General features: G+C 37.1%; 2 protein-coding genes across 8 annotated transcripts; both read left to right on the top strand.

The window, feature by feature from the left end:
- The first annotated feature begins 14,326 nt into the window (after window positions 1-14,326).
- LOC149779609 (uncharacterized) lies at window positions 14,327-29,488 on the top strand. Of its 6 annotated transcripts, none has more exons than XM_089940392.1 (5): window positions 14,340-14,522; window positions 15,194-15,307; window positions 25,399-25,564; window positions 26,617-26,706; window positions 27,935-29,488. In XM_089940392.1, the coding sequence occupies exons 3-5, from the start codon at window positions 25,417-25,419 to the stop codon at window positions 28,549-28,551; spliced, it is 855 nt and encodes a 284-aa protein (XP_089796518.1). In that variant the 5' UTR covers window positions 14,340-14,522; window positions 15,194-15,307; window positions 25,399-25,416; the 3' UTR covers window positions 28,552-29,488. The 6 variants fall into 6 exon arrangements, with proteins under 6 accessions (XP_089796519.1, XP_089796518.1, XP_089796515.1 ...); XM_089940390.1 differs by lacking the exon at window positions 14,340-14,522 and adding an exon at window positions 14,547-14,720; XM_089940393.1 differs by lacking the exon at window positions 15,194-15,307 and having other exon boundaries at window positions 14,327-14,522.
- A 6,814-nt stretch (window positions 29,489-36,302) lies between these two features.
- Window positions 36,303-67,236, top strand: LOC149779608 (fatty acid-binding protein, adipocyte-like). 2 transcript variants are annotated; one of them, XM_089940385.1, is made up of 4 exons: window positions 36,303-36,465; window positions 59,741-59,910; window positions 60,397-60,537; window positions 65,056-67,236. In XM_089940385.1, exons 1-4 carry the CDS (start codon window positions 36,378-36,380, stop codon window positions 65,110-65,112), a joined length of 456 nt encoding a protein of 151 aa, XP_089796511.1. In that variant the 5' UTR covers window positions 36,303-36,377; the 3' UTR covers window positions 65,113-67,236. The 2 variants fall into 2 exon arrangements, with proteins under 2 accessions (XP_089796511.1, XP_089796512.1); XM_089940386.1 differs by having other exon boundaries at window positions 36,304-36,465; window positions 60,397-60,510; window positions 65,056-65,786.
- Window positions 67,237-72,089: the final 4,853 nt, after the last annotated feature.

Below are 72,089 nucleotides of genomic sequence, written 5' to 3'. Positions count from 1 at the left end.
AAGAAAAAAGTCCAACGAAGCTCCAAGAAGAAGAAAAAGACCAGACCCCCAAGGAGAACTTCTCCAGTGGCGGGACCCTCCTCTTACCAGACACCACCCCGGAAAAAGAAAAGAAGCCCCCAGAAAAAGAAACAGAGAAAAAGTCCCCAGAAAAAGAAAAGCCCACAGAAGAAAACTAGTCGCAAGAGAGGCACTTCTTCGGCCAGGACGCAACCTTACACTCGCAAACCACGACCTGCCACGGCGGTGACTGCGTCTCCGGCAGCCTCACGTTCATCCACTTCTCCGTTGATGACACCAAGAACTGAAGAGTACATGGAGACGTTGATCACACCAAGAACTTCTCCGTTGATGACCCCAAAAAGAACTTCCCCCGTGGCAGGACCCTCCAATTTAGTGGCAGTGGCTGCTGCTCACAAAGTACCTTCTCCCAAAATCAAAGTCCAAGAAAGATCGGGCATGTTACAAAGTTTACTGGATTTGTCCAAGCAAGAACTGGCTCGATTTAGTCCGTTGCGTACACCTGCACGACGTGTCATGCCTGTCCTCAAACTGATACGACGTAAAGACAATCAGTGGCGACGCGTTCCAGTATAAAATAGGCATGTGACCAAGTCGGGGGCATCATTGTTTTGGTTCTCCTGAAGATGTCACCCTCCAGAAAACATCCCTCTTCTAAACAACCCCAAGGAAAGAAAAGAAAAGGATTGCCTCCTCGTTTAGTCAAACATGTGGACATGTTATCTGTCCTGTCCAAAGCTTCTCCACCTCTACGAAAAAAACTCATTCAATCGGCCTCCAAAGAGGTCATCGATACCGTGTGCGAATGCTGTTTGAACGTCTTGAAAGGTACGATCCCTTTGTCCAAACACCAGAAACAATGCTTAGGCAAACATCGTCACGTTCTTCGCCAAATGGTTCAAAAGAAAATTCCCATTCGTCAAAAAAAGAAGATGTTGGTCCAACGTGGAGGCATTTTACCCCTCTTGTTAGGCCCCATACTGAAAGGAGTCTTGGGAACCATGTTGGGAGGACTGGTGGGAGCAAGATAAAAAGGCCCTTGGAAGTCCCAAGATCTCAGAATCGACCCCTGACAACCCCATGGAAGAACGAAAACTAGCTTTAGTGCCTTACAAACGATGGATGGAATACCATCAGTGGCAAGAACAACGCACCCCGCATTTACCTCCCAATCCCAATTTGAGCGAGATGTCCCAGTTACAACACGAATTGCAGTCCTTGATGGATCGATTTGTCCGAAACAGAAAAATCGCAAAAGACAGAAGTGAAACAAGAACCGATATCCCTGTTCACACATCCTCCTCCTCCTCGACACCTATTGCCGGTCGCACACGCAAAGCATTGCAATCCAAGAAAAAACCCCAAGAGAAAAAGAGTAGCATCTTCAAGAGTGGGTGTCTTGTTAACATACAAACAAACACAAAAATGGAAAAAGTGTTAGCCAGCATTTATTACGATCCCTCCCATCCTGCAGGTTACGCAGGAGTTCAAAAATTGTATCGTGCTGCCAAAACGCGACTGAAAAGTCTCCGTTTACCTCAAGTGCAACGATGGTTAGAAGAACAAGCTACCTACACTTTACACAAACCCATTCGACGCAAGTTTTCCAGACGTTGCACCCGAGTGGAAGGCATCGATCATCAATGACAAGCCGATTTAGCCGATGTCTCTCATTTGGCCAGCTACAATCGCGGCTACAAATATTTGTTTTGTGTCATCGGCGTCTTTTCCAAATTTGCCTGGGTCGTGCCCTTGACTTCCAAATCGAGCAGCGAGTTAGTGCGAGCCCTGCAACGGGTGTTGAAACAAAGCGGTCGTCACCCTCTTCGATGGCAAACGGACAAAGGTACCGAATTTCTGAACCAAGCTTTCCAAAAAGAATTAAAGAAACGTGACATTCATTTTTTTACCACCGAGAATCCCGAAACCAAAGCCAGCATCGTGGAACGTTTTCAACGCACTTTGAAAGAACGCATGTGGAAATATTTTACGCATCACCACACTCTGAAGTACATCGACATCTTACCGCACCTGGTGCAAGCGTACAACCAATCTTACCATCAAAGCATCGGACGTGCCCCGCAAGAAGTGACTCCGTAGAACGAAGTGCTGGTGTTTGAGCGCCTGTTTGGTACGTCCCCGACGTGGGCTGTCCCCAAGAAAAGTGGAGAGTTGACCGTAGGAGATTGGGTGCGCATTGGCAAAACCAAACGCACTTTCGACAAAGGTTACTTACCTAACTGGACGACCGAATTGTTTCGTGTCACTGGACGAGTGCATGGCCGTCATCCTGCCGTCTATAAATTGGAAGACATGAACGGAGAAGTGCTCAAAGGAACGTTTTATTTGCCCGAGTTACAACGTGTCACCAAAAAAGAAGACGACGTGTACGACATCGAAAGCATTCTCGAACGCAGAACCCGTAAAGTGGGCAAACGACGTGTCAAAGAAGTCAAAGTACGTTGGAAAGGATATCCACCCAGTTTTGATTCTTGGATCGACGCTTCGCAAGCCATCGACTATAAAAAGAAGTGACCATCATGCCCTTTCACACAGACGCAGCTACGTCGACCACTCCTTCACCCAGTTCTTCTGTGCAAGATTTACAAAAACAACCCTTGTGGGTGTGGTGTGGAGAACGTGTGCCTAAAACGCAAATCGTCTTTTTCTGCCAAATCTTCGTGGTGTATTGTGTCATCGGGCCAGCCATTGCCAATTTGAGTTTGCAACAAGGAGACAAACAATTGTGGACCATTTTATTGAGCAGTTGCATCGGTTACCTGCTTCCTAATCCCTCCCTGAAATTCACCTCGAACGGGAACCACGGGAACCTTGTGTCCAGTGCCAGTGCCAGTCACCACTCCAACCACAACCACAACCAGAACCCCATTTTGGGCGGAGACACGCCTCTGACGTCCAGTAACCCCTCGGACAGCCACAGAACTCTGGAATTATGAGTCACCAAAACCAATTTTACTTAACCTTACCCAGTGACAGTTCCATGGAGGTGTTTCCCCACAACACGTTGTGCTGTTGCACGACCAAATTACCTCAGGCCATCCCATTAGAGCACGAAGCCCAGTGGAAAGTGGCTTTGGTAGAAATGATTTACCCAACACAAATCAAAAACAGCACTGAAACTCAAAACACTTTTGACGTCGAAATTCTGGACCCAACGGTGCAGCAAACCATGACGAACACTCCTCAACATAGATCATTTCTTGCGAAGGACCCAATAGCCCGCAGCAGCAGTGACCCTTCTCCTCCTTTTTATGTTTATCACTTTAAAATTAACTCAGGCCATTATTTTAGTTGTCAACATCTGGTGGAGGCCATCGCTGACAAATTCTATGCAACATTTGACAAAGTTCTGACCGGACTAAAAAAACGTGTCACCATTGAGTACCACAAACTGTCTCATCGTCTATTCATCAAATTTGAAAGTGAGGAAAAAAGTATACGTATTAAATTTTGCCCTGAATTGTATGACATTTTGGGTGGAGACCTCAATTTGGTCACGGATAAGCACTCCAAAAAGATTGAGAAAGCAGAGATTGACAACAACGGGCATTTTGCGAGGTATTTTCGTTTCCCAGTAGAACTGAACCAGGGACTGAATTTGATGTTTGTGTACTCCGATGTGGTGGAGTACAACGTGGTGGGACACACCTCTGTGCCGTTACTGCGTGTCATTCCTTTCAAAGTAAATTCTGCCACGACCATTGACGAGGAAGGTGGAACACTTACCACGTCCACCGCGAATTTGTACATCCTCATTATTTGCCCGTCAGCAAGTCGTATTTGGACAAACGGTTCTCTCACGATTCGTAAGTCATGTATCCAGTGTACCGAGGGGTTGCTCGACAGCGAGGACACGGTTTAGGAGATATGTTAAAATCGGCCTTTCGTTCGGTGGCCCCGGTGTTGAAACCGATGGTGACACGCGGATTGCACGCCTTGAAAGATGCGACACTGACGCAAGGCAAAGAATTTCTCCAAAATGTCATCATCGACAAACAAAACCCCAAAGAAGCCTTCATGAGGGCAGGCAAAAATGTCTTGCTACAAACGGGTAAAGACCTTTTGGGCCGACGAGACACACCTATAAATGCCCTGCACGCTACTGAATCATGCATTCAGCACGGACAAGGCAGAAAGAGACGACGCAGAAAACACCCTTTCACCAGACTTCACACGTCTAAAGCTAGAAAGACCAAGAAAAGAAGAACCGTTCGAGACTTAGACGTTTTCGATTATTGAGAAACAGCAACAAAAAAATGATGCACCGAGAGTCATGCGCCTGTTCCAAGTCGGAACTGGATCTGTTTGCCATGCCACCTACCATGATGACGATGCAAGAATCCCAATGGGTGGAATTTCACCCCGTCTCCTCATTGACAGATTCCGCTCCCATCGAGTTTGAAATCAAGGGACAGCCCGAAGATTACATCGATCTGAATAGCAGTTACTTGTACCTGAAAGTCAAAGTTCTAGATAAGGATGATGGTGGTATAGACGGTGACGAGAAAGTAGCTCCCGTCAACAATTTCATGCATTCCTTGTTCAGCTCAGTGGACTTGTACTTGAATAACAAACTGGTCAGTAGCAGCATGGATACTTACCCTTACCGTGCCTACCTGGAAAATCTCTTGACGTACGGAATAGATGCCAAGAATACTCATCTCAATGCTTGTCTGCTATGGGAACCTGACGAAGCGGGCAAGTTTGACACATTTGACAATGACGGCTTTGAGGAAAGACGAAACAAAATCAAAGGTGGAAAGAGTTTAGAACTGATGGATCGTTTGCATTTGGACATGTGGTTGCAGGAGAAATATTTGCTGAACGGGGTAAATGTTCGCTTGAGACTGAATCGCAGCAGTGCCGCTTTCCATTTGTTGGCTGATACTGCTGCTGGCAAACCTAAAAGCAAAATCGAGGTGGTCAAACTCTACGTACGACGTGTGGAAGTGTTACCCAAAGTGGGAAACGACATTAGTCAGATATTGAGCAGAACGACCGCCAAATATCCCATACGACGCGTGGAAGTGAAAACCTTCACCATTCCCACTGCACATCATTCCATGATCGAAGATCATCTGTTTCAAGGACAGTTACCCAAACGTTTAATCCTTGGTATGGTCAAGAATTCAGCCTTCAACGGAGACTTCACTAAAAATCCTTTTAAGTTTAAACACTTCAACGTTAAGAAAATCGAAGTCAGTCGCGATGGCAAGACCTTGTGTACCCGACCTTTCGAACCTAACTTTGATTCCACAAAGATGAATTACTTGAGATCGTACTTGTCCCTGTACGAAGCCACTGGACAGTTAGGGACCAACACCAGTCACGGTATTACGTACGAAGATTACGCAGGAGGCTATGCTTTGTGGGCTTTCGATTTCACTCCAGACCAAGGCAGTGACGAGGGACATTTTCACCCTATAAAATCCGGCCAGATTCGTGTGGAACTTCAGTTTGCAGAAGATGTGAAAGAGACTGTGAACGTCATCATATATGCAGAATTCGATAATACGATAGAAATCAACAGTTTGAGAGAAGTCATTCTAGATTATTAGAAGCTATGGAAGACTGTTATCCCTCTTTACCTAGTGGAGAAACTTTGGAGATGGAATGTGAGGAAACTGTGGAAGAAGAATCCCAAGACAAAGACGAAGAAGTGATCATGATGAAGTCAAGATGGCGAGAACAAGAAGCCCATTTAGTTTCCTGTTTTGCTACATTCCTGACAGATGTAATGAAAGAATTGATCAAGGAAGAGTGCTATGGATGTCACAACGATCATCCCAGTCAAATTCAACACGACAAATGTCTGATGTTGAGCCAAGAAGAAAAATTGGACGAATATCTGGACAAAGCTTGGGGTGTCATCGAGATAGAATTCGTGTTGAACGAGTGGTATAAAGGCTTGGATAAACATTCTTCTCCTCCATTAACGTCTTTGGAGCGCCGTCGCATCGAATCTCTCTTTGACCAGAATAAGAAGTCGGATCTAAACGCTTTTTACTTGTCAGACATTTTCAAGCAAAAGGTCAGGATCGAATTGATGACTTATCATTACCTGTGAAGAAGAAAAAAACATGGATACCTGGGAACTTTATTACCTTTTGAACCACAGTTCGTATACGGCTTCTTGGAGTCCTGTCGTCTGTGCTAAAGATGAACTCCCTCATCGCAAACCTCAAGACCATCAAGCTTACGTGATCAACACGGACGACAGTCATCTCCCAGGAACCCACTGGGTAGCCGTCTACTTTCCTCAAGAAGGATGTGCGGAATATTTCGATTCGTACGGCTTACCTCCTTTGGAAGACGATATCATTGACTTTATGAGAAGAAATGCTCAGACCACCCGATTCAATAATGTGAAATTACAAGGCACAGATTCCTTGGTGTGCGGACAGTACTGTGTGTATTTTCTGCATCATCGCAGCCTGGGCTATTCTTTAGAACATTTAGTAACTCATTTTGATCCTCGTTCTTCTTCAAGAAACGATGTGAAAGTAGATCGATGGTTTTGTGACCATTATGCTTATCTTTTGTCTCAAGCTAGGAAACGTAGTGTCCATCAATAGCCTAATGACTTCCAACAATGGAAATCACATTTTCATTCACAACGTTGCCAACCCTGTCCAAAATAATGTGTAAATTGAAAAAAAAATGTTTGTCATTTGAAAAAAATGTTTGATGTTATATTGTTGGATTATTGTTAAAAATGTTAGAGTTGTTTGTTAGTGTTAAGTGATTTTGAATAAAAAATGTTGTTTTGAAAAAAATGCCTTTGTCTTTTGTTTGGCTATAAGAATGTTGATTCATGCTCTTTGACTTCTTACTATCCCTCTCATGACACTCATTGAACGTTCCGGCTCGAAAACCGTGGAGGGATGTTTTCCTTCACGTCCGCGCTTTGACTTTAAGAACCGGGGGCAGTTTCCAGTCTAACCATCCATTGTCGACTCATCCTTCTACGAAGATGTGCTCCAAACTAGCTAAGCTAAACGAAGCCTACGTGAATTTGCATAGGGTCAGACACAGTCTGATACCGAAGCCAGAAGAGATAGAGAATGTGAGAATGTTAAAAGTCACTGAAGACCTAACAGAAGAGCTCTTCAGAGAAGAAGTGAACAGGGAGAAAGAAGAATGGACAGAGAAGTACAGACTTCAGAGACAGCAGCAACAGCAACAACAACAGCAACAACAACAACAACAACAACAGCAGCAGCAGCAGCAGGAACCTGAACCTGACAGAGGCTTTGTCGATTGTCGTATCGACACCAAAGAGTTCTTCTTCTCTTTCCGAAGAAGCAGACCTATCGTCAGAAAGTCTATCCTCAGAGGACGACGCATTCTTAGAAACTAAAAGATTGCCAGAGCAAACAAAAAAAAAGCCCTTTTCAGGGCTACCCCAATACTCTAGAAAAGAAATAACAATCGATTTGCCAATGTGTGTAGGTAGAGTAGTGTGAATATAAACACTGACTCTTTTTTATAGTGTGAGTGTATGTGTTTGTGTATAGGATTGTGAGTTTGTAAGTGCTCACGTACGTTGGTGTTGACGTGTGGGAAGAGTAGATTTGGGGTTTGATTGCTTTGCGTATGTGGATAGTATATTGAAGTGATTAATGAAAATTTTTTAGAATAGTAATGGGTAGTATAAAAAAGTGAGTGAATGTTTCTTTTAGGTCCGCGAGTTGTTTGGTCATGATCTAGGTAAAATCAATTTTATGTTTTTTTAGGGGGATGTTTTCCTTCACGTCCGCGCTTTCAGTATAAATTGAAACTCGCTGGGCAGTCTAGCTACCCTGTTCATTCGTTGACAAGACAATGAATACCAGAATTGTGAAACTGCTAGAACTCCAGATGCACCTGGAATATGCCAGGCGCATACTAAATGAACTGGCCGCGGAGGCCATTGTCGAAGAGGCAAGGATGAAAGAGGAGGAGGAAAGAAGAAAAAAAAAAGAGGAGGAAAAGGAGAGAGAAAATTTCAGAATCCCAGAGACAGAAAATTGGGATTCTGAAGCCACTTATCCCGCCTCTGCACTCCCAAGAAGAAAGGTAAAATGAGACTGGGGAAGAAGATGTGTGTGCGGTGCCAGGCCTGGAAGGTGCCATCATTAGATAGGTGCATCTGGAGTTTAAAAAAACAAACAGCCCTTTTCAGGGCTACCCAATACTCTAGAAAAGAAATAACAATCGATTTGCCAATGTGTGTGTGTATGTAGAGTAGTGTGAATATAAACACTGACTCTTTTTTCCTAGTGTGAGGGTATGTGTTTGAGTTTGTGTGTTTGTGTTTGTGTGTTTGTGTTTGTAAGCGCTCACGTACGTTTGTGTGAATAGTAGATTATGGGTTTGTTTATTGTTTGTTTTCGTATGTGGAGAGTATAGTTAGGGTTTTGTAACCGCTCACGTACGATTGTGTGGATAGTAGATTATGGATTTTGTTTTAATGATTTGCGTGTGTAAATAGTATATTTGGGGTTTGTTTATTGCTGATTCACGTATGTGGATAGTAGATCATATGAAATGAGAAAAGTAGGGGATGTTTTCCTTCACGTCCGCGCGTTGTTTGGTCATGATCTAGGTAATATCAATTTTACGTCTTGGGGATGTTTTCCATCACGTCCGCGCTTTCACTATAAGAACCCACAGTATTCGTCGTTCAAACCATTCTACAGAAAAGATGGCTTCAAACCACCTCGATAAAATGCAAACATTGCAAGACGTCCTGGACAATTTGGGCATGATGGAACAAATGCTAGTGAGACTAAATGAAGATCACTATTCTTATAGCCCCCATCAAGTAAAGATGGAGATTAACAACTTAAGAAAAGTAAAGGAAATGATAAGTACTGTGATGAAAGAAATAAAGGAGGAGAAGGAGGATGAAGAGGAAAGGATAAGGATAAGAAGATGGAATGAAAAAATTGAAAAAGAAGAAGAAAGAAGAGGAGAAGAAGAAAGAAGAGGAGAAGAAGAAAGAAGAGAAAAAAGGAAGAAAAGAAGAGAAAGAGTGTAGGAGAGAAAATAAGAAGTTGGTGGAGAAATAGGAAAAAATTAGAAGCAGAAGAAACCCAAAGGCCCTTTTCAGGGCCACTCATAGGTCTCGAAAAGAGAATGACTTTCGATTGCCTACTCTTTTTTAAAATTTTTTTAAAAAAAATAATTAAATTCCCCTTGTCCCTAGACAGACCCAAACTCTATTCCCCCATATTCAATTCCCCTTGAGGCTAGAGTGGCCCAAGACTTTTTCCCCATGTTAAATTTCCCTTGAGGCTAGAGTGGCCCATGACTATTTCCCATGTTCAATTCCCCTTGAGACTAGAGTGGCCCATGATTATTTCCCATGTTAAATTCCCCTTGAGGCTAGAGTGGCCCAGGATTTTTCCCATTTCAAATTTCCCTTGAGGCTAGAGTGGCCCAGGGGGGGTCTGTAATGCTAATTCCCAATGAGGCTAGGGTGGCCCCATTCACTACTCTTGTCGCCTGCAGTGAAAATTGCAAGGATACTAATACTGGTCACTTTAACACATGATATCATGGCATGACTTCCACTAATCCTTGGAATGTGGAGTAGGGTTCCCTAATGATTTGCAGTGTAGGGTTCTCTAATAATTTGCAGTAGTTTAACTGCCATAAATAAGGCCACAACAAAGATGACATCATCAGAAAACCCGTCTTCCCAGATGCGGACAGTAGGGTCACTCAGAGACACTTTATGTCCTATATGGAGACTGGAGAAAGACATCCAACGCGTGCAACTAGAAAAAAGCATTTGATTTCCTGCGGCCAGGTATGTTTGAAAGCCACAATTCAACTTTACACAACCAGCAAATCCGACTCCAGCGAAGCTAAAGTGGAGCATAAACATTTCCACAAGTGTCTGTACCAAGACAAACGTTACATGGCCAGAAGGTGAAACCAAAGTTCAGAGTAATGACCCCAAAGTTACTGATGGCGAAGCTGATAACGGAAATATAAATATGACAATGTGACAACTTTGAAAACTAACGATGAAAACAAAAACAAAAGTAGTTAAAAACAACCAACGAAAAGAGCAGCTTAACTCAGGTCCCAGTAGCCGTTGAAATAATATGACACACAGAGGAAATCATATATAATTTCGAGAAAGCGGTTAGATCTGGCCCACCAAAAACGGAGCAAATGAAACCATTAAACCTGAACGCTCAAGAATAAAATTTTATTCCACTTTTTGGCATCTGATTTCATCCTCTTAAAAACAGCAAAAATCAAAGCAAGAAATGCGGCATGATCCCATTTTGTAACTCGAAATCTTGGTCATCCCACCCCAACACAGTTATATCTGATCTTTGCCAACTCAAAACGTCCTCGACATATCATCGCTATAAATTCGATGAGACGAGAGTCACCGATCATGGCCATATGACCCTGTTACAGACGGTTCGAAAGATGGAGACAAAGTTGGGGCATTCGCTGCAATGCCACAAAGCACCATCTCATGCCAGTTATTGGATAAAGCCTGCAAGTTTAATGCAGAAATTACAGCCATACTCATCTGCAGAAACCTCAAAACAAAATATGTCATTTTTCAGGATTCTCTTTCCATAGTGAAAACTGTGCAAAACACTTAACTCGACAATCCGTTAATATCCCAGATCTTTCAGAATTATGATTTGCTCATACACTCTCGATAAAGATATCTCTGTACTCTCTGCTGCATTGTCACATTTGTACTATGGGTAATGAAACAGCGGATGACGCAGCCAAAGCTGCCTTGCAAGGGTCCCTTTCCGAATAGTTGATTCAAAATACTGAAGCAGCCAAAGCTGCTCTGCAGCCGCCCCTTTTCGAATTGTAGATTCGAAATACTGACTTCAAATATTATATAAATTAGCACGATAACTGTACTTGGAAAACAAGCGAAATGAAGCCTCCACAAACAAGCTTTCGAACATTAAATGGGGTGGAATTTTTTTTTATCGCATCGTGCACGTTCTTAGCTGTGAACCTATACCAGAGTCACTCGCAGCAGAAAATATTCTTGTCGAGTGTATCAACTTTCTCATTGCTAAACATATATTTGTAGAAACAATTTTTAATGTAAATTCGATTAAGGAATATTATGATGATAATGTTCCACAAGAGAAAATCTTTTATTTTTCGAGGGAATACGGTTGATATGAAATTTTATTTACCATACTTTAAAGGTTTTATTTTTTTTTTTAACGCTTTTTTCTTTCTTCTTGTATTTGTAATAGTATGAAGCCGGGTTAGGATTGCATTTAAGTGAAGATACTAGAAGCGATTTGGTGAAGGAAATGTTAATTTGTCATGTATTTAAACGATGAATGGATCTGACAACATACACATGGATTTCACAGAATGATGCGCACATAGCTAAACAACTGATGTAAGGAAATGATATCGTTACTAACTGGAACTAATCAGAACATGCAACTTAAACTAGTAATCAAATAAGAATCCACGTGTGAAACTTATAAACAAATATGATTGATATATGGATCTATCCCCATGGATGATAAATGTATAGAATATAAACATAAAAATGAAAAATGTTTCATCAATCACCAAGCGTGTCAAAGTATATGATTTACATAAATAAGGCATGATTATGTCACCAACGGGAATTAAGGAATGGGATTTGTGAATAAAATATGAATATTGTTTAATCCACAAGTCTGAAAAATATGTATTATTTATTTTCACCTATGTAGCGACAAGGAATTATTGATATTACTCATACAGTTATACTGAATATTAATTTAACAACTAACATATGCAACTCGTGGATTCCACCTGACATCACTAGTATTTCCGGCTCCACTGCTCTCGTCGAATGGCCATGGAGCCAGCATGCATGGTCCGCCCTTTCCAATCTGCCAAAGAATCCCTCGTGCGCCTCTGTATTCCCTGCGGAACAGTTGATCTAACTTTGGTCCCACGCTGCGAGAAAGCCAATACAGTCCAACGTCACCATCGACAGCAGCGCTCGGTCTGTACGAAACCCCAAGTTCTACGAATCCCTATCCAAAATCAGATAAAAACATAACGACTAGAACCGTGCAGTACAAGAGCCATTGTGATGTTTTACCCCAACCCCTTGTATTATACATGTATTTATAAGTCTGTAAGTGGAGCCAGGTAAGCTTTGTTTTTCCAAGTACCTAAGTTGGCTAATCCTCTTACGTAACCCAGTCTTTGTTTGAGCTCTTGAGTGGAAATCTGGCGGGAATCTTTGTACATGGGAACACGTGACGTAGACAACTTCAAAGAGCCAGAAGCCGACAATGGTAGGCTGGACAGTACATGGGGACACACAGACTGACATTTTTATGATTGACAGTTCGACCAAATGACCAGAGTCCGTCGCCATCCAATCGGGATGCGTTGTAGGTGGGACTTGATTCGAGAAACTGGCATAAGACTTGTACAAGCCTGAAATTCGTCAGTTGGTGTTTCAGAGTCGCAGTGACACACACTCCGTTAGCCATTCGTAAAAATTGGCGGAATTTAGGAAATTCATGAAATAGCTTCGATCAGGAAGCTTTCGGGGAACGAAAGAATTTCAGAGAATTTCGGGGAACGAAAGAATCTCAGAGAATTTCGGGGACGAGAGAAGTTCAGAGAATTTCGGGTGACGGTGAGAGATACCGAGTGAATTTCGGGTGACCTCAAGGGATACCGTCAAGGGTTCCGGATACTAGAAGAGGAACCGGAAGTCAAGATAACGGCAAGGAACAAGGATTATAGAAGAGGAAGCGGAAGTGGAGATCACGAAAGGAGAGAAAGACAAGGGAACGAAGAGATTTAGATGAGTAGCACTCAAGAAGGGAAAAATCTCCTCACACTGTGAACTCAAATGATGATCAAAGGGATCATTGGGGGAAAGAGAGACATTGATTACTTTAAATTCTTTTAAATTTCATTTATTAAATTGTTATTGTTTAGATTTCATCTTTGTATTTCTTTTAATTTAACTGTCGGCATTGCTGACTGGGGGCTCGTAGCCATAAATATATTTAGTCAATAAATAATATAGTGTCCAGAATTAACTTTCTGAATAAGGACCAGGGGAACTTCTCATAATTCGTTAAAGTCTATAAGAAGAACCCCACCCCTAGACAACCACTACACCCCCACAGCCATGGTTACGTTCGAATGCAATGATATACGTTACGCATGCGTGCACATAAATTTGCTTCGTTACATATTAAATTATTTCATCAGAACAACTGTACGAGATTGTTATTAAAATAACCAGATTCTTTCATGAATCCGTGTCTGTAAGAATAATATCACTCAATAAGAAGAATATCACCCATCTTTTAATATATGCAACATATAAATGAATTACATTTGTCTGTTCGGTTATAAAATGGCTAATTTGAAATAGACTATAGGCTATCTGATAGGATGATGTTACATTACATTGTCTGACAATCTGTACAATTTAGAATAACTACTGGAGCATTTAATACATCAAACAATTCTATCACATAACAGGTATAGCGAAAAGAAAAGAATGCTATTTTGTATTTTACACATCTCTACTGATGAAGACTGTTTCCATAAAGTGGACAAAATCCGTTGTGCTGTGATAATACAGTCCGACTCTATAAGTGCCCTGGTTAGGGTGATATCCAATGTCGGAGAGATTAAGGTAGTCGGTTTTCTCACTGCAACCACTTTGCTCATGCAGCATTGGGTGAACCTAATTCAGTATTTTGAAATAGCCAATGACCACCACGCGGTCCTTTTTCGTTCATGTATAAAGCACTGACATTAACTACACACAATTCCGTGATATATGCGCTGTACATAATTTTCACATGTTTACAAAACAGTTTTTCGTTGTATTTGATGTTGACGCTTGGAAGGTGTTATCCTGCTTGTTTTTCTTTGTGCAGTTCTTCTTTGTATGCTTTTTAAAGTGTTTTTATTGGCATCATATATCCATTGCTGTTCTAAGGTGCCGTTAAACGCTAATACACGTATACAATACAATCTGTGGTAATACATGGTTCGAACATTATGTTGATACAAATGATGTGACAGTTAAAGGTCGCATCAGGTCAGCTCCAGACAGTGGCGTACTAAGGGTAAATGACGCCCGGGGCGACGATGAAGGCTGAAAAGGATTTTGGCTCCCCAAGACTTCTGATTCCCGGTACAACCCCCCCCCCCCCCCCACACCCCGTTAGTACGCTACTGGCTGCAGACTCCACACTCGGCTGTAACCCTGCATGTTTTATAGTGTTATGGTTGCCCTAGCGTGAGAAACTAGTGTGCGTATTTTCTGTTTTAGTCAGTTGTAATCTAGCCGTTAAAGTAGTTAAACCAAACCGGTCTTTCGTGCTATTCGGCAAAACAACACAATCCAAGGAATACGTGCTACGTGTACGAAATGATCATATATGCTGACATTGTACATGGTCTACTGGCTGCATATAACGACACTCTAATGTTTAACACAGGTATGATTGGGGTCTATTAAGTTGTAAATCACTTGTTACGCCTCTATTCTGGTTTATAAACAGAAATTGTATGAATAGGTTCATACATCGACCGTTGTGCACACAAAAGTGCACGGATAAGTTTGGAAGGCGGATTTTAATAATGGAGTCTGGTGTAATGTGCATGAATTTTACAAACAAGTTAAAGAAGTTATGAACGTAAGTCATTATCGTTTTTTTTCATCATCTCAAGTTGTTTTGTTTTCGTTTGTGCTGACCGCGAAGATTAATCCTATACAGTTACCATTCTGGAGGCCCAATATTAATGTCGGCCTACCTTTATATCTGTCTACCAGCCTGTCATTCTACATCGCTTCCGTAGACGGGTTTTGTGAAAAATGTACATTACATGAAATATATGGCTGACCAGTAGTGCTGACCGAGGAGTTATTCGTATGCCCATAACCCATTGACCTTTACCTGTGGTTAAGTGGACTTAATATGCCAGTATGTTTCTATATACTTGACTACTGTGTGTAACTGATACATTCGACACCACTTCCTATAAGAAGTGGTTTAATGCGGATCTCAGCTGAAATAGCAAATTCGTATCCTGTTCATGCTAACCGCTTTATCCTTCCCGGAATTATACACAATCTGTTTAGTCTGTTTTTTTTTCTTTCTGTCTCAAGGATATTAAGTTTCCGACGCTCATCGAAGACAAAATCTCGCCTCAAGCCATGGACCAAGACTTGACGTAAAATCCATCTACCTCTACAGTCTGACCGCTCGCTCTTCACGTAAAGGTAATGGGTCAAATTCCTGTTTAAAAAAAAAAAAAGATCTCCCGTCAAAGGTTGACACTTTGGTATTACGTACTCAGAATAGTATTATGTAATAGCACTTCTGTCTTAGTAAATGCAGAAAATTCTCCACGAGCTGTAGATTCCTATGAATAGTGTGTGTGATCTGGATTTTTAACGTGGCTTTTCAGTCATATCGCTACAATGTCGGCACAGTATGTTTCTGTGTACTTGACTGCTCTGTGTGTGTGTGTGTGTGATTTGGATTTTTAAGGTAGCTTTAACAATTTTTCAGTCATATCGCTACGATGTCTGCAGTGTGACGGTTTATAGTGATGTCTAGCACTGGGGCATCATGCCGCAGACATGTAGCATGATGTCCCACCCAGTCACATTTTCCTGACAGCAGGCCGACAAGTCCAAACACTAAATCCAAATCACACACACACAAATCTACCCGAATCGCATTTGGTTTGATGCAGGTCTTTTGGTCCTAAAATACGCCACGTTGCCTATATCTACGCTGAACTGCATTTTGTTTGATACTCCGGATTTCTTTCTATTTGGCATTCAGTGTTTGGTAGATATATTTTTACCATTTTGCATTAAGGAGGGAAGCTATTTAATGTATGAAGGTACTGTCATTTGAAATTAATGAGACTACTAGATGCATTACTAGATGCATTCCAAATACTAAAAGTCATCATCATGGAAATTCTGACCACTCCAATCCTATCATATCCCAAAGCTTGAAGTTACAGTCTTAGTAAAAAGTTCAGGATACAATAAATAAATATTACGTACACAATTAAATATATGCAAACGTGTTCCCCTTCCACAAAAAAAAAATTGAAAAAAGCTTTAGCTCGAGTGCTTGGATTGAAATTCTTAAACCTTCGCTGCCTATCTACACCCCACCCCCAATCATATTTCAAAGTTTGAAGCAAGCATCTTAAACGATGTAGAAAGATTTGTGCGACATTACGCACGCACAGACGGGTAGGATCACACCATCCTAGCTTTTCTTCAAAATGCGTTGGAAAAAAATATTGGTACAAATTTGTACATGTAGTGTATATAGTACAGTTCGAAAAAGTAGAACTGTCATTCGTTTACATTTAAATAGTCTATATGATGTATCTGTCAGTCCCAGTCATTTTTATATAGATCTGTTTGTAAACGTAGCTGGGAATGGCTTTTCTGTCACACAAAGTGGTTATTATTATTATTATTATTATTATTAAGGACCGCTCAAGTGACCTAGTGGTTAGAGCGTCCGCCTCGGATGCAGGGGGTCGCGGGTTAGAACCTCAGCCGATTCATACTAAAGACTTATAAAAATGGTACCAGCAGCTGCCTCGCTTGTCGCTCAGCATTATGAGGTTAATGTTAGGACTGGTCCGCCTGGTGTCAGGATAACGTGACATGATGGGGTATGATGCTACATGTCTGCGTCACGATGTCCCAGCGGTAGATATCGCTTATAAACTGCCACACTGCAGACTTCGTAGCAATATGACTGCAAAATTGTTAAAGCTACGTTAAAAATCCAAATCACACACACACACACACACAGACACACACATTATTAAGTGTTGCCTTCATGTTAATGCTTTACACTTTCCTCCAATTTATTGTATAAATATTGATTATCATTAAGACAAGAGACATGTGTGTATATGGTAGTTTTAGTTGAAAGGATTTTAAGCGGTCAGATATGGTAATGTTAGAAACAAATGCTACCTAGTTCACATCTGATACTAATAAAGATTCTGACCCATAGGGTTGGAGTCTGCTTTTGTCATCACTGTTGTTTTGATAAAATATTACCCTGGTGTAAAACTATCAATTTGTTCTCTGTAAAGGGCAGTCGTCTTGAGCCCTAGCATGGGTGAACATTAAAAATTGGCTGGGAATATACTTTGTGTTGGATGTTATTGTTTTTGCAACTTTTGTACCCCGTAACAATTTTGGTGACAGCGGTGGGATAGTAAAGTTGTTGGAAGTTTGACAGTAACATTGAAACAGCACAAGTACTAAAGTTATGTCTGAGCAGTGTAGCTGCAAATTGCTATTGGATATACTCTGTAACTTTGTTGGGTGTGATTTCTGTTAAGCCAAGGATAAACAAAATAAGGATTGAAATGACGACCCAAGGTAGCCAATATTGATGAGGAAGTAGGAACGATTGTTGAAGAGCACAATATTGCAAGGGTTAGAACCAGAAGGAAATAGAAAACAAATTTGATGCAATTCACAGATATTGAAGGAGACTTAAGTGGTGAAGAACCATATGACATGGAAATAGAGGAAGAGCATCCTGTAAGAAAACACAGAGCAAACTAAAAACATCCAAGGACACCAACAAGCAAACTGAACGTGACCAGTTACAGTTAGAGAGGGAATGCGCAATTGAGAGACAAAAAATATCATTGAAAGGGAGAAGTTGCGAATGGAGCACAGTCTTAAACTTAAAAAACTGGAGTTAGAGATAGAAAGGGTGAAACATCAGAAAGACATATTTAAAAAGAATGACAGCCTCCCAAAGAGTCAAACTTCAAACTTACAATCATCAAGCGAATGAAAATATTCTTACATCTCTCTCAGAATTTGACGCCGTAGCTGATCATGCAAAATGGGGCGAAGAAATGAAAACCCTGTAAATGAGAACGCTGCTAACAGGAGAGGCAAGAGAGGTAGCACAGCAAACAAGCAAGAGCTACGTTGAGCTAAGAAAGGCCCTGATAAATAGGTTTGGGAAAAGACCTCACGAATATTTTAGCCAGTTAGTTAGCATAAGAAGGGATGCTAATGAAACATACAGAGGTCTGATGGCACGTATAGAGCAGTATTTAACACGGTTCCTTTATAGTCGTGATCCACATAGATGTTTAGCAGCTGAATACTTCTTGAAGGCTCTCCCGCCAGTGCAGGCCCAGTGCATAAGACGCATTAAGGGCAATGGGTCTGTTGTCGATGCTGTTGAGGATTACGTTTTGCCCATCAATTACAGCAAGTTTGACCCTAAGCACAGCCGACAACAAGCAAATAACCAGGCATCAAGTTCACCTCAGTCCAAGAAAACTGGTCTAATAGAAAAATCCTATGGAGACAAAAAGTGCTATAAATGTCACCAGAAGGGTCATGTTTTGCGTGACTGTCCCAGCAGAAATAAACAAAATCAAGCTTCCTACTTTGTCCAGAATATCATTGGTGAACGGTTAATAAATGTACCGGGAACAGTGAACAACAAGGAAGTATTGTTTGTTAAAGATACCGGTGCAGAACTGACCTTGATACGTGAGGACCTTGTAGATAAGTTATGTATCCTTGAAGGACAGAACCTGACACTCTACACTACCTTTGTACAGCCTTTTGAGGCGAAATTAGCCATAGTAGAATTAGACACGCCATACTACAAGGGTCATGTCCAGGTTGGATTAGTATCTGACTTGGCAGCACAAGCGCTGCTGGGTATGGATATTCTGCGTAGGAAAAAAAACGAATATGGTAGTAACGAGGAACCAGGCAAATGCGCAGAAAGAGGAAGCTGAAGAAAGTGAAAGGAAAATAAAAGAATGTGGGGTCCGATCCCATGAACTGGACGACGTGCATCTGGATAGGCTATTTACGGACGAGATAGTGCTCCTGGTCCTGATGAAGACGAGGATGACATCCATCATGAAGATGAGGCTGATGACAAGAACCTGTCGCTTGATCAGCTGCACATTGTCAATGTGGAATTGATTTCTCAGTATCAAAAGAATGACAGCTCGTTGGCTGGAGTGAGAGAAAAGGCCCTGTCATCTGCAAGTGAAGTAGAAGGCGGAAGTGGAAGTCGTCGGATGGATAAAAATATGGAATCCAATTAGTTTTGCCAAAGCAGTTACGTTAAGCAGTGGTGGAGTTGTCACATGATAGACCGCTTGCTGGTCATCTAGGAAAGGAGAAAACGAAAGCAAGAATAACAACCGCTTTTATTGGCCATGAATGTTTGGAGATATTCAGAAACACTGTCAGGCCTGTGACATCTGTCAAAAGACAACAAGATGAACAGGGAAGAAGAAAGCTCCAATGGTGTGTCCAACAATTGTGTCTGACCCTTTTTTTAAGATTGCGATGGATATTATTGTCCCACTACAGCGCACAAAGACGGGGAACAAATATATACTACCATAGTAGATGAATCTACCAGGTATCTGAAATTAATTCCTTTGAAGGACATTGATGCCAAAACAGTGACCGACGCTTCAATTTTCCTATTTAGTCGGGTTGGTATACGTAAGATTATCCTTACAGATCAAGCGACCAACGTCACAAGTACTCTTCTAAAAGAACTCTACAAAATGTTGAACATCAAGGGGATAACAACCTCTCATTACAGGCCACAATCTAATGGAAAGGTCGAAAGATTGAATGGCACACTCAAAGCTGTCTTGAAGAAACTGTATTCCACGAACGGTGAAGACTGGGATGTGATGCTGCCTTACGCACTGTTTTGTTATAGGGAGGTACCACATGAAGCAACTGGGTTTTCGCCGTTTGAGTTGCTGTATAGTTGGCCAGTAAGAGGGCCGATGGAGATTCTTAAGGATCTATTCACCGGTGAGGGTGAGACACATAAGTCGGTTTTAGAACACGTGCTTTCGATTCGCCAGCGATTGACTTATTTAAGTGAGTTAGTGAAAGAAAATCTGATAGAGTGTCACAAGAAAGTTAAATCATGGTACGACAAAAATGCTACCAAAAGGGAAGTTAGGCCGGGAGATAAGGTCCTAGTTTTTTTTGTTGCCATCCGATGCATCGAAGATGAGGGCTCACTGGAAGGAACCTTATCGTGTCATTTGTAAGGTCAATGACGTTAATTACAAGACTAACATTGGTGTTAGGCGAGGGCAATTAACCTACCATAGTAACCTATTGCGTCAGTACAAGAGAGCTATACTGTTATCAGCAACTGTGTGTGACGAATTTGATGGAGGAGGACGGTTTGACTTCCCGCTGGCCGACATGGACAGCTTGGACTAAATCAGTCTGAATGGCATACTGACGAAAGAACAGCGAGAACAGGTACGAAAATTATGCTCTAAGTTTGAAGACGTGCTAACTTCAAAACCAGGCAAAACCAACTTGATCACTCAAAACATTCGAACAACAGACATTCCAATCACGCATAAACCCTATCGTATTCCACATGCAAAAAGGGATGAAGTCAGAGCTATAGTAGACGTAATGTTACAGCAAGAATTGATAAGACCATCTACAAGCCCATGGAGTTGACCTATTGTATTTGTTCAAAAAGTAAGATGGAAGTCTGCGACTTTGTGTTGATTACAGAAAATTGAACAACATCACACTCTTTGATGCCTATCCTACATCAAGGATAGACGAACTTATTGAGAAGTTGGGAAATGCAAAATATATTAGCAAACTCGACATGACCAAAGGTTACTGGCAGGTACTTCTGTCTAAAGAAGCGCAGGAGAAATCTGCTTTTGTGACACCCTTTGGACTTTATGAAGTTACTGTTATGCCTTTCGGCATGAAAACTTCACCTGCTACATTTTCGCGCATGATGGACTTGTTGCTGTCCAAATTACGTGATGTTGCATCTTACTTTGATGACATCATTATTTTAGTGAGACCTGGGATGACCACCTTCAGGATCTACGAGCAGTCTTGGAGAGATTGCGAGAAAAGAATGTAACAGTTAGACCTTCCAAGTGTGACATTGGAAAGGATACTATTGTTTGCCTTGGTCACGTTGTTGGTGGAGAACAAATGAAACCAGACGACGCCAAAGTCAAAGCTGTGGTTGAATTCCCACTCCCGACAACAAAGAAAGAGTTTCGATCCTTTCTAGGAATGGTGGGCTATTATAGAAACTTCATCAAGAATTTTGCTGAGCTCTCGGCTCCACTTTGTATTTTGACAAGGAAGGTACAGCCAAATCGTGTTACTTCGGATGAGACAGCTGTTAAGTCATTCAGTGACTTTTAGAATGCACTTGTAAAGGCACCTATCTTGATCAGCCCTGTTTTTGAGCGCCCATTTGTACTTTAAACGGATGCAAGTGATGTGAGCATTGGAGCTGTTTTGAGTCAGTACAATGACAATAAGGACGAACATCCGGTAGCGTATCTCAGCCGCAAACTATTGCCCAGGGAGCAGAATTATTCTACAGTTGAGAAAGAATGTCTTGCGATAGTATGGGCGATGGAATCTCTTCACTTTTGCTTGTGTGGTGCTCCATTCAGTGTCGAAACTGACCATAACCCGCTAACATGGCTAAGCCAAACAAAGGAAACAACCAACGGCTTCTGAGATGGTCCCTGTGTCTGCAACCATACGAGTTTACGATCAAACACCGTCGGGAAGCAGAGAATGCAAATGCTGATGGAATGTCACGTGCTGGAGTCTAAGACTAAGTGTTTTAGTGTTCATTCTTGTTGGACTTATCTGAATTTAGACTCATGTGATGATGTGTATTATATCTTGTGTACTACTTTAGTACTTTCGTCATGCAGATCAGTTTGATTTTAAGTGAATCCAAAATGTTTGTTTTAGATGTTGTGCTAAATGTTGTATTCGGAATATGGAAATTTTTAGCGACTCACTGAATGCTTGCACTGTATGTTATTTGATAGACCTCTAATTGCCAGGGAGATGCTAGAACTTTTAAATGTCATGAAGTAAGGTAATTGCATAGAACTGTATACAGCCAAATAGTAACCCTTCGATCTCGCTTATCCATCCTTTATAACTTTGTTCGAATACTAAAGTTTTCTCTTAAGGGGAAAGGTGTTGCCGTCATATTAACGCTTAACATTTCCCTCCAATTTATTGTATAAATATTGATTATCGTTAAGACAGAATACATGGATGTATATGGTAGTTTTAGTTTGAAGGAGTTTAAGCGGTCAGATATGGTAATGTTAGAAACAAATACTGCCTTGTTCACATCTGATACTGATAAAGATTCTGACCCATAGGAGATGGAGTCTGCTTTTGTCATCACTGTTGTTTTGATAAACTATTGCCCTGGTGTAAAACTAAAGAATTGTTCTCAGTAAAGGGCAGTCGTCTTGAGCCCTAGCCGGGGTGAACATTACAAATTGGCTGGGAATATACTTTGTGTTGGATGTTATTGTTTTGTATCCCGTAACAGTAAGTTAAAATGCATTTTCTGTTTCCTTTATTAACAATCTTGAAGTAGATTTTCAGTAGTTTATTGAATTTCATTATAACAGCATAAATTAAGGCTTACTTAGAAACAACATACTGTTGTAAACAGACACGTGGATTAAACAAAACGTAGTTTTGTCGTGACATAACTTATGTGTGAGAGTGTCACAGCTTTCGGCCTTCCTCACTCAGAGTTTTAGTCAGAGTTTCCTCTTACCCTTGCCACGCCATTTTTGATATTTGGACGTTTATGTTGGTGTGTAGGGTCAGAGTCAATTCGCTATCAAAAAGTTGGAATTCGCCGACACCATTTGGTGTCCTCATGGGGTAGCCGCCTACTAGCCGGCCAGGCTAACTTTACCGAACTTTGACCGATATATAACTGCATGAAATCGATAGGAATATGATTTATTTTCTCAGATATTGCGAGTAGAGCATTTGTTATGTCTTTAATCCACTGATAGAATAGCCTGAACAATAGCGTTGATGAAATTTGACCTGGAAATCGCCATTAGCATTCCGAGTCACATAACTACACAAATCTCGCGACCTACAGGTCAATGACATCAGAGTTCAAATGGTCACGGGATATAAACAATACATTATTTCTAATTTTGCTGCAGGGAAAAAAAATCGAGCATATAAATCAAAGTAACGTACTATTTACAGAAAAATGAAAGAGCTTACTTCTAAAAATATTTATTCTGAAAACAACGACCAGGAATCTGTAAATGTTGCAGCAACTTGGAAAAAACTATATTCAACAAGTGGAGAGCACAGGTCAATGCGGTAGTCACGTGATAACAACACTACTGCCGACACTTGCTTAAAACTTGATGAAACTGGGTTTTTCCTACATTGCTGCGATACCGACAGGTTTCTAGTCGTTGTTCTCAGAATAAATATGTTGGGAATTAAGTGTACATTATATTTATTTATTTATTTAGCGGATTAAAGATATAACGAATGCTATATTCGCTATTTTTTGAGAAAATAAACCATATTCCTATCGAATTCATGCAGGTATATCTCGATGAACGGTCGTTTTAGTTTGCTTGGCCGGCTAGTAAGTGGCTACCCTATGCCGACACCAAATGGTGTCGGCGAATTCCAACTTTTCGACAGGGAATTGACTCTGACCCTACACCCCAACATAAATGTCCAAATATCAAAAAAGGGGTGGCAAGGGTTAGAGAAAACTCGGCCTATCCGAGTTTCCGACACTTCTTGCTTGCATAAAGTACGTAATGTTCCCATGGAAACAACCTTAATATAAGTTGCATAATATCGTCTTGAATTTTTCAGAAATTAATTTCCGTGTCATACTCATAAGCGGAAAGAAAATCAAGAGCATACTTCCGGGTAGGGAATTTAGAGATACAAAGAATGGTGCGCTGAGAAAGTGATGAATCAGATATTGTATCAGATATTAACTCGAACCCATTGACACATTCTTCTTGTATTTCACGCTTTAAAATTAGATAGCAGTTTGAAATTCTGTGCTAGGAATTAACCAATGGAAATTCTGTGTTAAATGATGTCTAACCTGCTTAGTATAGTCAGTCAGCATAGTCGGTATAGTCAAGAAATGTATACCGCCGCAGAAACCTTTTTTAACTGGTGTAAATGTAAATGATAAATGTGAATGCACACATAAAATTGCATGTCTATACATAAAACAGTGTCAGAGGAAGTGCGCTACAAGCGATATAGTATATTGCATATTTTGCCAAAGTGTAATGCTGTATATATCTAATTATAATATGAGAGAGAGATAGAGAGATATTTGAAATGTTACTTATTTGCCAAAGTGTAATGCTGTATATATCTAATTATAATATGAGAGAGAGATAGAGAGATATTTGAAATGTTACTTATTTGCCAAAGTGTAATGCTGTATATATCTAATTATAATATGAGAGAGAGATAGAGAGATATTTGAAATGTTACTTATTTGCCAAAGTGTAATGCTGTATATATCTAATTATAATATGAGAGAGAGATAGAGAGATATTTGAAATGGTACTTATTTGCCAAAGTGTAATGCTGTATATATCTAATTATAATATGAGAGAGAGATAGAGAGATATTTGAAATGGTACTTATTTGCCAAAGTGTAATGCTGTATATATCAAATTATAATATGAGAGAGAGATAGAGAGATATTTGAAATGGTACTTATTTGCCAAAGTGTAATGCTGTATATATCTAATTATAATATGATAGAGAGATAGAGAGATATTTGAAATGGTACTTATTTGCCAAAGTGTAATGCTGTATATATCTAATTATAATATGATAGAGAGATAGAGAGATATTTGAAATGGTACTTATTTGCCAAAGTGTAATGCTGTATATATCTAATTATAATATGAGAGAGAGATAGAGAGATATTTGAAATGGTACTTATGTCATGTGTTCACATTTATTTATTTATTTTACAACAAATTCTCAAAATCTGGCTAAAATATTCAACGAGACTCCGTGATTAGTAATGCCGTTTTAAAATAAGAAAAGCAGTGTAAAATATCATAGATGGTTTTCAATGGCTGACCAGTTGCTCTTTAAAGTACCAGGACATAGACCGCAAAGAGTGCAAAGCAAACATGTTACCACTGCGCCATCCAAGTCTTTTTAACAACAGCTTGTTTTTGGTGGTGTCATTTAAAACATCATCTACATCCTAGTTATTAATAAGGCGTACTTAACGGCTTCAGAAATCAATGAAATGCAATGATGCGCCACAGAGAATCCTATGATATAATTCATAGTCTCGGTTCTACAAACTCATTCTGTTACTTGAGTTGTCAGTGGTAGCTTCGTAACTAAGTAATCAATAAAATCGACCTATACGCGCTTATGCACCGAGATAAGTTCGGATCATATATTGTACATACTATTGATTTCAGAACGTTCTTAGTTTAAAAATGGATTCCCTGATGTCTGTGATGGAACAGGGAAGACGATGGATGGGGATGGACTCGGCTCCAGAGCCTCGGGTCAAAACCTACCAGAAGATGATATGTTGTGTGACCGCCTTCCTAGTAATTCTGCTGCTTCCTTATATACATATAGGTACTCTGTATGTCCGTCTATCTCTCTCTAAGTCAGCCTCTCAAGAGCACACACACATTTCATGGATTTCTTTCTCACATATACATGTATAAAAACGATAGTCTATGATTTCAATAGAATCATTTAATTGTGTCCAACAGGAATAAGCTCATGTCATCCTCTGTTTCTCTCACTCTCTCTCTCTCTATCTCTCTCTCTCTCTCTCTCTTTCTCTCTTGATGGGCTGCTGTGGTGTTTCTGATAAAAATACTTTGCTCCAAATACCTCAGCACCATATAACCTTTTATGTGGTGATGTGCCGTAAGTGTAAAGCACAAAATATCTCTCTCTCTCTCTCTCTCTCTCTCTCTCTCTCTCTCTCTCTCTCTCTCGCCGGACTCACAAGCAAAACAGATACTGTGTTCGAGTCGTTCCCAGATTAGCCAAGATGGGCTGTTGTGGTGTCTCTGATTAAGACATTTTGCTCCAAATACCTCGGCACCATATAACCTTTTATGTGGTGACGTGCCGTAAGTGTAAAGCACATAGCATAAAATCTCTCTCTCTCTCTCTCTCGCTCTCTCTCTCTCTCTCTCTCTCTCTCTCTCTCTCTCTCTCTCTCTATATATATATATATATATATATATATATATATATATATATATATATATATATATATATATATATATATATATATATATATATGTACACATACATACATACATATCATCTTGATATGTATCATATCACACCAACATTAATGGACACTGTATGTATTCCAGTCTATTCTTGCCCCTCTACAGTTTCAATACGTGTGCATTTTTATTCCACGCTGACATGTCAACTAACATGTGAACGATATTAAGTCTACCTGGACCTCTTGTTTTTGTTTTTTTTAATTTACGATTTTATTTGATCAGAATTGTCGATAAACAGATGCTTAACCGTGTGAACCATGAGACGGATGTTATATTCAAATCTGCAACAAGTTCTGTGCAACTAATTATTTGTGATTTCACTTACCACATATCAAATGGAAATAGATTTTGTTTAATAATATTTTTTTTCTTTAGGCATTTTTCATCTGAAGTTGTGGGTGCCCAACAAGCCAGCAGTAGATAAAGAACATTGCAAATGCGACTGTTTCGATACGGTATACAAAGGTATGAGTGAAATAACTAATGGATTTACACGTTAATCTGAATTGAAAGAGACCTAGGTTAAATTGAGTAAATCATAATTTTCTGTTACTTATGTACCGTCACCAGTTTTAGGAACTTATTCCGTAGCTACAAAATCGTCGCCTAATCTGTCTTCCAATTTGAAATCAATATTTTCAGTGGTGTACGGGGACTGGTGCATTGATACACATAAACAAAAGAAGACAGATGCCATTAGCATTATAAACAAATATAAATCGCCTTCATTAGTCAACGATAATAGTTTTCTTAGTATTCCATAGCACAGATGTCATTTTTATTATAGACAGATATAAATCATCTGCGATAACAATTATCTAAATGCTCCATAGCACATACATCGTTATTATTATAGATAAATATAAAACGCATGCAATAACAGTTATAACAATTATCTTAGTCTTCCAAGCGCACAAATATCATTGGAATTTATATATATATATATATATATATATATATATATATATATATATATATATATATATATATATATATATATATATATATATATATATATATGTGTGTGTGTGTGTGTGTGTGTGTGTGTGTGTGTGTGTGTGTGTGTGTGTGATAGCCAGGGATTAAATAACAGTTTATATTCATTTTGTATTTTTCTTTGTTTTAATATGATTGCACTTTTATGAATAGACTAGAACAAGAATGAAGTTTATTTATAATTTATATATTATTGTAGTCAATGTAAGGGATATATCTGTCAATAATAAATAACATTTTTTTTTAAACCAGTATCTTCCCTAAAGCTCAACTGGTATTAAAATAAGGAGGGGAGAAGAAGAAAAAAAAAACGCCGATTTCTATAAGATTTATTTACTACTTTTTGTAATGAGTGCTATAACTTACGAGAGAGCAAAACGGGCAGAATAATTCTAAAACAACTATTTCAGTGCTGGATACCGTTAATATTATTCATATCTGCCATTTTATTTTACCGTGGTATTTTAATTTTATAATTTTGTAAATAAAGGAATTTTTATTTGCTACATTACTACTGGATATATCTTTTATCACGTGGTAAAGAAAAATTGACATTTTAACGAGTGGCGAAACTGTGAGTTAAAATAAATAAGTGTAGGAATGGTACAATCTGATTATACAAAAACTGGATCAAAATACTGTACATTATCACAATAAAATGCATCATTCTACAATACGATGTTGCTCTTCATTTTAGGCAGCTATGAGAATCCTGGGAACGTCAAGTACAAACATATGTATTTCAACACCACACATCAAACCTTCAAGATCTGGCTTCTGACGCTTGCCTTCATCCTGGTCTTCTTCGAGTGTCTGAAACACCTACTGTCGCTATGGTTACAGTCAAGGCTACGCTGGACAATGTTTGCCGTGTTTATCAGTGATGTATTTCCTCACTATTACTCCTGGTGGATGTCATTTAACTACTACAATGATGACTATTATGAGCAATTTTATCATCAGTTATTCTTCTCGGCTACGGAACTTACAGCTACAGTATTCGTAGTAAAGCTCTGCGATTCTAATGTTGACGTCACTTCCGCGAAGGTTGTGCCAATCGTTTCTATAAGCTGTGTTCATTTGTTTGTAGGCGGCCTTGATCAGTTTGTAGCCCAGTTACTGCTTGGTGAGGGGAAGTTATTTCAAAAGTTCAGGAATTTGGGATTTCTTTTTCCAGATTTTATACATGTGATAATACCAGTTTTTGAACTTTATCGAAGGTCGGCTGGCCAACCATTCAGTATGTGTCAATATATAGTTCTAATAATGTTAATATGCATAGGAGTTTTTATAGGTAAGTTTATTTTGATTTGATGGGGTTTTTATATTAAAAGAAGCACATCAAACCGGTGGCATAAATGGTTAGAGCATACGCCTGGGATGCGGGAGGTCGCGGGTTCGAACCCCTTACAGACATTTTAATAGCTGGGTTTCTTGTACATCTTTCCAATCCACGTATTGTGGCTAAAGTGATTCTCTATAACACATAATAATAATAATAATAATAATTCCTCCAGTAATTTAAGCCACCGGCGCATGTTACAAAATACATGATGTATAGAAATTAAATGTGGAGTTCAACATGCATAATTTGGACCGCTCCGGTGGCCTAAACGGTTAGAGCGTCCGCCTCGGATGGTGGAGGTCGCGGTTTCGAACCAAGGCTGAGTCGTACCAAAATGGTACTAACAGAGGCCTCGCTAGGCGCTCAGCATTAAGAACCACTATAAACTGCCACACTGCAGACATCGTAGCAATATGACTGAAAATTTGTTAAAGCTACGTTAAAAATCCAAATATCACACAGACACAGACATAATTTCCAATAAATATTTAGTGTATGACATTAAAAAGGTATTACTATCACTAAAGTGTATCATTCACCATTCGTATGATTTCACTAAAGTGTATCATTCACCATTCGTATGATTTATCAGAGATTGTCTTAAACGAAAAGCCAACTTTTTATAGTAAGAAATATTAGTATGACTCATGAGGGATACAATTATTTTTCTACAAACTGATTGATAGTAAACTTCATTAAAATAATTTTCTTAAATACAAATACAAACAAAATGGAATTCATCTTCTACTATGCCTACCTGTCTCTGTCTTCAGCATGTGCGCTGAGGACCTGAATTTAGCAAGTAACTTCCTAAACGAAACCATGAAAATTCACATGAGATGTAATTTTCCGGATCTAATTCAGGTTTATACATGCGATAATGAATACATTTATGAAAATTGTTAATATCACTTTGTTTTGCTTTTTTCTTTCCCTTTTTCTTTCCAAAGCATGTATATTTATGAGTGATATTCATTCATAAATATACATGATTCGGAAAGGAAAAGAAAATAAAAAGGTGGGAAATGAATGTAATATTTTGGGCCTTAGTATGGAATTTGAATTTCGGTCGTTTTAAAAATACTCCTGTTGATAATATTGTAATTTCTACTGAATATTCATTTACACACACACACACACACACACACACACACACGCACGCACGCACACACACACACAGCAGACAGTAATATGCAAACATTCATTGCGCGGAAAATGCACCTTGCTTTGAAGGTGTGGGGCGTAGAGTGGAGATTTCCAGTAATTTATATCAGTAATGCCCATAACTGCCATATGACAATTTAATTAGTCAGTCGAAGAAAAAAAATTAATTAGTCAATCTTCTTTATTACATAATCTGTTTCAAATGAAAAAAGTACAAGATTATCTAGTCTACTTCGTTTCTGTGACGACTGCAGGGATGACGACCTATAGTCTGAATATACATCCCCGTTTGTTTGTACCGCCACACCGATTTCAATAACGAAAACGTTTAATGTGATAAAAAAGTGGACAGAACTAAGTCAATTGAATCATTGATTTATAATTTCTAATCTGACTGTGACCAGATTGGCACTAATAGTGGCATCCCCTGCACCTTTCATGCGTAACGGACTTTCCATACTAACACGGCGCCATATTGTGTACATTATGGGCTAGTTTATTTCCATCAGACAACATAATGATGTTATTCATCATATTAAGTAACTGCCTGATAATTCCGTAAATTACCATTACGTTGAGAGTTTGGAATTCTATCCCTTAAATTACACATGAACATAGAAATTAAACCGCTTGTTAAATCCACATGAAAGGCAAATTTTTTGTGATTCTTTTCCTTTGCTTTATTCGACACTGTCCATATCGGAAGCAGACGACATGAATGTACATCTGTAATCACGTACACACCCCTTTGCTGGAAATGGACTTGTCCAGGAACTGGAAATGGATCTCGGAAATGTCCGTCTATTATATTGAAAACTTCGTTAAGCATGAAACGCGCAGACGATCACGGTGTTAGGGACACTATACTAACAGTCAGGTTAGAAATTGTAAATCAGTGAATGAATTGACTAAGTTCGTTGCACTTTTTATAACATTAAATGTTTCCATTATTGAAATCGGTAGGGGGGTACAAACAAACGAGAATGTTTAGTCAGACTATAGAGAAATGCATGAAAATTCACAAAACGTTTTTGTTCCCTCCCATAAGCTTTGAACCAAACCATAACTTCTATTTTGTACGTGTGGGACATGCGGGTTGGTATAAATAGTGAACAGTGTGTGTTTTTTGTGCAGCTGAGAGAACGGTCAATTTTATCGTTTTCATGTGATTATACAACATTATTGGCCTCTGTTATGTAAATCCTGAGGTTGATTTAATTGCCTTCTAGTGTAGAGAACGCGTCACTCTCTGAAACAACGTTTTGAATACAACTATTCAACAGATCATAACTTTTTATTGTCTATAAATGTAAATAATGGAGCGAACAAAATGTTTTGATCAAATCTCGTGAGATGATACTGCACTTTGGGCGTATCTCTCTCTCTTTCTCAACACACACACACACATACATACATACATACATACATACATACACTCACACACACACACACACACACACACATATATATATATATATATATATATATATATATATATATATATATATATATATATATATATATATATATATATATATATATATATATATATATATGGTTTACCTAGAGATCGCGATTGTGTTTCGTGTAAAACTTGAGGAAGCTGTCCTTTGAGCTTTAAGGAAATAGTCCCTTTCTCAAAGACAAACACTTAAGAAGACGCAAACACGTACTACAACAAAAAACATAGACCAAAGTAAAATTTCAACTTATTTTTTAAATGCTGTATAAAAGGAAATCCATATATTTATCAGAGGACAAAAATTCGCTAATGTAGAACCACGCCACGTTTATCTTCACCGATTGAAAGAAACTGTGAGGAATGATGCAGAACAAAGGAAATCGTTTCAAGCACGGCGGCAAGTATTACTCCATCTATGGTAGGCACATACATGTCCTTTCATAAATGTTGTCTCGGATGTGTTATTGACAGAATGCAATCTGTGGAATCTTATTTGTGCACCTTTTGGATCATCATGGTCCTCGTCGTCTTCGTCATAATCTATGTTCGTAAAGATTCCTGTTATTTTTTTTTCTGTTTCAAATCGCTGGGTTTGTGTGCCATTGATGGCGAATCTAGTAGTTGCTTTAATTTCCTCAATCACAGACTGCAGTTGAGGTTATTAGTAATTCAGATCAACAGAATCTCAATGAAAATATGGCCAGGGAATGACGTTCTGCCAAAGGGCTTCTTTCCAATTTTTTCATCATCAAGTCAGAGCTGTGTAGGTTCGTTCCTTTTGTTTTCTCCATCTCTCCAAAATACTGGAGGCGTATGCCCTGCATGTGATGCTATAGACCACAATGTTTACTTTACATTTAATAAAAGTGCAATGAATGTTCAGCTTAACTATGCTGGAAAATGTACAAGTGTTCTTTTTTTACTCGAAAGCGTTTCACCTTTTTGTCAGTACAGGGAATGGGAATTTGGTTTATGGGTGAATTGAGTTCCTCTCTGACAAGGATGACTCTTCAATGTTTTTGATTTGTGTTGGGTTACAACGTGTTTATTAAGGTAAATCGGCTCGAGAATTTTGCATGCTTCAACAGTGCACCAGTGATTTTTATTGATTTTACCTACTGGAGGAAAATCTGGATGGAATACGAAGATGGTGGTTTTCCTCCAACATTTTCTTTTTTCTTGGTATTTCAGGGGGTAAATGCGATTTTCTTGTTTAATCCTTAGCTTCCCCTCTCTATCATATTTCTGCCATACCTTTATTTTCTCGGGTGTTGAAACAGTTCTTTCGAACTACTTTCAAACGTGTTGTCCTTAAAGCAAAACCCGGAGCGTCTCCCATGGCACTATCTTTAACTAGAAATATCCTAATGAGGCGATGAATTAATAAGAAATTGTTAATTGGTCCGCTGCATGAACAGCAACAACAACAACAGTACTACCAACCCACTCCATACCTACTCCTACTCCCACCCTAGAGAAAGGAAAATAATATAAAACATATCTGATCTGTGCGGTTGTCCTTTGACCTCAAAATCCTCTTAGGGCTCGATATTATGGCCCTTATACAATTAAAACGAAAATAAATGACCTAATAATATCCTTACTACCCCAGGGTGGCGGAAGCAGAAACCAACTTTGGAATATAAATAAATTAAAAGCAGTATTTTGGTAGAGATAACCCTGTTAATTATTCAGTCAGTTTAGTTGTATCTGTCAAACATGCTGATGATGCAACGATGGAATGCAATCTTACTGTAGTGACTTTGGTTTAACCAATCGTCTGAACTCAGAATTGTTAAACAGTCTCGACCACGACAAGAAAAGAGTTAAATAAACCAACTATTATGTGCACTTTTTTTCAGGTGTTTCAACAAGAACAATTAAATCCACGATGACGTTGAAATTAAAGATTCTACACCTATTCTACAGCATCCTTACAGGGTGACTCCTCTCTAGCAGGAATGTCTGAGAAACAAAAAGAATTCAGTACTTAATAGAGAATGATTTCAAAGAACCCAGGAAAAGTAATTGGAGTTCATGTGTTCTTGTGTCTAAACCAGATAATACTTTCCGTATATGTATGTACTGCCTATAGAAAAGTCAATAGTATCACCAAATCAGATTCATTTCCAATTCCAGGAATAGAAGACTGCGTTGACAAAATTGGAAATGCAAATTATGTCACCAAGTTTAACCATTTAGATGGATTCTGGAAAATTCCACTTATGGAAAGACCAAAAGAAATATCGGCATTTGCAACTCCAGAAGGACTTCATTAAAATAAAATAATGTCGTTTGGTATTAACAATTCTCCTTCAACATTCCAGCATTTAATTAACATGATAACATCTGATCTATATAATTGTGAAGTTAACATCGATGACGTCATCATCTATAACGACACATCGAAAGAACACATGGAAACCATATCGGAAATTGTTTGAGGCTCAGTAATGTATATCTGACAATTAATTCACGAAAAAGTGAGTTTTGCCCAGTTTTTGTCACATTTTAGGACATATTATGGTCAAATTAAGCCTATATAAATTAAAGGCAAAGTATCACTGAATTTCTAGTACCTATCAGTAAAGAGCAACTGATGCGGTTTTAGCTGTGGCTGGATATTATCGGAAATTTTGCCGAACCCTTGACCAGTTTGTTGAGTAAGAAATCCAAGTTTGCGCGTGCAGCCGTTGCTAATACGAACTCAGTATTTTGAAGAAAACAAAAACAAAAACAAGAAACAACGCTGGTACAAATACCCCCACCCACTTCGGGGAACAATGTACGCGGCAACAAAACAAGAGTACATTTTGCTCATTTATAATGCATACAATTTTTACCCCCCACAATTCCCTGACACTCCGAGACTTTTTTGGAATAACGTTTAAGACAATTGCCACTCTCAACAACACCACATAATATGGATGACAGAGAATTAGGATTTTGATGGAATGATGGTTAGTCTGTTCTCAGGCATGAACTTTTATCAGTAAACTAATCCACACGATTTTGTAATGATAGACGCTTCCTTTAAGGGATCGTCACATCTCTGATCCAGAAATAATTGTGAAAATTTTTCACAACACCGTCCTAATGTCCACATAGGATCCACAATATTTCAACATTTCTTCTTGAAAGTCAAAATGGTCCAACGAGTGGAGTTGGTACCAAACATACAATGCTTCTCGTTGTTCTGTGTGCATGCCGTCAGGGTTGTAGCAGATAATTTCAAGCAAACGAAGGAGGAACGAAGTATAGCCACGGGGTGGGGGGTGGGGGTGTTAGGGTTTGGATATATGACTCCGACTAGGGAATATAGTGTGTGCTTGATGAGCCGAAAATCACCTTGGCATGCTAGAAGATCACTAGTATTAACATTAGTACGCCTACTCCTACCTCGTGGACACAACCACAACAAATCAAGTTGAGGCTACGACATCGTAGCTAGAAGATCCCCAACCCCCAACCCCACATCACCAAAAGAGGTGACCGAGCCCGTTTATAAAGTAGTCTTCTCTCTCCTAGAAATTTTAAAAATGAAAGCAGAAGACGAATGCAAACAATAAATCTTACTCTGTAACAAAAACAAACAAAACCAAGGTAAAACGAAGGAAAGAAAGGTAACACATCTCGATGTAAAATAAAGAAGCAAGGGAGTTATTTCCGTTAAATTATGGGTGATGATGAGAAGACAAGCTACCGAGGCGCGTCGCGATGAAGTCAGACTCACATTAGAGTCTATGAAATGTTATTATTGTTGTTGTTGTGAAAAAGGAATCTTTAAGGACTGTGATATCCCTGAGATGGATCGGCACAAATTTGCAAGAATAGTGTAGCAGCAGCAGTTAAATTGAATTATTTTTAATTGAAATATAGTATTTGTTTCGTTCGAAATTAATATTTAGAAATATTCGGCAAATCAACGTTTCTTGGTGTCACTTTAAAATTTTCAAATGGCCAATTTTTTCTTCTTAATTTTGCATTACTTTAATACTTAAAATTAGTTGTTTCTTTCTTAAATCTTGTACTTTTCCCGCTAAAGCGGGATTACGTATATTCTCTAAAGATATACCTCAAAGTTTCATTTCATTAGGCGAAGAATTTGGATATTGTTTAGTTTTTATATATTGTTTTTGTAACATCTTTAGAAGATATCTATCCCAGCAATCATTCACTCGGTTTCTAAATAATAGATTAAAATATATTTGACCGCTGATTTTTTGACTCGGTATATTCCGTTTATATTTGGTTTTCCTCACTAGTTATACTTGCTATTTAAAAACAAACTTATACATCTTATGTATTTTTAAAAGAACTTCCAATTCTCTTTATTTTGGCGTATGATTGATGGGTGTAATTTGGGTTATAGAGTATACAGTTTGGTCTTACTTCATATGTGCACTTGACCAAAAAAAAAACAAAACCAACTGCTAGCTTCGCTGGTCATTTTAATTTCTTAGACTGCATGAGTAAATTGTATAAAAAGAGCCGATATTTCTTTTTACTTTTTATATTATATTATATTATATTATTATATATATATATATATATATATATATATATATATATATATATATATATATATATATATATATATATATATATATATATATATATATATATATACAATGACCCATAGCCATAAATTAAATTTAAAAGGCTACCCAAGATATAATCATTATCTGTTGATAGTATGAATTGTCGAAAGATTTTCTTGGAAAGAAACTGGAAACTTTAAGAGATATGTTACAGTGCATGAATTAATATTTATTAAAAAGAATATAAAATGAAAAGAACGACGGAACAATCTTAGCAAATCTATACACGTTGTTCATGCGAGTAAAATGCATTTTGGAGTTTAATTTCTTGCCTTGTATTGCTGCCGAGGTTATCAGTTTCAGTAGGAACCAATAACATTTGTATTCATGCAACTTATTGCATAAGAAAATTAAAGTAAAATAACAAATTAATGCCAACAAGTGCAAGCTTTATAAATATCAGGGGATTTGAAATCCGTGAAACATTGTTATGTATATATGTATATACATAACAATGTTTCACGGATTTATCTCGCGGAAACGAGATCCGGTTTTCAACGCGATTTCGGAATGTCGAAATCGAGAATAACATTGATTCAGACGATATTTTTATAGGCCTCAAGTAATTATGGCGCTTGCAGAAATCCAGAAGCAGCTTGCTGGTGTGTGGGTTCTGCAGACCAATGAGAATTTGGATGAGTATCTAAAAGAAATTGGTAGGCAGTCTCTCTCTCTCTCTCTCTCTCTCTCTCTCTTACGTATGCATTTGTTCTACTGCTTAAGTATTCAATACCTGAATCTTACTTCAACGGAGATCACTATTGCAGATTGAACAATGACCCGTGGAATAATGCAGTCTAGATAACGATACACTGATTCGATTGCTAACGCCACAGGGTACACATGACATGTACTATTGGTGCGTCATTTACATTTATGTTCAGGGATGACACCATGCGTAACATGTCTTTGTAATAACCTCATTGTAAACATGTCATGGCCTTGCATATAAAAATAAATTGAAGGATAACTCTATTCAGGGTAAACAAAATAGATCGTAGATTTCCTTTACATGTACAAATTAAAGTATGCGATTGAATCCCGTCAAAACCATACCAATTTCCAGTCCATTTTTAGGAAGTTCTTTTCAACCATAAAATCGTGCCTAGCACGATGTCTACAAATCGTCTGCATCACAATTTAGAAGAAAAAAAAATACAAGCAGAACTGGTGACATGACTGGTAAAAACTGATAAATATTAAGGGGGGGGGGGCATTAATGGTGTATTGTCAATACACGTGAGTTTTGCTTCAATGTGGTGTCTTAGTTCAATAGTTATAAAGGCAGGTAGCAGCAGAGAGGGCGATCAGACCACTTAACGCGTCACGTACGTTTTTTAGACGAAAAAAAAATAGTGACCCTTCATAGAGGTCAATACCACGTCTACGATTATTGTTTGTCCCAAACAGAATTGTAGACAGGACCCTCTCTGCTGCTATTAATTAAAAAATTGTTATATTAAAAATAATGGTATATCCAGAATCTCATACTGCAAGAATAGCACGAGAACGATTAGAAGCAATTAAAAAATTTCTTCCCGTGCGAGATTCATTTAGAAAAAATCTACAAGCGCAGCAAGAAGCACAAGTTGAGTACGAAGAAGAAACTAAAAAACTGTTTAAACCCGTCACTGCAGCTACTGAACAAGTTGCAACTGTCATCAAAGAAGATCTTCTTCCGGTATCAAAACAAACAGCAGAACAAACCGAAAAAATAGCAAGAAGAACTAAACAAACAAAAAGGATTTTACGAGATCTTCCAACTGATATAGCTGCAGCTCAACCTCCACCTGTTGGTGAGGAAATACTTGAAAGTATTGGAAAACTTCGTACTGAAGTCGCCGACGTGCAAAAAGAACATGCACCTGAACCCGAACTAGTAGAAAAAAACGTAGAATTGATTGCAAAATTTAGGAAAGGTGTTGTTGAAGAAATTAGAAATACTAAAGAAGAACAATTACCCAAAGTAATATTAAATATACTTTTAATAAATCTAGTATTTTAAAATCCCGTTATGAAAAAGTAAATGATGATAATCTTATTAAATATATAGATATCGCGTATATTACAACAAAAAACAAGCTAGAGGTCCAGAATATAAAAATCTTAATAAAGAAATAAAAAGACTTCATAGAGAAAGACTGAAACAACAAGAACAACTATCCCAGTATCAACTTCCTCCACCTTTACAACGTAAAAAAAATTTCTGCGCCGGCAATGACATATTCACCGGTAGATTCACAACATGGATTTCGAGTAAGTGACTCACCTGACATACCCCCGGTCACCACTGAAGTACTTTATCCGGTGATGCAACCACCAGTATTTAAAACACATCAAGATGAACCTAAAACAGGATCTGGTTTATGTCCTGATAATATCATTAATGATGTGTCACGGTTAGAAGTTCTCGTAGGAGGAAAACGTGCCGGAAATAATTCACCAGAAATAATTAATGAAGCAGCTGATATTTGTCGGCGATTATTTCAAGGTGGTATTATGGATATCGGAGTTTACCGAGAACTTATCGATGAACTTGTTGATGACTAGTTGTTAAATAAATGGTAAATTAAAAAAGATGATCATACATAATAATCATCGTAAACTCGTACAGGTCAGAGCGGTAAACTCACGATTACCAATCTACAGAGCTACTTACGGAGATGGACTTGGTGATGTTATTCAGGGATTATTTACAAGGATAGCTCCAAAAGCAGTACCTGTTGCAAAACAATTATCGATGAAAGCTATCGATATCGTTCGTGAAAAAGCTCCTGGAGCAATTGTCAATGTTGCTGGTAAGGCGTTCTCGGCGATCAAAGATAGACTAGCACGATTATTGCGACGAAAACAACAACCGGTAAAATTACCAAGTACTGAGGTGATGCCCGCAGACGTAAGTAAAATAATAAATCAGGCTGCAAATAAAAAACTAGCGGAATTATCTAAAGAGGCAGAAAGAAATATAACATCAAATTTGATAGCAGATCAAGGACCCAATCAGGCTGCAAATAAAAAACTAGCGGAATTATCTGAAGAAGCAGAAAAAAATATAACAGCAAATTTAATAGCAGGAAGCGGTCTTCGTCGACGATGATTTAGATCATCATTTGGAAAAATGGTAATTATAATAAAATGTTCAAGCGCGAATCAGACCCAGCATTTGATATGGAGGCACCTGTCCTTAAGTATGAATCTGTACGTGATTATCAATTTTATTCCTATGACGCAAGACAACCAAATCAGCGGGGGAGAATCGAATTACAGGTTCATGATACAAGTAGATATTTCTTGCCCGCTGAGGCGTTTATTGAAGTAGAAGGTAGACTTGTAACGAATGTTATAGCTAATACGCCATATGATGCTAATTTGCGTGTTGGTTTTGTCAACAACGGGATTATGGCGTTGTTTGATAGCGCCACATACATGATTGATGGAAAAAATATCGAATCGATTCAGAAGGATGTTGATGTTGCTACAATAATTGGTCTAGCGAGACATTCTGATGATTACACAAGATCAGCCGGTCCAACAATGATGTTTGCTAAAGATATTACTAACCACGCTGATCATGTTCAGTATATTAAAATACGGACACCACGAGATACTGCATCTGATCCACAACCGGCTGACTTTGAGCACGCAGACAGACCAGGTGCTGCTTTTGATATTATAGGAAGTGTTAATGCGACTTACAACTTAGGGTTTGCAACACGTCGAGCGACGTTGTCAGGAGATCATATAAATTTTTCATGTGCAATTTCATTATCTCACATCTTTGGATTTTGCAGAAATGTTAGAAAGGTCGTCTTTGGAGCTAAACACACAATTGTGCTCGTAAGGAAAGGTGATGATAATGATGCAATCTGGCAAGGTGCTGGTGTTGCTGATGGTAAAGTAAATATATCAAAACTTTCATTGTGGATGCCAGTAATGACTCCATCAATTACTGAGGAACAAAAATTACTTTCTTTTACGGATTCAGGTGGTAAATCATTGCTATCATGGTTAACAGTAACCACAGATGCTATTCAAAGTAATGTTAATGTTTTATTTACATGGAATATAGCATCACAACAGGGTGTTTCTTCACCACGACATATTTTCATTGCGCTGCAAAATAATGACCGGACAAATAATCAAGAACATTCACATATGATATTTGACAATCTTGGAGTTAATGAAGTTTCCTTACGGATAAATGGACATCAAGAACCAGCTGAAGATATATTGTTAAATTTTGATCAAAATCATGTAGCGCGTGCATATCATCGTTTAATGTCATTCATGGGACGTGATCAAAATATAGATACTGGTTTGCAAATATCACAATTAGATTTTTCAAATCTATATCCGATTTATTATTTTTCACTGGAACATCTTGATTTGTCCAAACAGTCTGTCGTTGATATACACTTTCGAGCTCGTGTTACTAACCCACCAGGTGCCTTCTACAGAGCAATCGCGGTCATACTTAGCGATAAAGCCATGTTACTTGAAGGTGGTAGTGGTCGAATGAGAGTCGTTGATGCACCAGTGGAAAATCTTTAATTATTCAGAAAAATATTATTTATATAAAAATGTCGTATAGTCATGTTAATGTTACTCTGACTCCCGGTCAGGTCAAAAAGCTTCAATCAAAAACCACCAGCAAATGCGGAACTAAAATATCACTAAAACGAGATCAGATGGGTGGTGGTCCAAACAAATTATCGTTGACAAATAATCAGATTAAACATTTCAATAAAGCCCTAGAATCAAAAACTGGAGTTCAATTACGTCTTTCTCCGAGCGCCAATAAAGACATGGTTAAAATGGGTGGCATATTTCCACTTCTCGCGGCTATTTCAGCGTTAATAGCTGCTGCTGCTCCAGCCGTAGCAAAAGCAGCCGCGTTAGGTGCTGTTGGAACCGCTGCTGAAATGGCTCTAAAGAAAGCAACAGGAAATGGATACAAAAAAAGGGACGCGGTCTAAGATTACCGGGATCTCGCTGGGGGAGAGGTCTGAGGCTCCCAGGATCACTTCGTTAGATGTTCCGGCATCAAATTTTGATTTACTTGATGTTGCTAAAAAATTAAAAATAAAAAACTTTAGAGGTGTTTTTATGCGAGATCAATTGCCAAAACAACCAAACAAACTCGAAACAGGTATTATTAATCTCGACTCAAATTCAGGACCCGGTACTCATTGGGTATCATACGCGGTTGATCAACGTGGAATCGTTTATTTTGATTCGTACGGGTTAGCTCCACCTGTTGAATTTATCAAGTATGTCGCACCACTTCACGCAAGAACCTCTGGTTGTAAAGTTTGGTATTCAACGGTACCCACACAAACAATGACAGATCCGCCAATATGCGGCCGTGAAGTAATTAATGTACTTAACGCTATATCAAAATCATCCAAACCGCCACATAAAGTCGTGCATGATTATACAAGCAACCGCTTCGTTGCGCGTAAAGCGTTTTAAACAGGTCTTGGATCTTAAAATATAATGGTTGATATTTACGGAAGAAGATCTTCTACTAGTAAGAAAATAAAATCCGATGTTGATCTGTCGAAGTATGCGACTAAAGATGAACTCGCTGATATCTTGAGCCTGGCTGGAGTTGACCCAGATGAGGTCGTTATTTTTCAAGATCGATATGGTAAACTAAAAACGAGCAACATCAGATGGTATGATATAGTTCGACGAGTGCTTGGTGCAGTTACAGATAATATTCCTGTGTTTACTGACGGTGGTAGAATCAAAGATTCAAGTATATCGTTTACAACAATTAGAGATGAAATTACAAGAAGCGTTGCTAATCGCGTGAAAAATACCGGTGACACAATGACGGGTGAACTCAGCATGAACGGAAATAAAATAGTAGTTTTAAGAGATCCAACATCCGACGAAGATGCAGCAACAAAAAATACGTCGACACCGTAGATGGTAAATTATCCACGCTGCGAGCCGAGTATGACGTTCACGTGGGCGCTTTTGCAAGATTTCGCAGAAACCATCAAAGAACCGCAGAAGAATTCTTCGGTACTCCCCACTCCGTTGACATAAAACTTTCTGATATCAAAACTAACCTAGACACGATCAAACGAACGCAGCAAGACATCGTAGCGGGGATTCCTGAGATCGTTAATAAAACCAATTTGATTAAAATTCCAGCCGGAATAACTCCCGGACATATCAAAAACATCGTATACACAGTATCATCTGGATTCGCAACATGGTCGCAGCAAAATAAAACTATCAAATATACCGCAACAGTCACTGGCGTGTACAGTTTGTCTGTGTTCAGTGCTGCAAAATTTGAAATATTTACAACGTATCCATGGCGTCATTCAACGGATAGGTTTTCCGGGGTTGTATCTGTTATATTAAATAGCGGAACCGAAGAAATATTTATCCTGGAAGCAGATGATAAGAAATTAACCGCAACATCTTACTGGTGGTGTTTGGAATTTGTAGCTGAAACACCTCAATTGGTTACTGCATAAAAATATATGGACGGTGCACAATACAGATACAATCAAGCGCGTGAATGGCAGGCGGGGCTAAAAGATCGAGTCGAACAATATACAGTAAAAGTACAAAAATATCGACGACGATTAGTTATCGTGGACGTGATTGTTTATTCAGTATCCGCTGTTGTTGCTGGAACTGGTGTTATATTATCAGCGGTGACAGTGATGGCACCAGTAGCTCTAACTATTTGTATTTCAGCAGCAACAACTATTGCAGGTGTGCTTAATATCATCACAAAAAATATGCACCTGCACGAATGAAAAATTATCCGATTACATGATAAGATTGCATACAGCGACGGTCGCATACTTGAAGTTATCCTCGTTGTTATCAGCGAGTCTCAGTGATGGAATTATATCTGATTTTGAGTTTTCAATGATGACTAAAATATATGACGAAGGTATCGGTATTAAAGATACAAGTACTAATAATGACAGAATTACTCCAGCAGATCGTGACTAATACAACTCCGTCAAAGATAACGATGATCTCGGTAAGTTCAACTAATCCTGAATTTAGTATTAATTTTCCTACTGCAATTCCAGTAAAAGAAATTGCACTAGCGCAATTACGGGTATATTACAGCTGGCCAAATATCAGATCAAAATCATTTAATGATACACCAGCAAATAATTTACTTGTATTTGCTAACAAGAACAAACCAGATGGTACTCCTGACTGGATAGATGTTGGAATACCCACTGGTAGTTATGAGATCGAACAAATCAATGAGGAATTTCAACGTAGAATAAAATCAATAGCAGGAAAAGAAGCAAAAATATAGATTAACGTTCATGAACCGACGCTATCCTCGACGGTTGAGATACACTCTCCTGATTATGCCATTGATATTTATCAGTCAACGATAAGATCCGTACTAGGTTGGCCAGATGTTCCTCCAGTGTATGAAGGACCACCAGAACCAACTCGGGATGATTTTACATCATCGAAAAGTTTTCATCATAATATTAAAATGAATTATACAAGTTTCTGGTGGAACATAGAAAAACGGGTATGGGATAAACGGGATCAATTTCATGTCGAGCGAACTGGTGAGTACTACTGGCTCTTACACAACGTTGATGGTGGTAATTCATTTTACGATATAAATATCAATAATGTCATTCATATCATAAATTCAGATCACGAAGAACAACTAGACAATTTACGTGATAGTTTTCGGGAATATTTGTCTGATTTGACATCTACGCGTGAAGAAATTATTAAACGAGTAGAAATTTTAAATCATATAGCTGATACCATTGAATATTTTCATAATAGGATCATAAACATGGTTTTTGAATCATCGGGTTATAATAGAAGTTTTTTCGCAACCAAGTACAAAATATCCGAAGCTGACATTGTAACGTTTAAGTTCCCTGATTATAATCCGGATGGATTGAGAAAATCTGTCAATGATGTTATTGATGAATATTTTCCTAAAATACTCGATGCATGGAGAAAACTAGCACCACATCCATCCGTTCTTAGACATAATAATGATCCATATGGCGGCGGCAGGCACGTATCTCCGGGAATCGTTAATATAACCAGCACGATCGTGGTCAATCTGATTTGTGACGTAGTCGATGGTTGCTATCAAATAGATCTCGGAAAATCAAATCAGGCTCAACAAGGATATATTTTATATACATTTACACCACAAGTTTCCCCTGGAAGTTTAATCGTGCAAGAACCAACTAATCCTGTGTATCTGCGATGTCACAATAATATGTTAACACGAATAAATTTTAAGCTCACATATCACTTTAATCGCTTAATTGACATGCGTGGAGAAGAGCTTGTAATAAATTTGTATGTGAAATCTTAATTAATCCAGTAAATATTATATAATGTACCAGCACGTGAGGGTTTTTATACATGACAAAGAAGCACTTGAAAACGCCATCAGAACAGCGTTTTCACAAAACACAGAGCAATTTAACGTTAATTTAGTTATTGATGAATACGGAAGCGAGGATTTCTTATTAACACAAGAACAGTTAGATGAGCTCCGCCGAGAACATATTATCGAGATCATCTGTAACAGAGATCAGATTCTAAATTATACACACTCCTGTATTAAACTCGATCAACTTAAAAAATAATATTTCAGAATAAATAAATATAATCACTGATGGGATAAATTACACAAATTAATCAATTTTGTACAATCTGAAATATTTTTATTATTATTCTGAAATATTTTGTTCTTTTATGAATCAATCTGATGGGGTGGTTGGTACTGAAAATTATACAAATCAATCAGTTTGCTAATTCTGATGGGGTAATTGGTACTTAAAATTATGTAAATTAATCAATTTGCTAATTCTGATGGGGCAATTGGTACTGAAAATTATGCAAATCAATCAGTTTGTTAATTCTGATGGGGTAATTGGTACTGAAAATTATACAAATTAATCAGTTTTCCAAAAAATGCTACAAAAAAATATTGTATTATTATTCTGAAATATTTTTATTATTATTCTGAAATATTTTATTTTTTTATGAATCAATCTGATGGAGTGGTTGGTACTGAAAATTATGTAAATCAATCAGTTTATTAATTCTGATGGGGTGGTTGCTACTCAAAAGTATACAAATCAATCAGTTTATTAATTCTGATGGGGTAATTGGTACTTAAAAGTATAGAAATCAATCAGTTTTCAAAAAAATACTACAAAAAATATTTTATTATTATTCTGAAATATTTTATTATTTATGTAAATTAATTAATTTATTAATTCTGATTGGGCGATTGCTACTTAAAAGTATACAAATCAATTAATTTATTAATTCTGATGGGGTGATTGCCACTTAAAAGTATACAAATCAAGTTTTGTAATTTTGATGGGGTGGTTGCTACTCAAAAGTATGCAAATTAATCAGTTTTCCAAAAATTATTTTATTATTATTCTGCAATATTTTATTTTTTATGTAAATTAATTCTGATGTGATATACAGTGAGGGAAATTATACTACTACTCAGGGTTGCTTTGGTCGTTACCCGCTGACATAATTTTTCTTAAGTATCTTATGCGGGTTCTGATTGTTTTTTTTTTGTTTCGTATTCGCTGGATAATCCCGACCTGATCTTTTCTACTGCGACAGAAAGAGGAATAAATTCATTTACTTGATCATCGTTCACCATAGCCAGTGACTGAAACATAGCTGCCTGAATCCGCTTTATGAACTTATATTGAGATGATAGAACATACTTATTTTCATTTTTAAGTTCTTTTAACGTTTCAAAATCAGATATTATTTTTTCAGGATTTAGTTCATCAGATATATTAATTCCGTTTTCTTCTAGTTTTTTAATAGCAGGACTAATGTCTTTGATATTTTCATGGTTCATCATATAATATATAAATCTTTAAAATAAAAAAAAATTATCCCTAGAACCCCTATCGAGTCTTTAGCGAGTTCGTCGGGATGTTTCAATGAAGAGTCCCTATCAAGTCTTTAGCGAGCTCAGATTATGGATGATTATGGATGACGAGCCCCTATCGAGTCTTTAGCGAGCTCAGATTATGAATGAAGGACGGCACAAACATATATTATGAAATGAACTTCTATTCGAGTTTTTTAGCAAGTTCATTAAGTATGAAATGAAATATATACAATGAATAATTGAATAAAGGACGGCACAAACATGTACGCTAAGCAAAATCCCACCCACAGTAAGCAAGCCCGTGGGTGATACGAAAATATGTATCACCCACCGGTTGATATGGTGGTTGAGTTTTGCTGAGCGGGGGGATTTGGCGGAGCCCCCAATTATTATAAAAATCGCAATTATGCGCAAACCACCGACATGTTGTCAGCCATGGGAATTCAATCCTGGACCGCGAGCGTCACAGTCCAATACGATACCGATTGAGCTATCAAATCTTATTACAAACATATGTTTCGGAAGTTAATATATAGCTAATAATCATTGAAAAGGAACTAATTTCGAATATATTTACTCAAAATACAATTCTGAATTCAAGAAATACGTTTATATAATATATTCTCACCAAACAAAGCTGAATTAAGGAATTTCCTATTTATTATACCACGCCATCTATGATAGAACATCCGGTCCAGATCATCTAATTTTAGATTTTTCCATCCTTCCTATGACTATTACGAGATTTTCCATCCTTCCTATGACTATTGCGAGATTTTCCATCCTCTCTATAACTGTTCAATGGAGAAATATATATTACGATATTTCCCACTCGTAAATCTGTATCATAGTCAAGGGAGTATTTAGTTGTTAATATTACTCGATAAAAAAAATAACCACACATACGCACACAAATACATATTCACACATACGTACACAATCTCGCATTATATTTCTGCACTGAACAAGGAAAATGCAACTGATTTTTAATTCCAAACACTATATACACGTATTTTAGTAATCGAGTAAATACATGCAGGATCCCTGTGCTGTACTGTAGATCTAAAATTAACCCGCCACGATACAGACTAGACGCTGGATTCTGCACTCAGTAAGCTGGAATATACATGTCGGTGTTCTGTAGGTTAGATGTAATGTCTATGTGTTGCGCTGTTCTAAATGTTTCACGAAAAGAACAGAAAAATACACGAACTGTATATTTTTGTAAGTTAGAAATCATAAATCCTTTCTGTAATGCATACTGTTCAACTTGCTCCACCAGGCCTCACAGACCTTGGATGTTCTATATGATTATGACAATATACCGAGGATCATAAAATTACCTCCGTTTCGTGAGTCAAAAAATAAGTAGTATAATAATGATAATTTCTGACCCAAAAAATAAATATAATTCGAGGTAGTGATGATAGTTAACAATACTGAAAGGTGATTCTCTGTTTATATTTTTTGAGAAAGCAGTTTTATATATATTTTCTGCTACTTTTTGTACTGAATATGAGTGAATATCAAAGTATTTCGCAGCAGAACATATCGAACGAAATATAATTACTTCGCCAGTTTCTGTGTTTGTGGAATTTACCGCCCTCTTTCCGATTGTTTTACATCTTCCAGTATTACCACATGCAGAGTTCACGCTTTGTGTGACAACACGAAGGTTGGATAAACTATTATTTTGAGGATCCCCGTCAACATGGTCAATAACAAGATCATCTTTGATCACTCCGAAGAAACACTCATACGTGAATCGATGACACAGATATCTTTTCTTCCCAACTGTAAATCTAAGATAGCCAGTATTAGAAACAACGCCAACCGGTCTCTTCAACCTGCAGTGATTGATGGCACCATTACGATCTGATTCATAGTTTGTTATTGTGGGATGTGGGACAAATATGTTTTGCTCCATATATGCAATAATATTATTTGTTTAAATCATTGTTTGTCTGAAATCTTGATATATAATCCTCCACGGATTTTATAGCGTTTTCACTATTATTATTTTTTTTGGTCATAATATCTTTTAAGTTCTCTGAACCGTTTTCCACCGCACATTCCACATAATTCTGTTTTTCCTCGCACTCCAATACCACATCGCAGACACGGTATTGGTCCTAGACTTCCTCGCCGTATATTTTGTAAGTGCATCCAGCAAAATTCACCTCTACAGGATTTGTTGCATCGATTTACTGAACCGATCATGAGCCATCTGCATTGAGACATTGTATATATATAATATTCTTTATTTAAAAATTTGTTTTAATTATATGAATGAGTTTGAGAGATTATCCCAAACAAGGCCTTCCAAATATAAATTTAATCTCGACAGACTATCTCCCGACTTACCAGTACGAGATTTGGTTGATCCGAAAAAAAAAAGTTTGATCAATAAAATTCACGACGCCAAGAAAGAATTTTACACAGATGGTGCATCTCATACATGGTCAACGTTCAAGATTATACGCAATACTGTCAAGGACGCTATAATGAATGACAAACGAGCGGCAACTATCATTAACTACATCGCTGAATACGAGGGCAATCAAAAATATTTCTTTAGAGTAAAATTTATTGTACAAACAGAAACAGGTAGTTGGATTATCCGTGACAAATATGATCCTGCCCTTGGTAATAATAAAATCGCCATATTAAGTAAAAATTCCAGACCGGGTCTGTTGACGGGTATTGACAAACCGTATTATGAGCGAGCGTATCCTGTAACAGCGGTTATTTATGGAATCTATGAGATAAATAAAAAATCCAACGTTGATAAACTGACACCCATGAAATTTTCAAGGTTAAATTGTGTAGCCGAACGAGTAATAGAACACTTTACAAACGCGATGCGTGGAAACGGATTAACTGATTTAAGACGTGAAAAAATAAACTCGTGGGCTGATTCAGTTAAGGATACCGGTGCTACAATAAAAGATGTTGCTGAGTTAGGAAAACTATTAAAATTTCCAATAACCGTAGCGACAATAACGGGAGAAATACTGTACGAATCAAAATATAAATCAAAAGGAGCTTCAATAAATAGTATTGATCATAACGCGCACGCATGGACCAGCGCAGTAACAATATTTCCACGTGATCGAACTATTAGATTTTACCCCTCAACGAAATAAGTAAAAACGATCCTGTATCGGTATGGTTATTTAAAAGTAATGAAGAAGGTGGATTTGATCAGTTTGTTAGACCAAACGGTGAAATATATGGAACAGAATTTCTCCATGACGAGATGAAAAATCTCGTGGGGAAGTTTTCCAAGTACAAACACGCGGAAAATACTGACAAATTACTAACTAATTGCTTTACCGTTCCCTCTGTTGCGGCTCATTTCGCTAGAGAAAGAAATTCATGGAAACCAACACGATTTGATTTACTCGAGGACGTACGCGCAAGTTGCGTCGAATACGGACACGGTGGATTGTGGAATACCAAATATAATTACAACGATGTTATTTCGGTTGATATGGTTGCATGTTGTCCGGGAAGTTTTCTAGGATACGGAGATTGTTCTATGTACTTTAAAAGATTCGGTCACCCTAAAAACGAGATGACGCGAGTGGCAATTAATGGACCATTACCTGATTTTGATCTGACTGGATTCGCTTGTGTTGAATCATTCGAGCTTAACGAAAATCTTTACAAGATTTGTTATGTTTGGTTTGGCAGACATTTTTGTGAAAACCGTTGGGCACCTATAGTTTTATTACGATATATGCTAGATTGTGCGGTACTGACATCGTTGGTTGTCAGTGAGGCAATTATATCATATCACGCGCAGACCGAAGTTTGGTTGCCCATGTCAGATTCTATCAGTATTGATGAAATTATTAGCGAGTTTAAGGAAAAATGTCCTGGCGTTTCCGAAGATGATATTATCAAAGAAGCTCCTAAAATTCTCGAGATTAAACTCAAAACCGCAAAAGATCTCGGTAGAAAAATGATAGGTAAATTTACTCAAGGTGGTGCATATGATCATAAAAGACATCACGCACGATTAATTTTAGATGATGCCGAGTACGATTTTATAATCGCTGATACAACAGCGAGAAATATATTTGTAAATCGAGAAAGTGTTTATTTATCCGACGGAACAAAATTGGGTACGATCGTTAGTTACATAAATGATGTATCCCCACAGTATACTCATCTAAGATCTTCCATGTTGGCTTATGTTTCTATAAATTTATTATCGATGATTAATAGATTTCCTGAGACCTCTGTCAGAGTCGCAACAGATTCGTTTTATATTTCGAGTAAATATTTAGAGTCTGTTATGAAATTTACAAGTAATGATGAACGATGGAGTTCGTGGAGAATAAAAAAGGAAATATTACACAATTATACAGAATCAGCAGATGTTCCGATGAGACATTTTTATCGTAAGGGTAATAAAATATCAGAAATGTCGAAAGCGCCGCCGGTGAGTGATCCAATAACTAGATATCAGACAGTATATCTCAATGGACCTGGTGGATGCGGCAAAACGACTCGAGCAATTAATATTTTCAGAAATTCAGATATGATCGTGCTGACACCCACACATAGACTTGCACGGGAGATGAAACAACGGCAAGTACAATCGTGCACGTATCATAGTTTCTTTCGGTGGCGCGGGGATACATGGACTCCTGAACGAATGGGAGAAAAATATATACCTAGAATAATTATTTGGGACGAGATATGTACGGTGTCATTGGATACATTAAAAATGTTTCTTGATTGGTTGTTGACGAAAAATACCGCTATAATAATGTGTGGCGATCATGGTCAACCGCCGCCTTTTGTTGGACCATCTCCACATGATTGGTTAAAAAATTTCGTCGATTATTACGAAGAAATAGATGATGATCATAGAGCTCTCGATGCAAATTTAAAGGAATTTAAAAAATTAATCAGATTACAATCAAACAAAATTCAGTGTGAAATAATACGCGGAGTAATCTCAGAGACCTCAATGAATGATTTTTTAAATTTATGGAGACCCAACGATTTGATAGTAGCATGCAGAAAAATAATCAGAGACGATTTACAACAGCAGTTATTTCAGCTGCATAAAGAAAAATATTCAGAATTACCCGTACCGTTGCGTTATAGACCATCAGATACACGAAAACAGAATATTAATGTTGATATTCCAGGACAGACTGAGAATAAAAATCTCGTATTAAATGATATTGTCGCTGTTGATATCAGTGTGGTCGAAGATGCATTACGCGCTGACAAATCTCCATGGGTGTTGGGATACGCTATGACGATCCACTCGTCTCAGGGATTAACTATTTCTGACACACGAGTCTGGATTGTAGACGATCACATCGAGTGGTCAAATTTAGTCTATTTAGCGGTATCGAGGGTCAGAAAAATATCTCAATTACGTAGAATTATAATTCCTGAAATCGTTAATAAATTTAACGTCATTGATGATGATATAATAAGAAAAAAATTAATCGGATACAAACAATCTGATAAAAGAAATAAACGCGACTTTGATCTTATGTTGAATTTATTACTGAGTTAAAACAGCAGCAGAATAATCATTGCGCAAGTTGCAAATGTATAATGCTGTGGAGGTATTCGAGTAATGATTCAAGACAATTTACCGTAGACAGAAAAGATAATAGTCGCGGTCATACACGAGAAAATACCATGTTGACCTGTCTCGAGTGTAATCGGCGTCGGGGTGCTGCCACTAGTGCTAGTTAAGTGATCGCGGTGGTAGTTGTGTATCCGTGGGAATTATTTGTCGTTGCTCACGTACAAATCCACGTTGAGGAGCAGCCGAATCTAGTCTGTAGATTGCAGGTCTACCTGAGGATCTTGTCACGGTGGATATTTTGTGTGTGGTAACACTCCAAATAGGATCTGTTGCTCTCGCGCTACCACCTTCAAGTTCACCCGGTTCATATAAATATCTAACTGTAACATCACCCAATATTTTTTGTTTTTCAATATCTTTTCGTTGTGTTGGTATATTTTTTTTTGTAATTGCATTAATGGGTTTCATGTTGGTTGTTCGTATAATCTTGTTATTTAATGCAGTTATCACACTTGGTAATCTTGTAACCCATTCACGAGATCTCGTATCCTGAATAAATTCCTTTGCATATTGATATCCAAATAACCGCTCAGCGAGTGTTCGATTAAATCGTTCAACAATTGCCTGATCACGATGAATTGCAGTGTGACCTCGTCGTATTTTGGTATTATGTCGTTTCATCAACGATGATACTGGACCAAGAAATTCCTTACCAGGATCAACCTGTAGCAGCTGTGGCCATCGCAGACCACCTTGTGGTCCGAGTCCTCGTTGATAAATTCGTTCAAACGCATCGGCTACTTCAGATGATGTTTTCGTTGATAGCGGCTCTGCTTCTTTATATCTACTTGCAACATCAACTACAGTTAACGCGTACTTGTACTTTTTTCCACGCACAGTATCATGTGGTAAAAACAGAATATCAGCTTGATGAACTTCATTAGGATCACTAACATCGAAATACGCGTACTGAATTCGTTTCGGTGGTGGTAGATAAATTTGCCATATTGCCTGTTTGGATAACCACGCTTTAGCAGTAGAATGTTTAACCGCTGCTGCATCAGCGAGTTTACCAATTGCTGCTTTGCCTCTCCAATATCCTCTTGGTGAATAATAAATTAATTCCATTATATATTACCAGACCCAAACGCTAATTTACTTTTCATCGCAGATCTTATTAACCAATTAGCTAATGATTCTCTGATATTTTTATTTTTTATGGAATTTAACGCGTGAATTAATTTCACATCTGCAATATGCCTGTCTTGTAGATTTTTACTTTTATATGCTACATCATGAACATGACAAACTTTATCAATAGCATTTACTGGTTCCTCGCCTGGTTTTGGTTGATCTTGATTATCAAGTCTGATATCGAGTCGAGTACCAGGACCGCAATAATTATATCCTGGTATATGTTTTTCTCCTGGGTATTTAGCCCATGGAGTACCCGCAAACTTTGACATCAAATTAGCAATATCACCACCGCACTTATTAGGTAAAAACGAAAATTTCTTTCTACCGCACACAGAACATTTTCCACCATACGCTATTTTTTATTTTTTGTTATAACTGTAGCTAAATCAGTAGTCGGAGTTTTAACTCTACAGCGTAAACAATATAAATTCATGTTATAATATATATGGATATAATTGATTTCTCAGCGACAAGAAAACGAGAACCTGTTAAGCATCATCCTGCGCTACCGAATTCCATCAGAATGATTATCATAGGACCATCTGGATCGGGTAAGACGCAGTTATTACTTAATCTGATAATGAGATGGTTGAAATGGGATAAATTATATTTAGTAGCACCATCCGTTGATGATCAACGATGTTATGAAGTATTAAAAGATTTTAACGAAAATGCAAGATTACTGGACGAAGATAATGATGTCATAGAGTTTATAACAGATATTGATGAAGCACCGTCCGTTGATGTTTTAGACGGATTTATTAATAATTTAGTTGTGTATGATGATGTGATGCTAGATAAACAATCAAATCCAGCCAGAATATTTTCTCGCGGCAGACATAAAAATACAGATGTGATCTATGTTACTCAGCGATATACACAAATACCAAAAGTGATCAGGGACAATTGTAATATTTTAGTTGTGTTTAATGGCGTAGACATCACACACACTTAAAAATATTCATCAAACTTGGTGCAGCGGTGACATGGATATAATTAAATTCAAAAATTTCTTCTCACGAGCGCAAGCTACTCCGCATGGATTTATAACAATAAATTTGCACGATCCTAGAACAAGATATGGTGTGGGTCTTGATAAAATATTTGGATAAATTAATAAATTTAATTAAACAGATATCATTAATATAATGAACAACGGTGCGTGGTCAATTCAAGGAACAACAGATAAATGCAACAAAAGATGCCGTGGAGAATATTGCAGGAGACATAATTATATTTTAAAGAAAAATCCTCATGCTGGTTCACGAAGATGTGTTGGATGTAACAACGGCGTTAGAGGATTATATCAGATTTGTAAAAATTGCGGTGGAGATCGATATCGAAGTTTAATGATATATTACAGAAAAAGAAAGAACATAAATCCAAAAATAGAAAAACCACCATCAGAACTTGAATATTACTTGAAGAACAAAACAAAAGATTCCCAGGATTCAGATGAAGATTCCCAGGATTATTGATCAGCAGATAGGGTCCTGTCTACAATTCTGTTTGGGACAAACAATAATCGTAGACGTGGTATTGACCTCTATGAAAGGTCACTATTTTTTTTTGTCTAAAAAACGTACGTGACGCGTAACGTGGTCTGTTCACCCTCTCTGCTGCTCAGGTTAATGAACACTTCTAGACATTGTACATCTAATTAAAGATTAAATCTTACGAGGAACTGGGTAAACTTTAAATATGCCATGTAATATAACATAAGTAGATCACAACTAATTATTTAATGGATTTATTACATATTGGGCATACATCTTGATTACATCAATGAATTATGAATTTAATGATCAAAGTTTTTTATTGTTGATAAGTGCATACTATTTGCATTTTTATTTTCGTTTGTTTCTTTTTTGCTGTTTCTTTTTTCTTTTCTTTACTTTTATACCATACAACCGACGGGCACTGTGTTTCTTATTTACTGTGGTAATGCGACGTTCCCTTTAGAGCGGGTGACCGTGTCCGACAGGTCTAAAGCGTTCGACTTTACGGATCACTGCCTTACCACTTCTGTCTGCGCGTGTACGAGTCTTTGGCTTACCGAGGTTTCCCCGGGTTCTTCCTCCACCAGTTACTGGCCGCCATGTCCATCGCGTGCTGATAAATGGCGTTAAACCCACAACAGCGGTTCTTTCGAATGCCTGCTGTTAATCGGGAGATTACCTCCTAATATCCAGCAGTTTGGCGGCCCCGTTGATTGGTTGTTGTTGTTTGTTGTAGGGTTTAACACCATTTTTCAGCACAAGATAGGCTATACATGGCGGCCATTATTAATGGTGGAGGAAGAACCCGGAAAAACCCCGGAAAGAACCACCGACCCACGAGAAGCTACTGGCAAGCTTTCTCACATAACCACATTAGCCGAATCCGAGACTCGAACCCACGCAGACAGAGGTGAGATGGCAGTGATCCGTAACGGTGAGCGCTTTAGACTACTCGGCCACTCGCCCCCCCCCCCCCATTGATTGGAAGTGAAAAACCTTCACAATGATAAAATGTACCACATTTTGATTACTGATGCAGAAGGAAAATTTTTAAAATAAAGTATGGATAGTGATACGACTCTGTGGCCTTAAACTATATATCAGAAAAGAGTGAAAACCAACAAGTTTTGTAAAATTCAACAAATAATTCATTTCTCTAGAATACAAAAGGGGAAATTTCAAAAGAACGTACAATATTGTGAATCAAGTCACAAATAGTCCTAAAAGTTCCATCAGGTGACCAAAAGTATAGAGTATTCTGAATGAATTCCAGTGGTGTTCTAATGAACTTCAATATTGAACTTGGCCGATGTGCCAATAGCCTGGAATGTAGTGATGTGTTTACAGTCTTGATGTATCACAGTGATATAATCCAAAATGTCCTTGAATAAATTCGAAATAATACCAAAATATTGATTTAGTCCGAAGTACTGAACATTTTGTAATTCTACTGGATAATTTAAGTAAATAAATCCCCTCAAATTTTAACTGAAACGCAACCACAATTGACACTTCTAAAGACTTAGTCCACCTCGGATGTTAACTTCATATCAAATTCATAAACAGATTCGTTCTAGAACATTCTAAGTTGTCAAGAAGACCAGGCATTTCCAGGTGAAAAACTGATGTCCTAAACTCAATTACTGAACAAGATCAATTACACATTATATATATATATATATATATATATATATATATATATATATATATATATATATATATATATATATATATATATATATATATATATATATATAAATAACATATTCATGCAGAAAAGTCAGCACAAAATAGAAGTTAACTATACATAACACTAATTAAACTCTTTTTTCTATGTTTTCTATTTAGTGACGTACATGCCTACCGTGTACAAATGAAACCTTTTTTTTTCCGTCAGATATTACTGACGTAATAAACATCCTTGATGAATAAATTTGTAATGAAAATCTCTGTGTGCACATTGATTGACACAAGTTTTTCATTGGAAAGACGAGTTAATGAAGTCACTTCGAGGAAACCATGGCAAAAAGAAGTACACACTTGCATAGATCTAGGTTACATATATAAGTCTACATACATTTATACATCGAGCGATACATACATACATACGTACGTACATACATATGACAAATGACTAGACAGTTTTAGAATCAGTCTCAAACTTCGCAGCAAAAGGTCATCGTTAAAATGACACTTGATTTAGACCAGTCGGAACACGCTTGGTACTTTCTGCCAGTGATTGGAAAAACATATCATATATTAATATTGGGTTGCTGCCATGTGATGTAGGCCGACATGTTGCATGCCTACAAAATAACGTCACGTGTACGTAACACATCACCACCATGCTATTCATTATATGGACTTGAATGAGATTACATATACTTGGCCAGTATATAGCCATATCTTTGTTGTTGTTTTTATTTTTATTTTGTTCTTTTTGATGAAGCATGAACTTACTAAAATGTTCTTATACAGAACTTGCACAGATAAATCCGTAAAGAAACCATAATGCTTTTGACGGAAGTGGTGCTGTTGCTTTTTGTTAACACGCATGACTGGAGAGCTGTTTGACTTTATGGTTATAGTTTGCTTTGCATACTTTACAGTTTGGTTTGTGACTTTTCTCCTCCATTCACTGTCGATTTTCTCCTTTGAACACTATATGACTCAATGTATTTTGAAAAGTGAATTTTGTGGAAAAGACACGAGCTGTTCTAACTGGATTTAAAGTGTGTGTCAACATGGTCATGGATGCGCCTTTACTGCTCAGATATAAAAATTAATTGTTGTTCTAAAATTCAATATTGAACTAATTTTACCAGTGTCTGTTCATTCCTGATTGCTGAGTGATCTGCATCGTACTTTTCATCACAAAACTTCCAGACGAAAATTTATTGACAACTATGGACTTTTGTATGGACCGCCATGATTACACACATTACATTCGGTTCGATTCAGAGCTCTCTAATTTAGAGATCTCTCCAAAGAAATTATCCAGCCCTACCGTAGTTGAACTGGAGAAATCTCTGTATCAATTATAAACCTCTCTAACTCGGTTATAGGACGCAGTATCATTTTCTGATTTGTAGACCGCCGTAATCAGTGCCGGATTGAGATGGCGGCGAAGGGGCATGAATCTCACACCCGTCATGCCACCCAACCCCCACTTTGCCGAAAATAAAATTGAATGTTTGAACAAATCATATATATATCTAAGCGATCTAACACTTAGCCTAATATGGATATAATAATTATATACATATAGGGGACAGTTTCAGGTCAGCTTTCAAAGCGTATTTGTACATTTGCTTATGTAAGTACCCCCCTCCCCCCCAGCTGAAGTTGCCGGGTCCCCAAAACTTTAATTTACCATGGATGTCCTAGAATCTGAGACCTCTCTAATTCAGCCATAGAGCTTTCACATGAGAAAGGAATTCGACAATCTTCATTGTTTTCGGCGGAAGAAAATATCCTTCCCCATCATCAGAAAATACGTCGGGTATTGACGATCTAATTTTTGGCGTGGTTTTATAATGACGGTAGACATTACCAGTCTTCAAAATGGGGTTCCTACAGACGTTCAGCTGATTAGGATAAGATATAAATTTAATTTTTAGTTAAAATATTGACTTTTACTTACATAAATATATTATATACTCTCACCCGTCTCCAAATACCCAGAAAAAAAATGCCCAGAAGCAAATGCAGTACATGGACGGACTAAAATCCTGACATTTTCCGGACGTTACATTTCTGTGATCCTCAGGAATGAAACGCTGACCAAAAACATGTCTCGATTAATCAGAATTATAATTTACTAGAGGTATTATTTTGATCGTTTTGTTAGTATTAACAGTCTGTGGACGATTGATTGATAAAAAATCGGGAATTATTGCTTTTTGCAAGTATTGCGCAAAATATGGTTCAGAGTTCGCCGGGGTTAGTAGCAGACCGAACGAGTATCACAAAGTGACAGAGCAGTTAATAAAATATTGAAAATTGAAAATATAAATTTATACAGCAATGCAGTTAAAAAAATTAAATTTCAACAATAAGCACACAGCGTTTGAATGAAATAATCTCTCTCTCTCTCTCTCTCTCTCTCTCTCTCTCTCTATATATATATATATATATATATATATATATATATATATATATATATATATATATATATATATATATATATATATTAAAACTGGAATAAATCCGTGATCGAACCTAACACATGTCTGAGACTAACATACCTATCCGTTCGTCTCATTGAATGCGCAGAACAAATTTAGGTTGGTAGTCAGTTCAGGAGATGTGCTCTGATGCTCAATTGATCATGTTGGTCAAAATTGTACAGACAAATGTGGATATTCCTCTACCACCTTATGCAGGACAACCGACCCGAGCGACCAGACACATTCACCATCTTTCTTTCATTCGCTCAGATTCAGGTAACGGCCAGTAATTGGAAGTATACCTTTTCTGCCCTGTCCATTTCTACTGTGGTACAGATTCACACAGAATAACATTGTCTTGCCGCTCTGAACTGGCATCCTTCAATGGAACATTTTTCCGATTTCCGATGATGATAAGAGCTATTGCTTGATGTCTCTGTTATGAAAACAGCCGTATTTGATGTGTCGAAACATTTATGTATCACATGTTGATTGTATCAATTGAATCCAGATACTATCATTTCTCCTTCTGCACCACTCGGAGGGTTTTATTGGAATATTATAGTACAGGCTTAGATACCTAGTTATTTTTAATGCACACATAGGTTTTTCTTTTTCTGCTGATCCACAAGATGGATGGTTCATAATTGGGGACATTATTCGAAAATTGGTCTAAAAGAGGCACATTGTATTAAAGGAATTCAGTTCCTGCCATATCAGCTTGAAGATTGTATTCAAACTTTGTACACAAGATATTTGTTTAGTGGGGATGTGCAATTAAGCTTTTACTCTTTTTTTTTCCCCGGCCCATTTGGAAAAACTTGCAATATTGTTTTAAAAAAGTGTGTGTGTGTGTGTGTTTTGGGGAATTAGCCTGTCAAAAATCATGGGAGAAAATATGTTGAAACCTCATGTGCTTGTTGCAGATGCACATTATATCCCCCAACACCCAACCCCATATATGTTTCAGTTTTCCTGGTCGATACATCATTTATCTGCCAGCTCCAAAATTTACTGTCATCATGCCAGAAAAAGAACAATCACAGAGAATAAAGGAATGTCATAAGATGCTGCAGACATGTAGCATGGTGTCCCACCCAGTCTCATTATCCTGATACCAGGCCAACCAGTCCTAACACTAACCTCTAACCTCCTAATGCTGAGCATTTATCGAGGCAGCTGTTAGTACCATTTTTATAAGTCTTTGGTATGACTTGCCCAGGATTGTGGTCAATCAGCTATTAAAATACTTGCCAGTGAATGTTTACGAGTTTGTTTGTAGGCTGATTGATATCCACACTTGCAGAGGCTGCAATTCATTTTGCCTGGGGATGCAACACTTTCACTTAAAGAATGGTAATTCATCACTTTTCCCTATCTGTAAATATATGTACATGGTCCAGTTGGCTTATTGCAGTAAAGATTTCATTTTGCTTTCATCAAAATGGCTGAAGTACATTTGGACATTGAGATCTTCTACACCTAGATGTAGAGCAGGTACAGTGATCTTATCATGTTGGTGCATTCAGATCATATTTGATTCACACTTTTTTTGACACGATGGTTTATGGTTGATTTTAGGAGTTGGTTTTGTCTTGTGGAAATTTGCTGCGGTTGCCAAATCAACAATGACTATAGCAGTGGAAGGCGAAAAGGTCCGAATAGTTACAAAGGGTCCCAAGGACTCTGAGGTTTTCTTCACTCTTGATGAAGAGTTCAACAGCAAGGATCCTCAGGATAATCCTGTCAAAGTAGGACGTTTTTAAGATTTCAGTATTCAGTATGCATGTAGTAGCAAATATTGACAGTACAAGAAATTCTCTCAAAAGGACATACTCTATCACAGAATATCAGTACCAAAATCCTCTAAGTTAAATTGAGCATAATTGAATTGACTTTCAATTTTTTAAACCAAACACAAATATATTATTACAACTGGAATATTCCAGAATCTCGTAGCAGGTAAATCTTGTAGCAATACTAATGATCATATAGGTAGTAAAGCCAAGAAAATCCAGAATATTTATAATTTCGACTTTATTCTGAATTTTAAAAAAATGAATTTCAGCAATTTAGTATTTGATTCAATACACAAGCTTATTTAGGAGTCCAAATTGAGTCCAGATTGCCATTGTAACAAGAGCATGAAGGACAAATTTTGAGGACATCATAAATGCATACTTGATTTTTGTACATAACTTCTAATTACTAATGTCCTTGTGGTTTGAATCTTCCAGGCCATTGCCAAATGGGAAAACGGAGGTTTGATCACAGATGCTAGACCAGTCGACCCAAGTAGGGGAAAACGACAACTGGTGGAACGCAGGATTGTCAACGGTGATCTAGAAATGGTATGTCCAGATCACTGTCATAGGAAGGTGTGTGCATAAAAAGTTTGGTTGCCACTTGAGTGTACTTGATGTACAGTAGGTTGCAACATGAAATAAAAAATCTGATACTTACATGAGCTGAATATGAATGCAAGAATACATGTCTTGGAAACTTTAAAAAGAAAAGGAAATCAGTTCATATTGAAATAGGAATACACAATATATATTTTTGGATAGTATTTGAAAAATATTGGTTCATTAATTTATTTTATTATATGCTCATTTTTTTCTCCATTACTTTTCATTGTCAGAATCGTTAAATATATTACAATACTGAACTTGCACGCAACTTCATATTGCACTCATAAAGGAACTACTTTCTATTGTAAACAAACAATGGATGCAGATGCTAGCACTTTTGATTTGTAAACAAATCATGTACACTCACGTAGTAGGCGCTTTCCATTTTGGTTGATTAAATTTGTTTTAAATTTAGTAAATCAGATATTTCGTGGACTGATACATATCAGCTGCTTTGGCACATTCTGCGTTAACTTTTTTGATACAATGTTTCAGATTTAGGCTAGCTATACAGTAGATGCCAGACAGGGTCCTTACAAATAACATGCAAATGACAAGGAATAAACTTGTCTTCTTTAGCTGGTAATAAGAATGGCAAAAAATATACTTAGAGTTTTACATCCTGAATTTCCTCAAAATGCACTTTCTTGGTTCTGCAAATCCAAATTACATGAGCCATGTCATAAGTTCTCAATCTTGATTACATATTTCAAATTTGTACTGTAATTTCGAATATAAGTGCAATTACATCCTCCTTACTGCACTCAAAATGAAATAAGCATTAAATTCTGTAGTGTCTTTTTGATAGTTGCAACAGAAATCGTAGAATCAACAAAATACCAAAATCTATTCATTCCAGATCAAATGGCAAAGTTGTTGCAATGCACATTCATTCACAACATGACTCCAAATTTCAATTTTAACTAGACGTGCCATTTTCTTTAGAAACTTATGTCTAGCGCACGACTAAGTTCAAATTTATCTAGGCGGAGTTATGTGCTCAGTAATAATGTTGTTGTGTAATGATGAATCTGTGCTTGTGTATTTAGTTTGGAATATGACATACATTCAGTTACTTTGTTTCTTGTAGTGCATTTAAAAAAAATATAATTAAGCATTAGGTAAAAAGGTTACTGCATTTTTATGGGAAAATATGAACTCGTTTTGTCGGATGGATATACTGCATTCCCAAGGTCATGCAGTATTCCATCCGAAAAACTCATTCATATTTTCCCATACAAATGCAGTAACTTATAATTCCCATAATACTTTTCATACATTTAGTAAGTAATATTTGTTAAATTGCATGTCTTGTTTCTTTGGGAAATCAGCAAAACACTTTATCAAGTTCACAACATTTTTTTAATTATCAGTGTGTACATGTCATATACTTTCTAGTTTAATTCCTAGCAATTTAGCTACCAACATTTTGATGTATACACCACCTATCGAAGTGCAGATGCCTTTTGTTTTGTCTATGTTGTGGTAAATATTCCATTGGTTTTTATGAATATTATAATATTTCAAACCTCTATGAATCTAATGGCTGAATAAAAACTCTATTTTATTTGTAGTACCCAAGTGACTTAGTATGACACTTATACTTTTCCTTTATCTGATACACAGTATGCTATATAAAGTTTGAATCTCTATAGCACTTACAAATTGATGTTAGTATTGGTTTTACACCATACAGAAAAGAATTTTGGCCTTTTTCTCATCAGATAAAACCAGTTGATGCCAAAAGATCAGTAGAACTGGGTATCACCAGCCATTTTGTATCGTGATACATATCATAATGATTGCTTTTGATGCAGTACATATCATAATAGTATTGCATAGATAAATAAACTGAAAAAACTGAAAAATGTAACAGTTGGCTTATGTTTGTAAAAGAAACATCTCTTGTTTCATTGTATAATCCATTGCAGAATATGCTAAATTCCAAACACAAGTGGCTGTTGCTGTGCTGGCCAAAAAGACTTTCCAAGAATTTGAGACACATCAATTTCTTCTTTTTAACTGCTGAGTGTTGATGACCTCTCTGATATTTTGAGCAATAACAACAGTTTCAAAGTAGCTGCTGCAGTGGTTATATTGGATGTAAGATTGGAACCATTTTCGTTTAGGACAAACTAGGCATCGTTAGATGTCTTTTTGGTGAAAACCCCATGTGAATATGACCATCAGTTCAATAGGAGTAGTGATAACTAAAGTTTCAATATGGCTGCTGTGGTAGCCATAGTGGGTGACATATTAGTTCCATTTTCATTTAAAATCAAGTAAACATCATGTGAAGTCTTGGTGAAAACCTCATGTCAATAGGACCATTCTCCTGGGAGAAATTGTAAGAACTATATATTCAAAATTGGCACCATGGTGGCCTTAGTGGTGGTCATATTGGCAACATTTTAATTTTCAATCAGCTAGATCTACAAGTCTTCTGGTGAAAACCCCATCTCACTATGACTTTCTGTTGAATAGGAATAGCAGTAACAAAATTTTTATGATAGTTGTCATGGTGACCTTACTGGATGCCAGATCAACACCATTTTCATTTAGATGCAATTAAATATCACAAGAAGACTTTTGAAGAAAACCTAATCTGCTAAGTCAACCCCGAAAATCTGTGTTGATACTGATATATGAGTCTGATGTCACCTGTTTATTAAAATATGCAATATTGCTGTATGCACATCTTTTCAGAACACACCTTTATTGACACTTACCGGTATTTAGTAACAGCCATATCTAGCATGAAATTCAAAATGGCCACAGGACAGAGGGTTATGTTATTCCATGTGGATTTACAACTCACCAAACGCACGATTTGATCTGGAAATAGTATTTATGTACACATCACCAAAAGAACCCTTCAGCTGATGGTAGCTTAACAGTTATGAAAAATACTAAGTGTACACAATATACACTGATGTGTGCAGGTAAAAACATCTGCACAGTTTTGCAGATTTTAGTGAATGGCGATATAGCCCCTAAACCATGTCAGTATCATTGTAGGTGTGGGGCTGATGTATCAACCTAGGGGAAAACTTATATCAATATAACTATCCATTTAGGAGGAGTAGCACTAACAAGATTGTGAAGATGGCTGCTGTGATGGCCATATTGGAACTCAGATCAGCATCAGCATCTTGTTTATTCCAGACCAACTAGACATCATAATAAGTCTTCAAGATGGCTGACATGGTGGTCAAATTGGATGGAAGATCAGTACCAGTTTCGTTTAGGAGCAACTAGACATCATAATAAATCTTTCAAATTTTCTTTCAAGCCAGGATATTTGTTACTTTTACCTCAAGGAAGATAATATACTTTTTTATCAATCAATATAATTGGTATAATAGGTTATTTTTATCAATAAATCAGAGCATGATTATTTTTTTTCAACCTCATGAGTGCGGTAATTTGAAAAAGAATTGCAGACCCCACCCCCATACAATTAAATGGTCATTTTTGAGAATAAAGTTAGTGGACAGAAAGGAAAGTAGGTGAGCTTGGCAGTTCGGGGCCATAACTCTCTTGAAAGGTGAGGTAGATCCTGAAAATCAAACTTGACAATATCTTTAACTAAACTCAGCTGAAGTCTCCTTATTATTAAAGTGCCTTGTTAAGTTGACTGAAATCTAATAATGTGTAATGGTGTTTTTGTACCAAAATAAATGTTGGTTGGTCTGACAATTGGGAGCTGTTTTTCTGATGAATTATGGCATATAAAGCTCACAAAGAGGGCAAAGAACTCAGCATCAAGCTACCTACAAACACGGATTAATAACTAGTAATAGTGATAACAATAATAATAATAATTAATATAAATATTATAGAGAAATGACAGTGAATTGAAACCGTGCTAAATAAGATATAAAGTGCTAGTAATCAAGCTCAATCAAGGTTTCATCAGCATTAAGCTGTCTGCCATATTTGGTTGTAATCCAATCATACATAAATGAGTTTAGTGCAAAAATAAAAGTGGGTGGGTCCAACAGTCAAGGGTTATAACTCTGGTAAATGAGACTTAAACAGTGTCTCATCAGGATGCAGCTGTTTGCAAAATTTGGTCGAAATTCAATAATAATTAACACTCCTTATCTTCTCTCGTGATCAATAGAATCACACTGAGCAATTCTGTTTTAGCTTTAAATGGCATCCTTTATCAGCCAAAATGTAATCAAAGTGTTTGAAAACAATTAGAGCTTCTTTGTCAAGAAAACCTAGTGATATAGCGAGCACTTTAATGTTTTTAGTGCATGGTCACATGCAGCAAAATTTGAGGTAAAAAATAAAGCCATGTAGCTAGCAAAGACATTGAAATACTTTCTATTTTTTGTGGCTGGTTTTCTTGTCTGATTTCTCTGAACACCTAAGTCAGTTAATGTCTGTTAAAATAACATGGTTGTAAGGACAAGATTTACTGACTTCATATGTTTAAAAATATTTTCTACATTTTATATCATTTTTCTCTTACAGAAAATTACAGTCAACAACGTGATATGCAAAAGGATATTCAAGAAGAACTCAAGTTAGGGGACCTGTCATGAAATATAATACAGATTTAAAGATTAGCAAAGGCCTGTCAACAATGCCATATTTAATTTATTTCTTGTAAACAAATCTGGCCTGTTGATTGCAAGAAACATGCATTTTCACGGCAATAATTGGTGAAATTCTATTTTTTACACTGATTTTAATAAAAATATGTCTCAAAGTAATTAAAGCTAACAAGTTGTTTCTTGAATGCATGTAAATACGAGGGTTAAGCTAGGCTTCAAATTTAGAGAGAAGTGACTTCTCCTTTTGGATAGAATAGGGAGAAGTGAGAGCTGAACAAGGGGACAATTAATATATAAGTGTGTGTGCATTCATTGTCTTATTTGAATTGTGTCCTCTATTTCTCAGTATACATATTTGCATTCAGCATTGGTTTTAAGTAATACTTTATTTTCAAGTAAAAAATTCTGGGTTATTTGTTTATTTTAACCACATTTTGAAAATGTATATAAACGATCATATTCATATCCAGTGTACTTGTACTTGAAAGATTTCCCATCATGACATGTGACGATTTGATGTGTGTGCCTACAAAATTTGTACCCGCAGCAACAAAAATGAATACTTTGTGACCTAGGACTAATAAATAGATTCTGCCTTACATTTCAGACATAGAAATTAATCCTTGATAAAGAAATTTGTCCAGATGCCATTTGTGTCTCTCTGAAGTTATATCCCCTTGCTTCCTTGACAACAACATTAAACACGCTCTGATGCATTGCTGAAATTGACTTGCATTGTTTTCTGATAAAGTCAACTAGTTTACAGTATGGCAAAAATGTAATTTATTGTGACAGATTAGGTCAACCAAATCCTACCAGTTTCTTAAGTTACGTATATTTATATGATCAGACTATGAAAGAGGTGAATTTACAAAAAAAGGGGTGGGGAGAGGGTGTTTTGATGTAGAGTGAGTTTGGTATATAATAAAAACTAAATTTTCTTTTCCTACATTAATACCAGATATATTTCATATTTTGGTACCAAAAACTATATTTTTTAATTCGTGGCTTTGCCACTTGTTAAATGTAGATTTTGGTACCACATGATGAAATAATATTCAGTATTAAGAAAACATCCTCTGTTTTTTGGCCACATATCTTTAAAAGAACAGTGTAGAGACTATATATTGTAATTAATTTAACTGATAGGAGTAACTAGATTACATTATTTTAATTGCAAGTTAGTACAAACGCTTCTTCAGCTACCACTTGAACAAGAGCTTTTTCTTTTTTTTTTGCTTTCGAAAAGTTCATTATCAGATAGCAGTTGACAAGCTTTTTATAACAGGTTTGAAACATGTACATGAGAGCAAATGTAAAAGTGTCTTTGTACCATACTGTTAATCCTAATTTCATTGCTACCAATAAAACATTACCAAAGCTATTCATAAACACCACACGGAAGCATTGAAGTTGATATATGAATGAACTAGACCCTTTTTTCCAACTGAATCAACACATCCAGTAATAAATATGGTGCCATGCATGACATGTGATTGCATCTGTTTTTAGAAAGAGGGATTTCCTTAATGCAACCAATAACTTTAAAGTTTCTTTACAACAATCAGTTGATAGGATTGCAAATTTATGGTTTTATTATTTGTCGAAGTACTTGTAGTAATGTCATGCATTGGTTAGATAGTATTGCTTCAATGTTTTTTTCATATTTTCACAAAAATGAGCAATATCAGAAAACATCCTTGACCTTTCAGAGCTTCTCCAATTCCACAGCATAGAATTGTTCAATATATTTCTGACCTACACAATTATATTTTTAGTTTCCATCAGAAACGAAATAAATATGGATTTTGTATGCATATACATTTCCTTTTCTGTTTATTTGTAGGTGTATTCCATGCTGAACATTTGATAATCTGTATCCTATACCATGCTTCTATTATCATGTATCCTTCTGTTATCATGTATCCTTCTATTATCATGTATCCTTCTTAAGTACAACCACAAACAATGGTAGTCAATAAATATTATCATGTATCCTTCTTAAATACAGTCAAAACAATGGTAGTCAATAAATATTATCATGTATCCTTCTTAAGTACAATCACAAACAATGGTAGTCAATAAATATTACTCATGATTGTCTCTTGTTGTTTATCAAAATATTTTACAGGCTTCTGTTAATTGCTGATCCAGCATATACTTGTGTGAATAAATCATTTTCCTTCCACATTAATCATCATTTGTCAATTGCTAGATATAAATATTTCTGTGGATCAGTTTCTTTATCTTTTTTTGCAGAGTATCAAGACTCTTTTATAATCGTTCTTGGTGATTTTAGTATTACAGTTTGTTATGGTCTTACTAGCAGCTCTATCAATCATTCTTTTGTGGTATAATCATAATGAAATGGAAGTCCATTTCTGTACTGGCCTAATACGTAATTAGCCATTAACTGAGAAATTTCTGTATAATACTGGAAACAAATTCTCTCCAAATCATTATTTTGGTTTCCACTATCCCTTTGAATGCTTTCACCAGAATAACCATGGAAAAGAGCATATCAATTCATCAGACAATGATCTGTCAGTTTCAGCAAATCTAGTCGAATTCAGAATTTCTTTGAGTATACAGTAAAGTGAATAGCTTCTGTACCAGTATTCTGTGCATTAGCTTCTGTACCAGTATGCTGTGCATTAGCTTCTGTACCAGTATGTTGTGCATTAGCTTCTGTTCCAGAATGCTGTGCATTAGCCTCTGTACCAGTATGTTGTGCATTAGCTTCTGTACCAGTATGCTGTGCATTAGCTTCTGTTCCAGTATGCTGTGCATTAGCTTCTGTTCTAGTATGCTGTACATTAGTGTCTGTACCAGTATGCTGTGCATTAGCTTCTGTTCCAGTATGATGTGCATTAGCTTCTGTACCAGTATGCTGTGCATTAGCTTCTGTACCAGTATGCTGTGCATTAGCTTCTCCTAATCTGCACTTATTCAGTTTTGGGTTCATTATACCTTGTTCTATTTTATTGTTCTCCACAAAGTGTTCATATATCATAAAACAATGTTGTAATCATTCATTTAAAAAATATCGTCACAAATGAAAAACAAGGTTGTTTTCTTAATGAACATTCTTCCAAGACTGATTACAACATAATTGTTTTGCATCACCATTAACCTTTACTTTGAAAAAAGAAAAAAATACCTGGCAGAAATGAAACGTGTTCCTAACTGAAGTCACGTAACTTGAAAGTGGCTCTGGTTTTATGCTACTTGGGGTGTGTGTAATATTTTGATGTATTGCGTTAATACGCTTAAACCATGCGTTTTTTCTTTGTGGGGAGTTAGATGTACAGGCCACATCCTCCGTGACTTATCTGCGGCATTTCACAAAATTAACCACGATATATTAATTCACCATGTACAGCACGTATTTGTCATTTTCGATACAGCCTTACTATGGATAAAATCGTAGTGGAAAGCACACCGATTTTGTCCGTAAATGGAAAACATTTCAGTACAGTTGGTATATGTTTTGGTGTTATTGGAACTGTTCCTTTCATTCTGTACGCTCGACTCCTTTCAAGTCTTATAGATTGTCATCAGTTATCACACCAGTTGTATGCTGATGACACCCAAATGTACAAATCTATTCATCTATCTGAAATTGATTTGGTGTCATGGATGACAGGTAACGAGCTGGAAATGAATGGTGATAAAACTGACGCCAACCCGATCATCACACAAAGACTGTACTCATTCCTCTCCTACACCACAAACAATAGGCATAAACAATACCAAAAAATTAATTCACACAATACCTAGCTTTCAGTTGTTCTCAACAGCACTCTCGTTACACCAACTTGTGATGAATATATGCAAGGTTACATATCTGGAGGTGAGATGCATCAGTTCCTGACGCGATTTTCAAGATGCCACTAAAGCACTTCTGTGTTCCTTAGTACTTCCTAGACTTGACTATTATAATTCTCTTCCTTCTGGTTCATCTTAATATCTACTAAATAAACTTTAAATGTACAAGACACAGCTCCTCGGATCGTCCTTAGAGTACCAAAAAGTGACCACTCTTTTCCTTGCTCTGTACCCTCTACTGGCTACCCATTCGCTTCAGAATCAAACATAAAATATATTCACTATTCTACTTTAGCCAACATCCAGTCCAAAAGACCTATCTGATCTCATTCATGTCTACACGCCTTCTAGACATTTACGCGCCTCTTCTGACACTCATATTCAAAGTATTCCAACTATCAAAACTAAGACCTAGGGACAACATTCTTTTACGTGCCTGCACCTGGAATGATTTGCCTCTTGAATGCAGACACACTGATACTGATCGCATTCGAGAGTGTCCAAAACACGCACCTATTTAGACTGCAAGAACACATTTAAGCCGTAACAATGTTTCCTTAAGTATATTTTTTTAGTTTGCTTTTGCTTGTTATATCTGGTTGTTTGTTTTTGTAATCTTGTGTACGTACATGTCCTTGGGTGTTAACTAAAATTGTAAAGTGCTTATATCTTTTAAAGATTATGTGCTGCAATAAGCCATTATTATTATTATTATTATTATTATGCTGCCATCCAATTTATTTACCTAAATTTATTGATACTTTTATTTTAAAGATATTTATAACCAATATAAAATTAGCTCCTATTACAACAGCAATAACATTCCTAGGTTTCTGGGGGTTTTTTGCTCAGAAGATTGGTAAAAAAATTACTAATTTTGGGTTGCCTAGGTAATGCAAAAGTGTCACTATTATCTTGAGTATTAGAAAAATATAAGCATGATTATTTAAATGCTAAATCAAACTGTGCTTTCCTAATTTTCATTGATGTGATCGAGTATCTTTTTTCTGTGTTTTCGTACTTTTTCTGCAATTCCTAAGTTGTACTATCGTGTACGTCTGTTTTACCTTTAGATTCATAAGAATCCAATAAGAAATAGAAAAGGGCATATAAAATTTCCTGTGAATGCTAAAGGTTATTACTGCCACTAAGCCATAGTGATAGTAGAAACAAATTGTAGTCACCAAACCATATTGTAACGTGATATAACTATGATTACTATTTACAACTTCTCTAACTGAAAAAAATACTCTTTTTTTCAAGACAATATGTTTTTTATTCTTTCATTGTATAATTTTATAATACTTAAACTCCTGGTGGTACAATTTCTTCTTCAATTTCTTTGTTTTCTTTCTTTTTTGTTGTCCTTACTGTGTAAGGATAATTTTTATTGTTTACCAATAGTCCAATATGAATTTGACAATTATATGTAACTTGAATGTTTAGGTTTATTTTTAAAAAATAACATAAATAAGATTTTTTAAATATTTTAACAATGGTCGGAGTAACCTATTCTGTGTAACTTGCATTAATCAAAATGTGACGGAATATAGTCAAAATCATCAGTCGTATCTACTGTTTGAGGTGTAAAGTGTGACTTGTATCTGGCAAAATGTGACGAGCATAGTCAAAATCATCAGTCGTATCTATTGTTTGAGGTGTAATGTGTGACTTGAATTTAGCAAAACGTGACGGATCATAGTCAAAGTCATCAGCCGTATCTATTGAGATGTAATGCGTGACTTGAATTTAGCAAAATGTGACGGATCATAGTCAAAGTCATCAGTCGTATCTATTATTTGAGATGTAATGTGTGACTTGAAGTTGGCAAAATGTGACGGGTCATAGTCAAAGTAAACAGCAGTATCTATTGTTTGAGGTGTAATGTGTGACTTGAATTTAGCAAAATGTGACGGATCATAGTCAAAGTCATCAGTCGTATCTATTGTTTGAGATGTAATGTGTGACTTGAATTTAGCAAAATGTGACGGATCATAGTCAAAGTCACCAGTCGTATCTATTATTTCAGATGTAATGTGTGACTTGAATTTAGCAAAATGTGACGGATCATAGTCAAAGTCATCAGCCGTATCTATTGTTTGAGGTGTAATGTGACTTGAATTTAGCAAAATGTGACGGATCATAGTCAAAGTCATCAGCCGTATCTATTGTTTGAGGTGTAATGTGTGACTTGAATTTAGCAAAATGTGACGGATCATAGTCAAAGTCATCAGTCGTATCTATTGTTTGAGATGTAATGTGTGACTTGAATTTAGCAAAATGTGACGGATCATAGTCAAAGTCACCAGTCGTATCTATTATTTCAGATGTAATGTGTGACTTGAATTTAGCAAAATGTGACGGATCATAGTCAAAGTCATCAGCCGTATCTATTGTTTGAGGTGTAATGTGACTTGAATTTAGCAAAATGTGACGGATCATAGTCAAAGTCATCAGCCGTATCTATTGTTTGAGGTGTAATGTGTGACTTGAATTTAGCAAAATGTGACGGATCATAGTCAAAGTCACCAGTCGTATCTATTATTTCAGATGTAATGCGTGACTTGAATTTAGCAAAATGTGACGGATCATAGTCAAAGTCATCAGTCGTATCTATTATTTGAGATGTAATGTGTGACTTGAAGTTGGCAAAATGTGACGGGTCATAGTCAAAGTAAACAGCAGTATCTATTGTTTGAGGTGTAATGTGTGACTTGAATTTAGCAAAATGTGACGGATCATAGTCAAAGTCATCAGTCGTATCTATTGTTTGAGATGTAATGTGTGACTTGAATTTAGCAAAATGTGACGGATCATAGTCAAAGTCACCAGTCGTATCTATTATTTCAGATGTAATGTGTGACTTGAATTTAGCAAAATGTGACGGATCATAGTCAAAGTCATCAGCCGTATCTATTGTTTGAGGTGTAATGTGACTTGAATTTAGCAAAATGTGACGGATCATAGTCAAAGTCATCAGCCGTATCTATTGTTTGAGGTGTAATGTGTGACTTGAATTTAGCAAAATGTGACGGATCATAGTCAAAGTCACCAGTCGTATCTATTATTTCAGATGTAATGTGTGACTTGAATTTAGCAAAATGTGACGGATCATAGTCAAAG

The sequence above is a fragment of the Sinohyriopsis cumingii genome, chromosome 17 (assembly GCF_028554795.1).
Source record: "Sinohyriopsis cumingii isolate HCF-2022 chromosome 17, ASM2855479v2, whole genome shotgun sequence".
Taxonomy (NCBI): Eukaryota; Metazoa; Mollusca; class Bivalvia; order Unionida; family Unionidae; genus Sinohyriopsis; species Sinohyriopsis cumingii.
This window is presented reverse-complemented; position numbering and strand designations above follow the sequence as displayed.

What these genes read in the sequence shown, in the direction of transcription:
- LOC149779609 (XM_089940388.1), top strand. Translation starts at nt 17,968, where the DNA reads ATGAGAACGCTGCTAACAGGAGAGGCAAGAGAGGTAGCACAGCAAACA.
- LOC149779608 (XM_089940385.1), top strand. Translation starts at nt 36,378, where the DNA reads ATGGCGCTTGCAGAAATCCAGAAGCAGCTTGCTGGTGTGTGGGTTCTG. An exon ending in TGAGTATCTAAAAGAAATTG is followed by an intron (nt 36,466 to 59,740) that starts GTAGGCAGTCTC and finishes GGTTGATTTTAG; the next exon opens with GAGTTGGTTTTGTCTTGTGG. An exon ending in CTCAGGATAATCCTGTCAAA is followed by an intron (nt 59,911 to 60,396) that starts GTAGGACGTTTT and finishes TGAATCTTCCAG; the next exon opens with GCCATTGCCAAATGGGAAAA.